The sequence below is a fragment of the Somniosus microcephalus genome, unplaced genomic scaffold (assembly GCF_052327205.1).
Source record: "Somniosus microcephalus isolate GS21.2 unplaced genomic scaffold, FLI_Smic_1.0 unresolved_chr5, whole genome shotgun sequence".
NCBI lineage: Eukaryota > Metazoa > Chordata > Chondrichthyes > Squaliformes > Somniosidae > Somniosus > Somniosus microcephalus.
The window spans coordinates 21,613,648-21,685,736 of record NW_028225183.1 but is presented as its reverse complement, the minus strand read 5'-3'; the positions used below and the strand labels follow the sequence as shown (position 1 = coordinate 21,685,736).

General features: G+C 47.1%; 1 protein-coding gene across 1 annotated transcript; it reads right to left on the bottom strand.

Annotated features, from left to right (window-relative positions):
* Positions 1 to 28,985: 28,985 nt before the first annotated feature.
* LOC147087648 (putative G protein-coupled receptor 139) lies at positions 28,986 to 41,152 on the bottom strand. Its single transcript, XM_085977817.1, has 2 exons — positions 40,519 to 41,152; positions 28,986 to 30,863 (listed from the first exon to the last, which is right to left on the bottom strand). Exons 1-2 carry the CDS (start codon positions 40,583 to 40,585, stop codon positions 29,953 to 29,955), a joined length of 978 nt encoding a protein of 325 aa, XP_085833943.1. The 5' UTR covers positions 40,586 to 41,152; the 3' UTR covers positions 28,986 to 29,952.
* Positions 41,153 to 72,089: the final 30,937 nt, after the last annotated feature.

Genomic DNA, 72,089 nt, shown 5'->3' with positions numbered 1-72,089 from the left:
TCGGGGAAAATAATGTATGAAAGTAAGCTTGAAGGGAACATAAAAACTGACTGTAAGAGCTTTTATAGATATGTGAAGAGAATAAGATTGGTGAAGTCTAGCGTAGGTCCCTTCCAGTCAGAATCAGGGAAATTTATAATGACAACAGATTAAATCCATGTTTTGGTTCTGCCATCACAAAGGAGGACACAAATAACCTCCCAGAGATGTCGGGGAACATAGGGTCTGACAAAAGGGATGAACTGAAAGAAATCAGTCTTTGTAGCGAAATGGTGTTAGCGAAATAGACGGGATTGAAGGCCGATAGATCCCCAGGGCCTGATAATCTACATCCTTGGGTACCTAAGGAAGTGGCCCAAGAAATAGCAGATGCATTGCTGATCATCTTCCAACATTCGATGGAATCTGGAACAGTACCCATGGATTGGAGGGTAGCTAATGTTACCCCACTGTTCGAAAAAGCTGATGGAGAGAAAAGGAGGAATTGCAGACTGGTAAGCCTGACATCGGTATTGGGGAAAATGCTGGAGTCCATTATAAAAGATGTAAAAGCAGAGAACTTGAAAACAGCAACAGGATCGGACAAATTCATCATGGATTTACAAAAGGTAAATCGTGCTTGACTAATCTAATGGAATTTTTTGAGGATGTAACTGGTAAAATGGATAAGGGAGAACCAGTGGATGTGGTGCATTTGGACTTTCAAAAGGCTTTCGATAAGGTCCCGCATAAGAGATTAGCTTGTAAACACATGGGATTGGGGGCAAGTTATTGACTTGGATAGAGAACTGGTTGGCTGACAGAAAGCAAAGTGCTGGAATAAACTGGTCTTTTTCCAAGTGGCAGGCAGTGACTAGTGGGGTACCACAGGGAACGGTCCTTGGACCCCAGCTCTGTTCCTGGGACTAGCCCCGTTCCTGGGACAAGGGACAGGGTCACTGGCAAGGCTTGGAAGTCTAAGCAGAGCCAGGCCTGGTTAGTACCTGGTAGAGGTGACCAGCAGGGAAGACCAGGTGCAGAAAGTCACGAAAGGAGCCCCGAGGAGGGGCGGTTGGTGAGAAGGTCACGGAAGGAGCCCCGGGAGGAGCAGCTGGTGAGCAGGCCCGGGCGTTGGGCTGAAGATTGTCGGACAGGAGGAATGGTGGAAATGGAATGGTGGTGCACACAGACGCAGCGGCTTTGCTTCTCCCAGGACGGTGCTATTTACGTTTAATGTTAATGTTATTTGTACTGGACTCATGGGAGCTTGCAAGATCACATTTCATTGTTCATGTACTTGTGCATTGTACAATGACAATAAAGTTGAATTATTATTAATATTCACAATATATATATTAATGATCTAGACAAGGGAAATAGATATAATATCTCCAAGTTTGCAGATGACACAAAATTGGGTGGGCGTGTGTGCTGTGAGGAGAATGCCGAGAAGGTCCAGGATGATTTGGACAGGTTGGATGAATGGGCAGAAGCATGGTAGATGCAATATAACGTGGATAAATGCTTGGTTATCTGCTTTGGTGTCAAAAGCAGGAAGGCAGATTATTTTCTGAATGGCAATAGATTGGGAGAAGGGGAAGTGCAACGAGACCTTGGTGTCCTTGAGCACCAGTCGCTGAAGTTAAGCATGCAGGTGCAGCAGGCGGTTAAGAAGGCAAATGGTATGTTGGCCTTCGTAGCGAGAGGGTTTGAGTACAGGAATAATGATGTCTTGCTGCAGTTGTACAGGGCCTTGGTGAGACCACATCTTGAGTATTGTGTGCAGTTTTGGTCGCCTTATCTGAGGAAGGATGTTCTTGCCATGAAGGGAGTTCAGCGAAGATTCACCAGGCTGATACCTGGGATGGCAAGAAAGACATATGAGGAGAGATTTGGTCGATTGGGCTTATACTCGCTGTGTAGTGTATGTCCCTTTAAGACCCCCCTGTGCACTGTAATGCCGTTAATGGCCACTCGGGCTATATAAGCCTGTATATTGTGTTGTATCAGTTATTTCACCCCCAGACTTTTTCAGTAAACACCTGTGAAACTAACTCCTGCCTTCAGTGTCTCTATTAACACATGGATACAACAGTGGCGACGAATTGGAAACGGACTTACCTGCAATTCGGCAGCACCTCAAGGACATCGATTCCTCAGACGTCCAAAGTCGAAGAAAAGCAAGAAAAAAACAAAAACTGTGGTTTCACCAGCTGGCCGAGCTGGTGGCAGGTACTGCAATAATCCTTCCTGGGTGGCGGGCTGGGGCTCCATCGGCTGGCTCTGCAGCGAGGCCGAGCAGCGAAGGCGGAGGCAAGCAGAAACAGACAGGGGGGGGAAAGTCCCAGAGAGTCCGGCGGGAACGAGTCTCCACCTGTAAATAAAATTTAAAAATTAAAAAAAAACGCGGAGTACAGCGTTGTCAGCAGCAGCAGCGGTGGGAAAGCGCTGGGAGCGCCTTATTTTTTCTGCAGGAAAGAAAGGAAAGCGCGGGAAGCGCCATTTTTTTCCAGGATGCCTAAGGCTGGCAATATTGATGCTTTTGATAATGATATGGAGGATTGGACCACATATGTGGAAAGAGTTGAGGTATATTGCACAGCAAATGGAATAGAAAATGATAAAAAGGCGTCAGTACTTCTAAATCTAATGGGCGCAAAGACATTCGGGCTGTTACGAAAATTAATCACCCCAGCCAAGCCAAAGGACAAGAATGTTAAGGAAATTGTTGATACCCTACAGGAGCACTTAAACCCAACACCGCTGCTGATAGTGGAATGATTCAAATTCTTCAAGAGGAATCAGCACAAGAATGAAAGTAACGCTGATTACCTCACTGAATTAAGAAAACTATCTGCCAATTCGGGGCAGGACTGGCAGATTATCTTCGAGACAAATTCGTCTGCAGTCTCCTAAGTGAAGGAATACAGAAAAGGCTGCTTTCTGAGAAAGAATTGACACTGGACAACGCTTTCAGTATGGCTGTATCATATGAAGCAGCCACAAGAGGAGATGCAGAGATACAGCAAAAGACACAGGACTTCGGCACCCATGAAATGACACAGGGTTTCGAGAGATGTTAACGCTGCGGCAGATCCACCCATGACCAGAGGGACTGCTGGTTCAAAGACAAAGCATGCAGGCAATGCGGAAAGATTGGAGACATTGCACGGCTATGCCGATCTGGACAAATAAAATCCACGGACAGGAAAATAAAAATCAATAAAGATAAGTACAGAAAGGTACAAATGATGACGGACAGTAGCTCCGAAGACCAGAAGAGCGATAGCGACTCCAGAAACAAGAGACTAAGCTGTCTCAAATTATATAATGTAATTGCCAAAGAAGATTACCAGATCATTTGGGTTACCCTCACGATAGCAGGGTCCTCAGTTAAAATGGAGCTAGATACAGGTTCAGCTCTGACCGTCATAAATCGATGGGTAACGAGCGGTTATTTCCGCATATACCTTTAAAAGACACATCCATTATCTTGAAAACATATACGGGGCAGGAAGTATACCCCAAAGGAAAAATAAGGGTGCGTGTTGTATACAACGGCAAGAAAATACAGAAGTTGCATTTAAACGTTCGACAAGATGGTGGTCCACCGCTGTTGGGACGTGAATGGATCAGGAAGATACGTTTAGACTGGCACTCCATTCAGTCACTGACGGTGACCAGTAAGAGAAAAAATGATGATGACATCATACCTGAACGATTAAAAGACATCTTGGCCAACGCCAAGGAAGAGTTTCAATAGAAACCAGGAACCTTGAAAGGCATCACCGCCTCAATAAAAGTGAAAGATGCGGCAATTCCCAAGTTTTTTAAGACAAGGCCTGTGCCATTCGCAATTCGTCCAGCATTCGAGGCAGAGCTGGAGAATTTGGAAAAGGCAGGCGTATTATCCAAGATAGATTGGAGCGAGTGGGCAACACCCATCGTCCCGGTCATGAAGAAAACATTGAATAATGATAAATCTGAAGAACAGAGAAAAATTCGCATCTGAGGAGACTTCAAGGTGACTGTAAACCTGGTCCATCACACGGTACATTATCCCCTTCCGAGGATAGAAGATATTTTCGCCTCACTATCCGGAGGGAAACGTTTCACCAAAATTGACTTGGTACAGGCATATCTACAGATGGAGGTTGAAGAGGCCTCTATAAAGTATCTCCCGATAAATACACACAAAGCCCTGTACAAGTACAATCGACGGGTTTTCGGAGTAGCATCAGCTCCAGCTATCGGGCAAAGAGCTATGGAGCAAGTCCTCCAAGGGATTCCGGGGTCTCAATGCTACCTAGAAGACATCCTTGTAACAGGAGAAATCGACAACGAGCAACTTTGATTGGGATTACAGAAACGTGGCTGCAGGGTGGGCAAGGCTGGGAACTTAACATCCAGGGATATACAATATTTAGGAAGGATCGGCAAAAAGGTAGGGGAGGTGGGGTAGCATTGCTGGTAAAGGAGGGGATTAATGCAATGGAAAGGAAGGATATTAACTCGGATGAAACGGAATCTGTATGGGTAGAAATGAGAAATAGCAAGGGGAGGAAAACGTTAGTGGGTGTGATATATAGGCCTCCAAATAGTAATATGGAGGTGAGGGAAGGCATAAAAAGGGAAATTAGAGAAGCGTGCGATAAGAGCACAGCTGTCATCATGGGTGACTTTAATTTACATATTGATTGGACTACCCAAATTAGTAAAAATTCTGAGGAGGAGGAATTCCTGGAATGTTTTCGGGACGGTTATCTGGACCAATATGTCGAGGAGCCGACTCGAGATCAGGCCATTTTAGACTGGGTATTGTGCAATGAGAAGGGACTTATCAACAATCTTCTTGTACGAGGCCCCTTGGGTCAGAGCGATCATAATATGATCGAGCTCTCAGTCGAGATGGAGAGTGAGGAAATTGAATCAGAGACTAAGGTCCAGAACTTAAATAAAGGGAATTACGAGGGTATGAGACGGGAATTGGGTAAGATTGATTGGGTGGTGTTTCTGGGGGGATTGACAGTGGATAGACAATGGCAAGCATTCAAAGATAGAATGGAAGAATTCCAGAACATGTTTATACCGGTTTGGCATAAAAATAAACCTAAAAAGGTGGCTCAACCGTGGATAACGAGGGAAATTAGGGACAGCATAAAATCAAAAAAAAGGGCATATCAACTGGCAAGAAAAAGCACCAGATCGGAAGATTGGGGGCAGTACAGGATACAGCAAAAGAGGACAAAGGGATTAATCAGGAAGGGGAAAATAGAATACGAAAGTAAACTTGCAGCAAACATAAAGACAGACTGCAAAAGCTTTTATCGGTATATCAGGAGGAAAAGACTGGTAAAATCCCAAGTCGGTCCCTTGCAGTCCGATTCGGGAGAATATATAATGGAGAATAAGGAAATGGCAGACCAATTAAACTCATACTTTGGTTCTGTATTCACAAAGGAGGACACAAATAACCTCCCAGGAATATCGGCAAACATAGGGACTAATGAGAGGGAGGAGCTGACAGAAATTAGTATCTCTAGGGATATGGTGTTGGGTAAGTTGAGGGGACTGAAGGCCGACAAATCCCCGGGGCCTGATAAACTACATCCTAGGGTACTTAAGGAGGTGGCCCTGGAGATAGCAGATGCTCTAAGGATCATCTTCCGGAACTCCATTGACTCGGGAACAGTACCCGTGGATTGGAGGGTAGCTAATGTTACCCCAATATTTAAAAAGGGGGGTAGAGAGAAAGCAGGGAATTATAGACCAGTAAGCCTTACATCGGTTGTGGGCAAAATGCTAGAGTCCATTATTAAGGATAAAATAGCGGAGCACTTGACAAATGGGGAAAGGATCGGACAGAGTCAACATGGATTTACAAAGGGTAAATCGTGTTTGACTAATCTGCTGGAATTTTTTGAGGAAGTAACTGGTAAAATAGATGGGGGAGAGCCAGTGGATGTGGTGTACCTTGACTTCCAGAAAGCCTTCGATAAGGTTCCACACAAAAGATTATCATGCAAAATTAAGGCTCATGGGATTGGGGGCAAAGTATTAACGTGGATAGAGAACTGGCTGGCGGATAGAAAACAGAGAGTTGGAATAAACGGCTCGTTTTCGGAGTGGCAGGCAGTGACCAGCGGGGTGCCGCAAGGATCTGTCCTGGGACCCCAGCTGTTCACAATATATATAAATGATCTGGATCAGGGAATTGGATGCAATATTTCCAAATTCGCTGACGACACTAAACTAGGAGGAGGGGTGGGCTCTGATGAGGATGTCAGGAGGCTACAGTGCGATTTGGACAGGTTGGGGGAATGGGCGGATACGTGGCAGATGCACTATAATGTGGATAAATGCGAGGTTATCCACTTTGGGGGTAAAAACAGGAGGGTAGATTATTATCTAAATGGCAATAGATTGGGAGATGGGGAAGTGCAGAGGGACCTGGGTGTTCTTGTGCACCAGTCACTGAAGGAGAGCATGCAGGTGCAACAGGCGATTAAGAAGGCAAATGGTATGTTGGCCTTCATATCAAGGGGGTTCGAGTATAGGAATAGGGATACCTTACTACAGCTGTACAAGGTGCTGGTGAGACCGCATCTGGAGTATTGTGTACAGTTTTGGTCGCCCCATCTGCGGAAGGAAGTTCTTGCCATGGAAAGAGTGCAGCGGCGATTCACCAGGCTGATACCTGGAATGGCGGGAATGACCTACGAGGAGAGATTGAATAGTTTGGGCTTGTACTCACTGGAGTTTAGAAGATTGAGAGGGGATCTCATCGAAACATATAAAATTATGGCAGGCCTGGACAGGCTGAATTCAGAGAGAATGTTTCCAATGGCAGGGGAGCACAGAACCAGGGGCCACAGTCTAAAAATAGCGGGCAAATCATTTAAAACAGAGATGAGGAAGAATTTCTTCACTCAAAGAGTGGTGAGCCTGTGGAATTCCCTGCCACAGAGGGCTGTGAAGGCTAATTCAATAAATATTTTCAAGAGAGAATTGGATATATTTCTGAAGGCTAAGGGGATTAAGGGTTACGGAGAAAAGGCGGGGACGGGGTACTGAACTGGTAAGATCAGCTAAGATCTCAGACGAAGATCAGCCATGATCTCATTGAATGGCGGAGCAGGCTCGAAGGGCCGAATGGCCTACTCCTGTTCCTATCTCTATGTTTCTATGTAACTTGCCAATTTGGAGCAGGTGCTCACTAGGTTGAGAGAACGGGGCCTACGAGCAAATCGCCCCAAGTGCGAATTTTTCCAAAAACAAATATCATATTGTGGCCACATAATTAATAAGGAAGGGTTGCATAAGTCACCTGAAAAAATTGAAGCGGTCAAAAAAGCCCCAGCACCTGAAAATGTTTCACAATTAAGGTCGTTCCTGGGATTGATAAATTACTATCATAAATTTTTACCGAACTTATCAACTCTTCTGCACTCTCTTAATGCACTGCTACAAACAGGAGTAATTTGGAAATGGAGCGAAGACTGTAAACGTGCCTTCCATATATGCAAAGACATAATCATGTCCAAAGAATTTTGGCTCATTACATCCCATCACTGCCAATCAGGCTGGTGTGCGATGCATCCCCTTACGGCGTAGGAGCGGTATTATCGCGTAGATTCCCTGATGGCTCGGAACGGCCGATAGCTTTTGCGTCACGCTCATTGAACTCAGCTGAGTGTAACTATGCCCAAATCGACAGGGAAGCACTCAGCCTGGTATAGGGAGTGAAGAAATTCAACCATAACCTACACGGACAAACATTTACCTTGCTGACTGATCATCAACCACTCATCTGCATATTCAACCCTAAAAAGAGTGTTCCCATTATGACAGCGCAAAGGCTACAGAGGTGGTCCCTTTTTCTACGGGCACACCAATATGACATAGAATACAAAAGGATCAAAACAGCATGGGAATGCTGACGGTTTATCGCGCCTACCGTTGCCAACGGTAGAAGAGGCACCTACAGTAGACCCAGTGGAGATGTTCCACTCTACCATAGTGGAATGTCTACCAGGAACAACTTCTGCCATTGAAAGGGAAACGAGAAATGACCCGACTCTCTCACGGGTCTACGATTTAACAGTGAAGGGATGGCCAGCACATGGCGAACCACTGCTGCCAGCATTCTCGCAAAGAAGAGAAAAGCTGTCAGTGTGCCGAGGAACCTTGATGTGTGGATCCAGAGTGGTGATTCCACACAAACTCCAGGATAAAGTGCTGAAGGAGCTTCACGAGGGGCATCTGGGTGGAGTGAAAATGAAGAACCTAGCCAGGGCGTTTGTATGGTGGCCAGGTATCGATGGAGACATCGAAGAAATGACCAAGAGCTGCCTAGGATGCCAGAAGTTCCAAAACGCTGCACCACAAGCCCCTCTACATCCATGGGAGTGGCACTCATCTCCATGGCAAAGGGTACAGATCGACTTTGCTGGTCCATTTATGGACTCAACGTTCTTAATCGCGGTTGATGCACATTCCAAGTGGACGGAGGTAATAAAGATGTCCTCCACCACCACGGAAAAAACCATCACAGTATTAAGGACCATATTTGCCTGGAATGGGCTGCCTGAACAGATCTGTTCTGATAATGGACCGCAATTTGTGTCCGAAGAATTCAGGAAGTTCTTAAAATAACAATGGTGTTAAGCACTACACGTCCGCCCCATACCATCCCGCCACCAATGGATTGGCTGAAAGGTTTGTCCAGACCTTCAAGAAGGCCATAAATGCCATGGGTAAAGAAGACATAAAACTTCACCATAAGGTAGATAACTTCATGTTTGCATACAGGAATGCAACACATATGGTTACAAACCAAACTCCCGCCATGATGTTCTTCAATAGAAGCCTAACATGCCGGCTGGATTTGATCAAGCCAAACATCAGAAGGGACGTGGAGAACCGGCAATTTCAAGGCATGAATGAAAGGCCAACGAGAACCTTCCAGATAGGTCAACAAGATTTGGCCCGGGACTACCGTACCGAGAAATGGCAGCCTGGAACTATTTGCACACGACTAGGACCGCTGATGTATACCGTGGACATTGGAGAAAGCATAATAAGGCGCCATGCTGAACAGGTCATAGAGTCATCCAAAAAGGGACAACCTAAACCACAGCTCTATACGCCTAATGATGAAGTAGAGATACCCATAGTATCTACCTCCGATCCGGTGATACTGGAAACATTTGAACCCGACAGTGGCATTCAAGCCGAATCAGCCTTGCCAAAAGAACCTACTACATCACCAGAAACTACTACACCACCGAGGCGTTATCCGGACCGAGTCAGGAAGCCTCCAGAGAGATTGAATTATAATTGATTAACTGCAGCAATGTGTAGATTATTGTTCTTGTACCTTGTAATTAATGATTACTTAAAATATTATGTACTGGTTGGCAAAAAGGGGAGGAATTGTAGTGTATGTGCCTTTAAGAGCCCCCTGTGTCCTGTAATGCCAGTAATGGCCACTCGGGCTATATAAGCCTGTATATTGTGTTGTATCAGTTAGTTCACCCCCAGACTTTGTTCAGTAAACACCTGTGAAACTAACTCCTGCCTTCAGTGTCTCTATTAACACACGGATACAACACGATGGAGTTTAGAAGAATGAAAGGGGATCACATTGAAACTTATAAAATTCTGACAGGACTGGACAGACTAGATGGTGAGTGACAGAGAGACAGATGGATGTAATAGGATGAAGGAGGCAGTAGAGAGAGACAGATGGTGGCTGACAGAGAGAGCGAATGATGGGTCTGACAGGGTGGATTAGGCAGCAGGGAGAGACAGATGGTGGGTGACACAAAGAGACAAGGAATGGTTTGATGGAATGATGGAGGAAGAAGGGGAGACAAATCTTGGGTGACAAAGACAGAAAGATGGGTGGAATAGGATGAAGGATGCAGAAGGGTGAGAAAGATGGTGGGCAACACAGAGAGAGAAGGATCGCTGAGCAGTATTGAGGAGGCAGGAGGGAGAGTCTGATGGTAGGTGACACAGAAACAGAAGAATGGGTGTGATAGCGTGGAGGTGGCAGAAGAGAGAGAGACAGAAGTTGGTTTACACAGAGAGAGAAGACGGGTGTGATAGGCTGCATGAGGTATAAGGGAGAGACTTATGCTGGGTGACCCAGAGAGAGAAGGATGCATGTGAAAGGATGGAAGCGCCAGAAGGGAGAGACAGGTGTTGGCTTACACACAGAGAGAAGGATTGTTGTGATAGGATGGAGGAGGCAGAAGTAAGAGATAGATGGTGGGTGATCCGATGAGGTATGGATGGGAATGACAGGACTGAGGAGGCAGAAGGGAGAGGCAGGAGGTTGGAGACACAGAAAGAGGGGGTTATGCATGATAGGATAGAAGAGGCAGAAGGGCGAGTCAGATGGTGGGTGACAGAGAGAGAGAAAGATGGGTGTGATAGGATAGAGGAGGAAGGTGGTAGTTAACAGCGAGTGATATCAGTGTCTGATATGATGGAGCTGGCAGTAGGGACAGGCAGAGAGTGAGTGACCCAGACAGCAATTGATGGGTGCATAGGATGGAGGAGGCAGAAAGGAGAGACAGGTGGTGGGTGACACAGAGAGAGCGAATGATGAGTTTGACAGGGTGGATTAGGCAGCAGGGAGAGACAGATGGTGGGTGACACGAAGAGAGAAGGAATGGTTTGATGGAATGGTGGAGGAAGAAGGGGAGACAAATCTTGGGTGACAAAGACAGAAAGATGGTTGGAATAGGATGAAGGGTGCAGAAGGGAGAGAAAGATGGTGGGCAACACAGAGAGAGAAGGATCGATCAGCAGTATGGAGGAGGCAGAAGGGAGAGTCTGATGGTAGGTGACACAGAGACAGACGGATGGATGTAATAGGGTGGATGACGCAGAAGGGAGAGACAGATGGTGGGTGACACAGAGAGAGACGGATGGATGTAATAGGATGGATGAGGCAGAAGGTAGAGACAGATGGTGGGTGACACAGGGATGGAATAACGGGTGTGATAGAATGGAAGAGGCAGAAGGGAGAGGCAGATGGTTGGTGACACAGAGAGAGAAGGATGCGTGTGATTTGATGGAGGAGGCAGATGAGAGAGGCAGGTGGTGGGTAACAAAGAGGGAGACAGTCGTGTGTAATAGGATGGAGGAGGCAGAATGGAGCGACAGACGGTTGAGTGACAGAGATAGAAGGGTGGATGTAATAGGATGGAGGAGGCAGATGGTAGCTGCAGATGGTGACCCAGAGAGAGAGGGATGAATGAGATAGCAAGGAGGAGGAGGAAGTGAGTGACAGATGGTGAGTAACAGAGAGACAGTAGGACGGGTGTGATAGGGCAGAGAATGCAGAAGGGCGAGATAGATAGTGGGTGACACAGAAAGAGAAGAATGCGTGTGATAGGAATGAGGAGGCATAAGGCAGAGAAAGATGGCAGGTGACGCAGAGAGACAACGATGGGTGTGATAGGATGGAGGAGGTAGATAGGAGAGACAGATGGTGGGTGAGAGAGATCGAGAATGATCGGTATGATAGGATGGAGGAGGCATAATGGATGGAGCTATGGTCGGTGACCCAGCGAGAGAAGGAGGGATGTGGTAGCAGCGAGGAGGAGGAAATGAGAGACAGATGGTGAGTGACAGAGCGAGAAAGATGGATGTAATAAGATGGAGGAGGCAGAAGGGAGAGACAGATGTTGGGAGAAAGAGAGAAGGATGGGTTTGATAGAATGGAGGAGGCATAAGGGCGAGACAGATTGTGTGTGACACAGAGAGAGAAGGAAGCGTGTGATAGGATGGTGGAGGGAGAAGGGGAGACAGATGGTGGGTAACACAGAGAGAGAAGGATGGATGGATAGAATGGAGGAGGCAGAAGGGTGAGACAGATGGTGGGTAACACAGAGAGAGAAGCATTGATGGATAGGATGGAGGAGACAGAAGGGAGAGACAGATGGTGGGTAACACAGAGGGGGAAGGATGTGTGTGATATGATGGAGGAGGCCGAAGGGGGATACAGATGTTGTGTAACACAGAGAGAGAAGTATGGGTTGATAAGATCTTGGAAGCAGAAGGGAGATAGTGATGGTGGGTGACTTAGAGAGATAAGGAAGCTGTGTGACAGGATGGAGCAGGTTGAAGGGAGAGACAGATGTTGGGTTACACAGAGAGTGAGGGATGGTTGGAATAGGTTGCAGGAGGCAGAATGCAGAGACAGAATGTGGGTGGCACAGTGAGGAAAGGTTGGGTGTGATTAGACGGCCGAGGCAGAAGGGAGAGACAGATGGCTGGTGACACAGAGAGATAATGATGGGTGTAATAGGATAGATGAGGCAGATGGGAGAGAGAGTTAGTTGGTGACAGAGAGAGGGAATGATGGCTGTGATAGAATGGAGGAGGGAGATGGGAGCGGCAAATGGTTGATGAGACAGAGAGAGAAGAATGGGTGTTAAGGATGGAGGAGGCAGAAGCGATAGACAGGTGGTGGGTGACAGAGAGAGAAGGATGTCTGCTTAAGGATGGAGGATGCAGAAGCGAGAGACAGATGGCGGGCGACACAGAAAAAGAAGAATGGGTGTGATAGCGTGGAGGTGGCAGGAGAGAGAGAGACAGAAGTCGGTTTACACAGAGAGAGAAGACGGGTGTGATAGGCTGCATGAGGTATAAGGAGAGACTTATGCTGGGTGACCCAGAGAGAGAAGGATGCATGTGAATGGATGGAGGCGCCAGAAGGGAGAGACAGGTGTTGGCTTACACAGAGAGAGAAGGATTGTTGTGATCGGATGGAGGAGGCAGAAGTGAGAGATAGATGGTGGGTGATCCGATGAGATATGAATGGGAATGACAGGAATGAGGAGGCAGAAGAAAGAAGCAGGAGGTTGGAGACACAGAAAGAGGGGGTTATGCATGATAGGATAGAGGAGGCGGAAGGGAGAGTCAGATGGTGGGTGACAGAGAGAGAGATGGATGGGTGGGATAGGATAGAGGAGGAAGGTGGTAGTTAACAGAGAGTGATTTCAGTGTCTGATATGATGGAGCTGGCAGTAGGGACAGGCATAGAATGAGTGACCCAGACAGCAATTGATGGGTGCATAGGATGGAGGAGACAGAAGGGAGAGACAGGTGGTGGGTGACACAGAGAGAGAAAGATGGGTGGATATGATGGAGAATGCAGAACGGCGAGACAGACGGTGGGTGATCAAGAGAAAGAATCACGAATGGATATGATGGAGGAGGCGGGAGTGAGAGGCAGATGGTCGGTGAATTCGAGAGAAAGGTTGGGCGTGAGACGATGGAGGAAGCAGAAGGTGAGACAGATGGTGGGTGATCCAGAGAGAGAAGGACATGTGTGATAGCAGGAGGAAGAGGAAGTGAAAGATGGATAGTGAGTGACAGAGAGAGAGAGAGAGATTAGGACGGGTGTGATCGGATAGGGAACGCAGAAGGGAGAGGCAGCTGTTGGGTGACACAGAAATAGAAGGATGCGTGTGACAGGATTCGTGAGGCAGAAGGCAGAGGAAGATGGCAGGGGACAAAGACAAGGAAGGATGGTTGTGATAGTATGGAGGTGGCAGAAGAGAGAGACAGATGGTGGTTTACACAGAGAGAGAAGATGGGTGTGCTAGGATCGAGGGGGCAGGAGGGAGAGACAGATGCTGGGTAATGGAGAGATAGAAGGATGCGTATGAGAGGGTGCAGGAGGCAGAAGTGAAAAACAGAGTTTGGGTGACACAGAGAGAATGGCGTGTATGATAGTCTGGATGAGGCAGAAGACAGAGACAGATGGTGGGTGACACAGAGAGAGAGAAGGATGGGTGTGGTAGCATGGATCAAGCAGAAGCGACAGACAGATAGTGTGTGACCCAGAGATTGAAGGATGGGTGTGATAGGATGGACGAGTCTGAAGGGATAGACAGATGGTGTGAGACACAGAGAGAGATGGATAGGTGTGATAGAATGGAGGGGGCAGAAGGGAGAGAGAGAGAGATGGTGGGTGACCCAGCGAGAGTAAAATGTGTGTGTAGGGTGGAGGAGGCAACGGGAGAGAAAGATGTTGGCTCTCACAGAAAAAGAAAGATGGGTGTTATAAGAGGGAGGAGGGAGAAGGGAGAGTCAGATGATGTTTGCAATAGAGACAAGGATCGGTGTGATAGGAGCGAGGCGGCAGAATGGCGCGACAGATCGTAGGTGACACAGAGAGAGAAGGTTGTTTGTAATAGGATGGAGGAGGCAAAATGAGAGACAGATGGTGGGTGACACAGAGCGAAAAGAATGATTTGTTACGATGGAGGAGTCAGAAGTGAGTGAGCGATGGTGGTTGACATAGAGAGAAGGATCTTTGTGATAGTATGGAGGAGGCAGAAGCGAGAGACAGATGGTAGGTGACACAGACAGAAGGCTGTGTTCGATAGGATGGTGTGTGACAGAAAGAGAAGGATAGGCATGATAGCATGGAGCAGGCAGACGGAATATGCAGGTGTTGGCTGGCACAGAGGGATAAGGATGTGCGTGATAGGATGGTGGAGGCAGAAGTGAGTGCCCGATGGTGGGTGTCATACAGAGAAGGATGTGTGTGATAGTATGGAGAAGGCAGAAGTGAGTGACCGATGGTGGGTGACATAGCGTGAAGGATGTGCGTGTTAGGATGGACGAGGCAGAAGGTAGACACAGATGCAGGTTAACATGGCAGAGAAGTTAAATTAATACTTTGTTTCTCTCTTCACGGAGGAAGACACAACAAAACACAAAGAATTACGCAAAATGCAAAAGTGTGGCAGGAATGAGGAACTTAAAGAAATTATTATTAATAAATAAACAGCATAAGCACAATTAATCTGATTAAAAGTCGATAAATCGCAAGGACCGGATGACCTACATCGCAGGGTTTTGAAAGACGTGGCCATTTGGATCGTGGACGCATTGGTTGTCATCTCCCAAGTTTCTGTAGATTCTGTAACGGTTCCTGCAGAATGGAGGGTAGCAAACGCATGTCTGCTATTTAAGAAAGGCGTGAGAGAGAAAATAGGGAACTACAGACCTGTTAGCCTCACATCAGTAGTTGCAATCTATTATAAATGTATGAAATAACTGTGCACTTAGAAACTGTAATAAGATTGGGCAGAGTCAACATGGATTTATGAAAGGGAAAGCCTGTTTATCAAACCTAATGGAGTTCTTTGAGGAGGTAACTAATGGAGTAGATAAAGGGGAGCCGGCAGATGTGTATTATCTGTTTTTTTCAGAAGGCCTTCGATAAGATCACACTCAATAGGTTTCTGAACACAATTAGGGCACATGGAATTGGGGTAATATTCTATATGGATTGAGAATTAGTTAACAGACAGAAAACAAAGAGTAGGGATAAACTGGAGACTTTCAGCATGGCAGGCTGTGACTACTGGGTACTGCAGGGATCACTGCGCGGGCCCCAGCTATTCACAATCTATATCAATGATTTGGATGAGGGGACTAAATGTAATATTTTCAAATTTACTGATGGTACAAAGCTAGGTTGCAGTGTCAGTTCTGAAGAGGAGGTGCGGAGGCTTCAAGGGGAGCTCGCCAGGTTCAGTGAGCGGGCGAGAACTTGGCTGATGGAATATAATGGCCCAGAAATTCGGGTCTCCATGGGTGAGTATGCACGGTGTACTTACCCGTAGGCTGAATGGAAGTAACGGTTATCGGCATGCACTGTTCATACGCGGGAAACCGGCACTTCCGATCCTCTAAACAAAGGGGTGCAGAGGTCGAACGCGCATACAGGAGAGGATGCGCGTGTGCTTTCAACTTAGTTTTTTTTTTGCAGGATTTCCCGGGATCGTATGCCTGCAGTATTTAGAAATGTAAAAAGCAGGCGTAAGGCCTGCTTTTTACAAGCTAAGTGGTCAATTAATTAAAATTCAAACATTTTTCCACAGGTTTATTATTTTTAAATACTTTAAAGCAAGTTAAGTTTATTCTTAGCCCCGTTAGAATATAAAATTATCTTTTTCAAAAATTTAAATTATTGTTTAAAATAGTTATTTAATTTAATTCATAGTTTATTTAAAATGTGATTTTAAAAAAAAATTATCCGATAGATTACTGCTATTTTCGGGCTGTTGTATTCATAAGTTTGGACACGTCTTCCTGTCAATCTTATGAATTGGTTTTTCCCTCCTCCGATTGGCTGCCCACGATCCTAGGTGACGCATTGCCCTAACTACGCCCCTGGGACATGCAAGCACAGTGTGCCGGCAGCTGGGCCAGGCCCCGGAGCGAAATTCCGCAGGGCCATACAGCTCAACTGTCGGCGCGCAAGATAAGCCCCCGACCCGAATTTTTGGGCCATTGTGGCTAAATGTGAAGTTATACACTTTGGTACAAAAATACAGAAAGCAGAGTATTTCGTAAATGGTGATAGATTGTGCAATGCAGATGCTCAAAGTGACCTGGGTGTCCGTGTACATGAGTCACTGAAAGTGAATTTTTAGGTGCAGCAAGCCATTAAGAAGGCAAATGATAGGCTGGCCTTCATTACAAGATGATTTGAGTGCAGCGATAAAGAAGTCTTACTACAATTATATAAGGCCATGGTGAGACCACACATGGAGTACTGTGCATAATTTTGGTCTCCTTACCTGAGGAATATTATACTTGCCTTAGAGGGAGTGAAACGAAGGTTCATGAGAGTGATTCCTGGGATGGCGGGACTGTCATATGAGAAGAGATTGAGTAAACTAGGACTAACGTGAGGGTGCTGATTAGTTCCCTCAGTAACCCCTAGATGGCACCTTCTCTTGTTTGTTTCCTTTTGCTAAATTGTTACTAGTTTACTTAACTGCCTTTTATCAGGTTTATTGGATTCACCTGTTTTTGCTTGTGTTTAAGTACTGTGGTTTCTTCCCTCTGTGCTCAGTCTTGACAAGCCGTTTGCCTAGTGGTAGCTTGTCTTGGGCTCCTATGTTTGTAAATATTTACCTGTGTTATTCTAGTAAAGTACTTTTATTTAAGGCTGCATACCTGCTTCTCGCCTCGTCTGTCTGCAATTGGGTCCAGAACCAGCCTCGCCCTGACAGCAAGACTGAGCCAGTATGGACCCAGCAGTGATAGAGGAACTTCGTTCTATTCTCTCCCATCAAGGTGATTTACTCGGCCGCCTTGAGCATCTTCTCCAAAGCATTTTGGACAAGGTAGGTACGTGTACTCAGACCATTCAACACCCAGCCGCTGTGGCTTCTGCTCAGGATGTTCCACCTCAGTCAGTTCCTTTAGGTGCTACACCACCGGTCGCCGATCTCCAGACTCACCGAAAGCCTCGCCTACCCGCGCCAGAGCGCTATGACGGTTATCCGGGCAAGTGTTGCGTCTTCTTGACTCAGTGCTTCCTAGTTTTTGAAATCCAACCCTCCATGTTCCTATCACCCCGCTCTAAGCTAGCGTTCATCATATCACTACTCTCGGGAAAAGCTCTCGCCTGGGCTACCGCTATCTGGGAGCAGTAATCTTTCGTCTGCTCGGACATTCTCCTTTTCGTCGAAGAGATGAGCAAAGTCTTTGACCATCCTGTGAGTGAACGGGAGGCAGCTAAGAGACTTTTGAATCTCCGCCAGGGCAACTGCAGCGTAGCCAAATTCGCCATTGAGTTCCACACACTCGCTGCGCAGAGCCACTGGAACACCGAGGCCCTTCTCTCCACGTTTCTTCATGGCCTCTCCGAATCTATCAAAGATGAACTAGCGTCCAGAGAAGTTCCGGAGGACCTTGACACGCTCATCTCCCTCACCATCAGAGTGGATAACCGCCTCCGGGAGCATGGTAGAGAGAGGAGATTCACTACGTCCACATAGGTGAGATCTTCTGGAGTTTCGAATCTGACCAAGAGTATCCAAGGTCCCCCGAGTCCACCTGTTAGCGCCGAAGAGGAACCTATGCAACTCGGCAGAACTCGGCTCTCCCAGTTTGAGAAACAGAGGTGATTGAGAGAGAGGCATTGTCTTTACTGTGGCCTGTCTGGCCATCTCAGAGCCACATGCCCTGAGCTTCATAAAAAAGCCAGGAGGATTGGGAAAATATGGACAGATGAAATCCCTTCTCCTACCCCTTCTGTCTTCCAAACCCTGCTTCCCGCTCGTCTCTCTTGGGAGGGACAACAGTACAACCTCCAGGCGTTTATTGACTCCGGGGCCGCTGGATGTTTTATCGATGCCGCCCTGGTGCGTAGCCTGAAAATTCCTTTTTCCCACCTTGACAAGCCTTTACAAGTCCCCGCCCTCGACAGCAGACCCCTTGGTTCTGGGCGTATTCATCATATCACCGGAGCATTACATGTACAAGTAGGGGAGAGATATCAAGAGTTGATGCAGTTTCACCTTATCGATTCACCTGTGCTCCCTCTTTGACATCTGTGGCACTCTCTTCACAACCCTCACATTGACTGGACTACCGAGACTGTGCTGGAGTGGTGTCCTTCATGTCTAGTCAACTGTCTTAAGGTCTTCCCTAGTCTGCCCCATCCTTCCTCTCCCGAGCCAGCTGATCAGCTGGGCGTTGCTCATCTGCCCCCGAAATTCGGACCTCCATGCTGTGTTTAGTAAGCGGCGGTCCACTACACTCCCCCCACAGCGGGCCTAAGACAGTGCCATTGATCACCTGCCTGGCACTAGCACCCCTTTGCGTCGGCTCTACTCTTTCTCTGGCCCTGAGAATGTTTCCATGGAAGAATACATCAAGGAAGCCTTCGCTACAGGTTTCATTCGCGCTTCCACCTCCCCAGCGGGTGATGGCTTTTTTTTGTAAAGGAAAGGATGGTGGTCTTAGGCCTTGCATAGACTATCGGGGGCTTAAAACAATTACCATTAAGAACCGCTATCCTCTCCCTTTGATGTCTTCAGCGTTTGAGCAGCTGCAGGGAGCAACCATCTTCTCCAAACTTGACCTCCGCAATGCGTACAACCTGGTCCGCATAGTAATAATCAACATTATTGTCATTGTTAGTGCACAAGTGCAGTACAATGAAATGTATGCTTGCGGCTCCCGAGAGTGTACATTTTGATTAAGACATTTAACATTCAACATTCATTTGGCTTGTAATACATAAACATAAACATGATAAAGTGCATTGGCAGATGTGCAGGCTTTAGAGTTTATTTGTCGAGTTCAGTAGGATGACAGCCCTGGGAAAGAAGCTGTTCCTAAATCTGGTCGTTCAGGTGCGAATGCATCTGGAGCGTCTCCCAGATGGCAGGGGGCAAACAAACTGTGACTGGGGTGGGTAGGGTGTTTGGTGATGGTCAGTGACCTCCGTAGACAGCGTTGCTGGTAGATGTTCTCTATGGTCGGTAGCCGGGTGCCGGTAATGCGTTTGGCAGTTTTGACTACCCGCTGCAGGGCTTACCGGTCATAGGAGCTACAGCTGCCATACCACACTGTGATACAGTTCGTCAGTATGCTCTCTATTGTGCAGCGGTAAAAGTTAGAGAGGATCAGGGGTGACAGGTTACATCCCTTCAGCCTCCTTAGGAAATATAGGCGCTGCTGTGCCTTCTTCACCAAAGAGGAGGTATTGAGGGACCAGGAGAGGTCTTCTGTGATGTGGACTCCGAGGAACTGAAAGCAGTCCACCCTTTCCACCACAGCCCCATGGATGTGGATGGGGTATGACTTCCGCCTTTAGACTTCCTGAAGTCCACAATGATTTCCTTGGTTTTCTTGATGTTAAGGGCTCGGTTGTTATTGGCGCATCACTTCACGAGATGCTGCACCTACTCCCTGTAGGCTGACTCATCGTTGTTTGTGATCTGGCCTACCACCGTGGTATCATCCGCAAACTTGATGATGGTGTTGGAACCATGAACAGCCACACAGTCGTGGGTGAAGAGGGAGTAGAGGAGGGGGCTCAGCACACAACTTTGTGGGGCCCCCGCGTTCAGGGTCAGGGGTGGGGAGGTGTGGTTACCTAATTTGACAGACTGGGGTCTGTTAGTTAGGAAGTCCACGGTCCAGTTGCAAAGGGAAGTGTTCAGGCCAAGAGTGTGGAGTTTGGTGGACAGCTTGTTGGGGCGATAGTGTTGAATGCTGATAGGGATGAATGGAAGACTGCCTTTATCATCCCTAGTGCTCACTGGGAATACCTCGTCATGCCCTTTGGCCTCACTAACGCTCCTGCTGTCTTCCAAGCTCTGGTCAATGACGTGCTCTGGGAACTGCTGAACCAGTTCGTGTTTGTTTATCTGGATGACATTCTCATCTTCTCAAAGTCCCCCCAGCAGCATGTCCAACACGTCAGACAGGTTCTGAAGAGGCTTTTGGAGAACCGTCTCTTTGTCAGATCCGAGAAATGTGAATTCCACGTCTCTAAGGTCACCTTCCTGGGCTAGGTCATCTCCTGTTGAAGCGTCCAGATGGATCCTAGCAAGGTTCAAGCCATCTTGAACTGGCCGCGTCCCACATCGGTTAAGCAGTTTCAGCGGTTCCTGTGATTCGCCAACTTTTACAGATGCTTCAGCTGCAACTTCAGCTCCATTGCCGCCTCCCTCTCTGCATTGACCAAGGTGTTGTCTTTACGGTTCAGTTGGTCTTCTGAAGCGGAACGGGCCTTCCAGGAGCTCAAACACCGTTTCACCTCGGCTTCCATTCTGGTACACCCGGACCCCACTCTGCCCTTTATCATAGATGTGGATGCCTCGTATATTGGAGTCGGGGCTATCCTGTCCCAGCGCTCCCCTCAGGACCAAAAGCTACATCCCTGTGCCTTCTTTTCCCATCGCCTGAAGCCAGCAGGGAATAACTACGATGTCGGCAACAGGGAGCTCTTGGAAGTTAAGTTGGCCTTGGAGGAGTGGAGACATTGGTTGGAGCGAGCAGAGCATCCTTTTGTCATCTGGGCCGACCATAAAATTCTAAAAAAATCCAGGACTCCAAGCGCCTCAACCCTCGGCAGGCCAGGTGGGCTCTCTCCTTTAACCAGTTCAACTTTCTCCTGTCGTACCACCCAGGATCTAAGAACCTCAAACCTGATGCCTTTTCTCGCCAGTTTGACCCATCGGAAGAGGACCGGACCCCGGAACATATCATCCCCAGTTCCTGCATCATTGCTCCCGTCGCATGGGAGATTGAGACTGTGGTTCAAGGGGCCCAAAGTCAGGCGTTTCACCCTGGAGGAGGCCCTCCTAATAGCCTTTATGTCCCCAGTCAGGTGCGCGCCCATGTCCTTCAATGTGGGCACTCTTCTCGATTGACTGGTCATCCTGGGATCAGTTGGACTCTCGAGTTCCTTAAGAGGAGGTTCTGGTGGCCCTCTATTGAAGCCGACACCCAGGTCTTTGTCTCCGCTTGTCCCGTCTGTGCCTAGAACAAGACATCCCAACAACCTCCACTTGGTCTACTGCATCCCTTGCCCATCCCCAGCCATCCCTGGTCTCATATCGCCCTGGATTTCATCACCGTGCTAACTCCATCTGAGGGAATCACTGCCATCCTAGTTGTGGTCGATTGCATTTCCAAGGCTGCTCACTTTGTCCCTCTTGTCAAGCTTCCCTCTGCCAGAGAGACTGCCCAGCTGGTTGTCTAGCATGTCTTCTGCCTCCATGGCTTGTCCCTGGATGTCATCTCTGACCGTGGTCCCCAGATCTCATCCAGGTTCTGGAAGGCTTTTTTTACCTCCTGGGCGCTTCCGTCAGTCTCTCCTCTGGGTTCCACCCACAATTTAACGGCCAGACTGAGAGAAGCAACCAAGATCTGGAGAGGGTGCTAAGAAGCTTTATGTTTCCAATCCTTCCGCCTGGAGCAAGTATCTGGTCTGGTCAGAGTACGCGCACAATACCCTTCAGAGTTCTTCCACTGGCCTCTCACTTTTCGAATGTCAATATGGCTTCGAACCGCCACTCTTTCCTGAACAGAAGAGGGAGATAGGTGTCCCGGCTGCCCAGCAGTTCTTCCAACGCTTTCGCCGCACCTGGAGGAGGGTCCGATCCGCCTTGCAGCTCGCTTCTTCTCGGCAGAAAGTGCAGGCTGACCAACACCGCCGCCCAGCTCCTCGGTTCCGGACTGGACAGAAGGTCTGGCTGTCTACCCGGAATCTTCCGCTCCATGTGGAGTCCCGCAAGTTGGCTTCCTGGTTCATCGGACCTTTTAGGATTTTGGAAAAAGTAAACCGTGTGGCCTACCGGCTCCTCATTCCTTGTTTGATGAAGATACATCCCATGTCCCATGTCTCTCACCTCAGGCCGGTACTTAACAGTCCCTTGGTTCCTGCTTCCAGACCTCCCCCCCACCCTGCATGACTGACGGTCAGCAAGTCTACACTGTCCGTCGCCTCCTTGATAGTCGCCGGGTTAGGAGGAGCATTCAATACCTAGTCGACTGGGAGGGTTATGGTCCTGAAGAGCGTTCCTGTGTTCCGGCCCGGGACATTTTGGATCCTGAACACATCAGGGATTTTCGCAATCGCCACCCTGATCGTCCAGGAGGAACGTCAGGAGCCGTTCCTAGGGGAGGGGTTCCTGTGAGGGTGCTGGTTAGTTCCCTTGGTAATGCCTAGATGGCACTTTCACTTGTTTGTTTCCTTTTGCTAAATTGTTGCTAGTTTAATTAACTGCCTTTATCAAGTTTATTGGTTTCACATGTTTTTGCTTGTATTTAAGTTCTGTGGTTTCATCCCTCTGTGCTCAGTCTTGACAAACCGTTTGCCTAGTGGTAGCTTGTCTTGAGCTGCTATGTTTGTAACTGTTTACCTCTGGTATTCTGTAAAGTACTTTTATTTAAGACTGCATACCTGCTTCTCGCCTCGTCTGTCTGCACTTGGGTCCAGAACCAGCCTCGCCCTGACAGACTCTATTCTCTTGAATTCAGAAGAATGAGAGGGGTTCTCATTGAAGCATTCAAAATTATTACAGGGCTTGAAAGGATGGATTCCTGGAGAATGTTTCCCTTGGCTGGGGATTCTAGTGCCAGTGGCCAGAGCCTCAGGATAAAGAGAAGGCCGTTAAGGACTGGGATGAGAAGAATTTTTTCACGCAGAGTATGTTGAATATTTGGAATGCTTTACCCCAGAGGGCTATGGTGGCTCAGTCATTGGATATTATCAAAACAGATGTCGATAGATTTCTGAATAGAAAAGGCAAAAAGGGATATGGTTGTAGGGCCGGTTAATGGAGTTAAAGCGGAAGATCAGCCATGATCTCATTCAATGGTGGAGCAGGCTCGAAGGGCCGAATGGCCTACTCCTGCTCATGTTGTTTTTGTTATTATATTGTAGGTGACACAAACATGGCGGTTTGCAGCTGAAACAAGCAAGGCCCTCTGTATCTGGCACAAAGATGGCCATTTTTACAGCTGATACAATTAAGGCATCTTGTAGGGGACACAAATACGGCCGTCAGTCGGAGACACTAACATGGCCATTTGTCGTTCACACAAACATGGCCGTCTGTAATTGACACAAACATGGCCATCTGTAGGTGACACAAGCTTGGCTGTCTGTAGGTGATACAAACACTGCCGTATGAAAGTGACACAAACATGACAGTCTGTTGATGACAAACGTTTGGCCGTCTGTAGCTGACACAAACATGGTCGTCTGTAGGTGAAACAAACATGCCCATCTGTAGGTCACATCGACATGGACATCTGTAGGTGACGCAAATGTAGCCGTCTGTAGGTGACACAAGCGTGGTCGTCTGAAGATGACAGAAACATGACAGTCTGTAGGTGATGCAACATGGCTGTCTGTAGGTGACACAAACATGACCGTCTGTAAGTGAAACAAACATGGCCGACTGTAGGTCACACAGACATGGCCCTCTTTAGGTGACACCCACATGGCCGTCTGTACATCACACAGGTATGGCCATCTGTAGGTAACCCACACATGGCCATCTTTAGGTCACACAGACATGGCCATCTGTACGTTCCGCACACATGTCCACCTGTCGGTAACACAAACATGGCCGTCTTGAGGTGACACAAATATGGCCATCTCTAGGTGATACAAACATGGCCATATGTAAGTGGCGCAGACATGGCCGTCTGTTGCTGACACAACAAAGCCATCTGTAGTTCACAAAATCATGGCCGTCTGTAGGTGACACAAACATGGCAGTCAGTACGTGATACAACTTGAACGTATGTAGGTGACACAAACATGGCCGTCTGTAGGTGATACAAAAATGGCGGTCTGTAGGTGACACAAACATGGTTGTCAGTAGTTGATACAATCATGGCAGTCTGCAGGTGGCACAAACATGCCCGTATGTAGGTTACACAAGCATGGCCGGCTGTTGCTGACCCAAACATGGCCATCTGTAGGCGACACAAACACAGCCGCCTGTAGGTGACACAAACATGGCAGTCTGTAGGTGACACAACCATGGCCGGCTTTTGGTGACACAAACACAGTCGTCTCTAGGTGACACAAACACAGCCGTCTGTAGGTCACACAACCATGGCCGTCTGTTGGTGAAACAAACATCGCCGTCTGCAGGTGAAACAAACACAGCCATCTGTTGCTGACACAAATATGGTTGTCATTAGGTGAGACTAAATTTGCCGTCTGTAGGTGACACAAACATGGGCGTCTGCAGGTGACACAAACATGGGCGTCTATAGGTGACACAAACATGGCCATCTCTAGGAGACACAAACACAGCTGCCTGAATGTGTCACTAACATGGTTGTCAGTAGGTGAAACAAATGCGGCCAACTGCAGGTGATGCAAACACAGCCCTCTGTCGCTGACACAAACTTCACCGGCTGTAGCTGACACTGTGATGGCCATCTGTCGGTGATGCAAACAGGGCCATTTATAGGTGACACAAACCAAGCTGTCTGTAAATGACACAAACATGACAGGATGTAGGTGACGCAAACACGGCCATCTGTAGGTGACAAAAACATGGCTGTCTGTAGCTGTCGCAATCATGGTCGTCTCCAGGTGAAACAAACATGGCCGTCTGTAGCTCACACAAACATGGCCATCTTTAGGTGACACCAGCATAGCCGTCTGAAATGACACAAAATGACAGTCTGTATGTGATGCAAAATTGGCCATCTGTAGGTGGCACTATCAAGGCCGCCTTGAGGTGACACAAACATGGCCGTCTCTAGGTGACCTCAACATGGCGGGCTTCGGTGATAAAAACATGGCCATATGTAGGTGACGAAAACATGGCAGTCTGTATGTGACACAAACATAGCAGTCTGTAGGTGATACAAACATGGCCATTCGTAAGTGACACAAACAAGGCCATCTGTTGGTGACACAAACATGGCCATCAGTAGGTGACACAAACATGGCAGTCTGTTGCTGACACAAGCACAGCTATCTGTAATTGATACAAACATGGCTGTCAGTAGGTGACACAAACCTGGCCTTCTGTAGGTGACACAAACATTGTTTTAGTAGGTGATACAAACATGGCCGTCTGTAGGTGACACAATCATGGCCGTCTGTAGGTGAATCAAACATGGCCGTATGTAGGTGACACAAACATGGCCGTCTGTAGGTGATACAAACATGGCCATCTGTAGGTGACACAATCATGGCCGTCTGTAGGTGATACAAACATGGCCGTATGTAAGTGACACAAACATGGCTGTCTGTAGTTGATTCAAACATGGCCGTCTGTAGGTGACACAATCATGGCCGTCTGTAGGTGATACAAACATGGCCGTCTGTAGGTGACACAATCATGGCCGTCTGTAGGTGTTTCAAACATGGCCGTATGTAAGTGACACCAACATGGCCGTATGTAGGCGACACAATCATGGCCGTCTGTATGTAACACAAACATGGCCACCTGTTGGTGACACAAACATCGCCGTCTGTAGGTGAAACAAACACAGCCGTCTGTTGGTGACACAAATATGGTTGTCATTAGGTGAGGCAAACATTGCCGTCTGTAGGTGACACAAACATGGGCATCTGTAGATGACACAAACATGGCCGTCTGCAGGTGACACAAACATGGCCGTCTGTAGATGACACAAACATCGCCATCTGTAGGATACACAAACACAGCTGCCTGAGTGTGTCACAAACATGGTTGTCAGTAGGTGATAAAAGCACAGTCATCTGTAGGTGACACAAACACGGCCGTCTGTTGCTGATACAAACATGGCCGTCTGTAGGTGACACAATCCTGGCCGCCTGTAGGTGACGCAAACATGGCTGTCATTAGGTGAAACAAATGCGGCCATCTGTAGGTGATGCAAACACAGCCCTCTGTCGCTAACACAAAATTCGCCGGCTGTAGGTGACACTGTGATGGCCGTCTGTCGGTGACACAAACAGGGCCATTTGTAGCTGACACAAACCAAGCTGTCTGTAAGTGACACAAACCTGACAGTCTGTAGCTGACGCAAACAGGGCTGTCCGTAGGTGACTAAAACATGGCCGTCTGTAGCTGTCACAATCATGGTCGGCTCCAGGTGAAACATACATGGCCGTCTGTAGCTTACACAAACATGGCCATCCCTAGGTGACACCAGCATGGCCGTCTGAAGATGACACAAAATGACAGACTGTATGTGATGCAAAATTGGCCATCTGTAGGTGGCACTATCAAGGCCGCCTTGAGGTGACACAAACATGGCTGTTTCTAGGTGACATCAACATGGCGGGCTTCGGTGATATTAACATGGCCTTATGTAGGTGACGCAAGCATGGCAGTCTCTATGTCACACAAACATAGCAGTCTGTAGGTGATACAAACATGGCCATTCGTAAGTGACACAAACATGGCCATCTGTAGGCGACACAAACATGGCCGTCAGCAGGTGCCACAAACATGGCCGTCTGTAGGTGACACAAACATGGCCGTCTGTAGGTGACACAAACATGGCCATCTGTAGGTGACACAAACATGGCAGTCTGTTGCTGACACAAACACAGCTATCTGTAATTGATAAAAACATGGCAGTCAGTAGGTGACACAAACATGGGCTTCTGTAGGTGACACAAACATTGTTTTAGTAGGTGATACACAATGGCCATCTGCAGGTGACACAATCAGGGCCGTCTGTAGGTGATTCAAACATGGCCGTCTGTAGGTGACACAAACATGGCCGGCTCTATATGACACAATCTTTGCCGTCTGTAGGTGGCACAAACACCGCCGTCTGTAGGTGACACACACATGGCTGTCAGTAGGTGACACAAACATGGCCGTCTGTAGGTGACACAAATATGACCGTCTGTAGATGACACAATCGTGGTTGTCAGTAGGTGAGACAAATACGGCTGGCAGTATGTGAGACATTAATGTCCGTTTGTAGGTGATTCAAAAAGGGCCATCTGTAGGTGATACAAACATGGCCGTCTGTAGGTGACGCAAACACAGCCGTCGGTAGGTGATACCAACATGGCTGTCTGTAGGTGATTCAAACATGGCCGTCTGTAGGTGACAAAAACATGGCCGGCTGTACGTGACACAAACATGGCAGTCTGTAGATGGCACAAACATGTCCGTCTGTAGATGACACAAACATGTCCGTCTGCAGATGACACAAACATGGCCATCTGTAGGTGACACAAGCATTGTTTTAGTAGGCGAATCAAACATGTCCGTCTGTAGGTGACACAAACATGGCCTTCTGTAGGTGGCACAAACATTGTTTTCGTAGGTGATTCAAAAATGCAGTCTGTAGATGACACAAACATGGCCATCTGTAGGTGATGCAAACATGGCCATTCGTAAGTGACACAAGCAAGGCCGTCTGTAGGTGACACAAACATGGCCGTCAGTAGGTGACACAAACATGGCCGTCTGTAGGTGATACAAACATGCCATTCTGTAGGTGACATTAACATGGTTGTTAGTAGGCGATAGAAACAAGGCTGGCCGTAGGTGACACAAACATGGCAGTCTGCAGGTGATACAAAGAAGCCCGTATGTAGATGCCACAAACATGGCCGCCTGTAGGAGATTCAAATATGGCCATCTGTAGGTGACATAAACATGGCAGTCTATAGATGACACAAACATGGCCGTCTGTAGGTGACACAAACATGGCCATCACTAGGTGATTCAAATATGGCCGTCTCTAGGTGATTCAAATATGGCCGTCTGTAGGAGAAACAAACATGGCCAGAAATTGATGACACAATCATGGCCGTCTGTAGCTGATAAAATCATGGCCAGCTGCTGGTGACACAGGCATTGTTGTCAGTAGGTGAGGGAAACAGTTTGTATGTGACGCAAAGATGTCAATCTGTAGCTGACAAAAACCTAGCTGTCTGTAGGTGACATAAACATGGCCGTCTGTAGGTGACACAAATATGGTCGTCTGTAGGTGACACAAACTTGGCCGTCTGTAGGAGGCATAAACATGGCCATCAGTATGTGACACAAATATATGACCGTCTGTAGGTGACACAAACATGGCCGTCTGTAGGAGACATAAACATGGCCATCAGTATGTGACACAAATATATGACCGTCTGTAGGTGGCACAAATCTGGCCGTCTGTAGGTAACACAAACATGGCCGTTTGTAGATGACACAAACATGGCCGTCTGTAGGTCATACAACCAAGACCTCTGCACGTGTCTTACACATAGCGGTCTGCAGGTCACAGAAACATGGCTGTTTGTAGCTTACACAAATATAACCATCTGTAAGTGACACAAATTTGGCTTTCTGTAGGTAACAGAAACACGGTCGCCTGCAGATCACAGAGAAACGGTCGTCTGCAGGTGACACAAAGATGCCGGCTGTTGTTAACACAAACCTGGCCGTCTATAGGTGATACAAACTTGGCCGCCAGCTGTTGCCTTTTGCCCTGTGGTGGATGACGCCACAATCATGTCAGTGATTGGTGCTTTTTGAACACGGATTCCGGCTCCAGCCCCACGCCCAATGTGTGCCGCGTGTGACTCCTGACCCGAGGCTGCAAAACCACTTTGGGACGTTCCAAGTTTGTGACAGGCGGTAAATAAATTGATATTTCCAACTTTTTTTTACAATAAAACATTTACTTTCCTAGCTATCAATAGTTCAGAAGAAAATGACCAATTTCATGTCAAATCAAATCAAATCAATAATCTTTATTCTTAATTCTTCAAAACTCACAAAGTAACTTGGACAAAAAGAACAAAGTAATACCACATTACTGTTAGAATACAGCAGGGCCAGGCACTAGTTATCCACTCAGTGACTGCCCGGAGTACAGAGTGAGATCAGAGGCTGAAAATTACTTACCAGAAGTGTGGAATATGAACAGCAAAAAAAAATTCAGTACACATTAAATAACAACATGTAAAATAAATTGAAGGTTGTTCTCATTGGTTGGCTAAAATTTGCTGTTACAGATCCCCCAACAGATACAACAAAAACAACTTTCTGTCAATACATTGCAAATCGATGTAGGAGCAGGAAGTTCTGTGACAGTTCAGGGACGGGAATCTACTTCTTACACTTATTGCTGCCAACAAACTGCAGCTGTCAATCTTCGGCACTAAGCTCTGGGATCCACCCCTATACATTACTGGCTCTCTACCGCACCTTTGTTCTGTAACCTCCTGTGAAGCACCTTGGGATCTTTTACTCCGTTAAAGACGCTGTATAAATGTAAGATGTTTTTGCTGAGAGGCTGAGATGAGGTGGACCCAATGGAAGGAATCTCGTGAGGAGCACAATAAGCAGCACAGACTAGTTGGGCCGAATATCCGGTTTCAGTGCTGCTTAATCTTTTAATATAAGCACCAGAACTACCGCTCAGCTCTGCCTGCCTTCCTATTGACGTTGCTCTTACTCTGGAAGCTGCAAGTGAAATGATGCACTAAATATGCAAAAAGCTAGTGGTCCTGTCCCGAAAGACAAGGTGAGAACTCTCAGTCAGAAATGTTGCTGCGTTCTAAAAAAAAGTGCTTGCCCCGCCGATGGTTCTATTTTCAGATCACCAGCGATTCCTGATGTAATACAGTTGATGGCATTCTGGGGTAAGTATTAGATTTATGGGCTGGAAACACTGGGACCCGAATCTGGGCTGCGCTCAGTTGTTCTGCTTCTTAATTAATTGAATAATTGAGGCAACCGGATATTTCCCCGCACTCTTCAACTGCTCTCTGAACTTGGACTGGGTCACCCCATAAATAAATGTGTTTGTGCAGCAACTTAAATTCTGCAGCATATATCCGACTTCATTAAAGATAGATATAGAATCATTGTGATAATTGGAATCTACACCTCTAATGTAATAGTATATGAAATATATTACATATACCGACCACAGAAGTATGAAGCTGCCAGATATGGTGAAGAGTAAAATCACAGACTTCCTTCTGCTCTCCATCTCTGGGTCACTGCGATTCTCTCCCTTGCTCTCACCCCTCAGTACCTTACGGACTCGACTGGCCACTAAAATGTGTCTGACTGTCAGAGCGTTGAGCAACAAAATGAAAGCGAATGGGAGCAATGGAGTTAAAATTGTGTCAAGCCAGTCATATTCGACCCAACCGGGCTCAGAATAATAGCTTGGTTTTACGTAACAGTACCATGGCACATTGTCGATTATCTCTCCTGGTTTAAATATAAAGTAGAAGGGAACGTTTTTTAAACAGAGCAGAATGCAGGTTGTTGCCAGAACCACAGTCGCAGTTTTCTCAGTGCAATATTTTGTTTTCAGATTCTGGCAACAAATGGCCACAAATCGATCGAAGGTGAAGGTGACGGTGAACCAGACAGAACAGTCTGTGGCTGCACCGACCAGGACAGTGCGAACACTACACACAGGAGTGATGTCCAGGAAACACATTGGGAAATAATACCAATTGATCTGGTTCAGTATGACCTCAGTGATGATGACCAGTAGATCTGCCGCTGCCATCGCCACCAGATAGCGAGTGGTGCAGGTGGAGAGCCCACACTTTCCCCGGGACAGGATCACAATCGCCACTAAATTAACTGAAAAAAAGAGCAGGGAAAAGAGAATGCAAACTACTGATCAAACATTCTCCGTATCTGGGCCCAGAGAATATGGGCCGTATTTTATAACCAAGAACGGGTTGTTTTTTAGTCGGGTCAGAGATTATCAGGTTTAAATCTCCATCCGACCACAGCCCGCCTCCAGACCACCTGCTTCCGAGTTTAACAGATAAATCGGACCACCATCCTGGCTCGTGATTGGACTGCCCCCGGATTTGCAGAACCCTTCCCGTGTTCGGGGATCAGATCACACCCTGGTATTGGACAGCCATCACCCCCCGGGGCCGGGGGATCGGAAAAAAACCCAGGATCGGCCACCCAGCATCTCAGGGCCATGGATTTGGTCCTGCGATCTTCTCCAGATTCCTCCCCCCCCGACTGAAACCCAAGCTGGCCAATCCCGCTGACTTCATGCAGGGAAGCTGTCAACGACAAAACTATACCCTGCCTACCGAACCCGCCAGGTCGATATCAAAAGCACAATATTAAGAATGCTGTAACTCTGATAAATACAGATAATGATGTGGACACACATCAAGTCAGGCATCATCTGTGGAGAGAGAAACAGTGTTAACATTTAAGTTCGACTATCTTTCATCAGAACTGAAACATATTAGATATTAACAGTTTTAAAGCAATGATAGAGCCAGAGAAAAGTAGGGGAGGGGAGGAAAGAACAATTGAGAGGTCTATGCTCGGGTGGAGGGCAGAAATGATCCAGGAATAAAATGGATAATTGGTCAAGGGAGATAGGACAATTAAAGAAATAAAAGATTGGACCAGATCAGGAATAAATGGCTGTAGCAGAATAACAGAGGGGGAGGCAAGGACGGAAAATCTGTAAAAGAGAAGGTTCCAGTGACCAGGGAATCTGGCAGAGAATGGTGGGTGGACCTCAGATATACGCACCAGCCTTCATCCTGCCCAAGACTGGTGTGCCCGCACTCTTCCAGCCACCACATCAAGCTCACGGCTAGCTGGTCAGAGACAAGGGCTACCTGCTCTCCATCTGGTTCATGACTCCCCTCTGCAGACCCAACGCCCCTGTCCAGCAGTCATATAATGAGCGCCATGCTGCCACCAGGAACATTATCGAGCAGACCATCTGCATGCTGATGCAACAGTTCCACTGCCTTGACCGATCGGGAGGAGCCCTCCAGTATTTGCTGGAGCGGGTGTCACATTTCCTGATGTTTGCTGCATGCGCCACAACTTGGGAGCCCAGCCCTTGCCACCTGGGATTACGGGAGCACCTCAGGAGGAGGAAGAGGGTGAGGAGGATGTGGAGGAGGAGTTCGAGGAGGAAGAGGAGGATGAGGACCACGAGGAGGTAGACGAGGAGGAGGAGCAACAGGAGAGAGGGAGGAGACATCCACTCTATCAGCCTTCCAGAAGGGCGGTCCGTGACCAACTCAAATAACTGACATACGAATGAAGTATACCACAGATCTCCATTGCTCACCACATCACCATCTTTACTTCAGGCCATATCACAGCGCAAAGAAGAAGTGAGAGACACCACTCAAGGATCAAAAGTTAATGAATAAATTTATGAATAATCAGTGAACACATACTTAATAAAAATGAATCAACTATTCACGCCTGTGCAGTCGCTGGGTGCTTCTCGTTACTGTGTATTTGCCCACGCCAGTGCTCCTACGATGTTTTGACCTAGTGGCTGCAGCAGGACTGGTGGAAGGCTGCTGAGTTTCCCTGCGGGATACTTAAGATGGTCTTGAAGAGCGACTCAACCAGCTCTGGGCCTGGAAGAGCCAGCTAGAGACTGCACCACCTCAGCACGGGCGGCAGTTGTCTGGGCTGGCTGGATGACAGGCAAAGGCTTAGTGGCATTTGTGGGAGCAGGAATGTTGTGATTCTGGAGAAGACAGCAGGTTCCTGCTCCACTGATGCACTGACACTCTCCCGGGGCAGCACCACATCATCCCAAGAAATCTGTTGGAACACAGATTGTTGACCTGCTGAGATATCGTGAAAGCTCTGGTCGACAGTGATAGACTCAGCCACGATGGCAGCTGTCAGAGCTGAGACTGCATGGCACCTGTCTGAGTTTGGATACCACCAAGAAAACACTGCATTACAGCACTAAACGTTGTGTCACTTCTGCCTGTGCTGCAATGGAAGCTGCCAGCTTGCCATTCACAGGCGTCTTCGGGTCTGGGACTCAAGGTCTCTCTGGGAATCTACCATTCCTTGCAGACTGGAAATGATGGGATACAAGGTGTGTGCAAAGCATTGTGCAAGTTGGTGGGCGGACTCCTCCAAGCTCTTTATCATTGCCGATGTGATTTCGGGCAATCTTGCTATTGCACCTATCATCTCCCTGTGCATGCCCATCACCATTCTTCTAGCAGCCTCACCATCGAGGTCCTGATCTGAGTCCTGTGCAGCCGAACTCCCAGTCGAACTCGCCCTCCTGGGAGATGGGCCCCGAGCTACCCTTTCCCCCTTGCCTTGCTGCAGCCCACTCGTCACCGGTGCCTTTCCTTCTGCAGATCCGGCGACTATACTAGCCTGTAAAGAAGGAGTAGTGCCAGTGTCTGAGCTGGTGCCTGAGGGAGAGAGAGGCAATGACTCGGTGTGTTCTTCCTCCTCCTCTTCTTCCACCTCGCTCTGTATAGTGCCCTCAGGGACAGGCTGCTCAGCTGCTTGCTCATTACTTTAAATCTTACTGGCACAAGAGTCATGCTAAGGTGAGGGGAGGGGACAGAAGGGGAGAAATGCATGCATACAGTCTGATTAGGGGGAATGCGTGAATGGCTTGTGGCGTGAGGGGGAAGAGGGATGTTGGAAGAAGGATTAGGATAGAATATACCGTTGTTGTACCCAAGGGGGTCAACGTCGCCGGTGGCCACGGCATCCACCACCTGGCGCCCAATAATCTGCAGCACTCGTTTCTCCAGCGCAGACAGTGGTTAGGTGTCGACTTGGACACCGCACACGCGCTACTGCCCCCTCCTGTTCTGAACGACCTTGGAAAGGAAGGAAAGGAAAGGAAAGTGTGTGAGTGATTGTGGAACAATGTGATTGGCTGATGTGCTTGCCATCGGTGTATAGGTGTCTTTGTGTGCAAGGTGTGAGATGTGGCTGTGAGTGTTGGTAGATAGATTTTGTTGGTGGTTGAGTGCTGCGGGTGTGGTGCTTTTCGTGGAGTGTGAAGATTGGTTCAGATGGCGGTACATAGATTTGTAGAAGCATTCACTCACCCTGTCCACCCAAGTGAAGTCGCTAAATTTCTTCCTGCACTTTGTGCGGATCCAGGGGATGACAGTTCTGCCCAAGACGTGCTGCGCTACTTCCCTACCCATGGTGCAGAAGGCTTCTGGCGAGGGCCTTCTGCCACTTGCTGGGTAGTGCACCGCCATCCATCTCTCCACAGCGAACACCAATGCCTCCAATGTTTAATCGCAGAATCTGCAGGCACTCTCCCTGGGGCATGGATCTGCAATGACTACAGCTGCTTTAGTCCTCCAGCTCCTTTTCCTTGACCTGCTGAAGCTTGCTGAGGCAGCTGCACAGCCAGCCATGCTGAGAATGAAGTTCTGCAGCATCAATGATCCTTCCCTTCCAGAACAAGAAAAAGCCTGCGGCAATCATGACTTGTGATTAGAGTGCTACTGATATTGGTCCACCCTTTGAGTGTAACGCCAATGAGCTTGTGGTTAAAAACTTGAAATAGATTTCCAATCATTTATTTGAGCATTGTGCATGAATGTTGCATGCTCGCTAAAGCATTAGCGCCTGACACTAATTCTCCAACTTTTCTAATGCTACAGCCCATTCCTAGGCTATGATGAATTTCTAGCCCTCTGAATCATAGATAAGAACTGATCTGTCAAACATTAATCAGTTTCCGAAGTGCAATAATCAAAAACCACAGCCTAATATTCATCCTGACGAGTAGACAGATAATGAAATTCAGCACTCATGACCCACAGGCTTACAGGAACGTGTTGGGGGAAGGGGAATATTCAGCACTAAAACAACTGAAGTGCTTACAGTAACTACTCTTAGTGTAAAAAAAGTATTTAAACCTGTTTCTGTTCTTGCAGCTCAATATCAATGCATTTCACTTCATACGCATTTTTAAAATATCTTTACCCAAAAGCAAAAATATTCTCTTTCGCCATCAATTTCGAACATAGGATTTAGGAGCAGGAGTCGGCCACTCGGCCCTTCGAGCCTGCTGCGCCATTAAATAAGATCATGGCTCATCCGATTAGTCCACATTCCCGCACACCCCCGATAACCTTTCGCCCCCTTGCTAACCGAGAATCTATCTAGCTCTGCCTTAAAAATATTCAAAGACTCTGCATCCACCGCCCTTTGAGAGAAAACATTTCTCCTCATTTCCATCTCAAATGGGTGACCCCTTATCGTATATGTTTCAATCAAGTCACCTCTTACTTTTCTGAACTCCATCGGATACAAGCGAAGACTGCACAAACTTTTCTCATAAGACAACCCGCCCATTCCAGGTTTTCGTCCAGCAAACCTTCTCTGAACTGCTTCCAACGCATTTACATCCTTCCTTAAATAAGGAGACCAATACTGTACACAGTCCTCCAGGTGTGGTCTCACCAATGCCCTGTGTAACTGTAGCATAAACTCCCTACTTTTGTATTCAATTCACAGAATCACAGAAACCTCACAGTGCAGATAGAGGCCATTTCGGCCCATCGAGCCTGCACCGACACATATCCCACCCGATCCCCGTAACCCCTGCACCAATACATATCCCACCCTATCCCAATAACCCCACGTATTTAATCCCCCTAACACTAAGGGTCAATTTTTATCACAGCCAATCATCCTAACCCGCACATCTTTGGACTGTGGGAGGAAACCGGAGCACCCGGAGAAAACCCACACAAACACGGGGAGAATGTGCAAACTCCACACAGACAGTCACCCGAGGCCGGAGTCGAACCCGGGTCTCTGGCGCTGTGAGGCAACAGTGCTAACCACTATGCCACCGTGCTGCCCTCGCAATAAATTATAACATTCTATTAGCTTGCCTAATTACTTGCTGCACCTTTTGCGCTTCATGGACTGGGACATCCAAATCCCTCTGCATCTCAGAACTCTGAAATCTCTCACCATTTAGATATTATGTTTCTTTTTTATTCTTCCTGCCAAAATGAACAACTTCACATTTTCCCACATTATGCTCCATTTGCCAGATCTTTGCCCTCTCACTTATCCTATCTATATCCCTTTATGGCCTTCTAATGTCCTCTTCACAATGTATCGTCATACCTAACTTTGTGGCATTCGCAAATTTAGCAACAATTCGATCGGTCCCTTCATCCAAGTCATTTATACAAATGTACAATGTTGAAGCCCAGCACTGATCCCTGTGGCACACCACTCGTTACATCTTGCCAATGAGAAATTGACCCATTTATGCCTACTCGCTGTTTCCAGTTAGCTAGCCAATCTTGTATCCATGCCAATATGTTACCCCCTACAATATGAGCTTTTCTTTTCTGCAATAACCTTTGATGTGGCACCTTAACAAATGCCTTCTGGAAATCTAAGGACAGTACATCCACAGTTTCCCCTTTATCCACAGCACATGTTACTTCCTCAAACAACTCCAATAAATTTGTTAAACATGATTTCCCTTGCGCAAAACCATGTTGACTATGCCTGATTACTTTGAACTTTTCGAAGTGCCCTGCTACAATACCTTTAATAATCGTTGCTAACATCTTTCCTATGACAGATGGTAAGCTAGCTGGCCTGTAGTTTCCTGCTTTCAGTCTCCCTTCCATTTTGAATAAAGTTACATTCGCTATTTCCCAATCTAATGGAACCTTCCCCGAATCTAGGGAAATTAAAAAAATTAAACGCAACGCATCAACTATCTCACTAGCCACTTCTTTTAAGTCCCTAGGATGAAGTCAATCAGGCCCGCGGACTTGATAGACCGCATCTCCAACAATTTGCTCAGTACCACTTCCCTGGTGATTATAATTAACTTGATTTCCTCCCTCCCTTCCATTTCCTGATTTCAGCTATTTCTGGGATTTTAGTTGTATCCGCTATAGTGGAGACCGATGCAAAATACCTGTTCAATTCAACAGCCATCTCCTTATTATCCATTATTAATTCCCCAGCCTCACTTTTTATAGGACCAATGCTAACTTTGTTAAATCTTTTCTTTTATAAATATCTATAAAAACTTCTACTATCTGTTTTTATATTTCTAGCTGGCTTTCACTCGTACACTAATTTTTCTCTCCTTATTAATCTTTTAGTCATTCTTTGCAGTTTTTTACATTCTGTCCAATCCTGCCACCCATCTTTGCGCAAGTTTCAGCTTTTTCTTTAAGTTTAATATTGTCTTAAAATTTTTAGTTAACCACGGATGGTGGTTCCTCCCCTTGATATTTTCCTTTCTCGTTCGATTGCATATATTGTGTGTATTTTGAAACATCCCCTTAATTGTCTGCCACTACAACTCTATTGATCTATCCCTTAACCTAATTTGCCAGTTCACTTTAACTAGCTCTGCTTTCATGCACTCTTAAATGTCCTTATGTAAGCTTAAATTACAAGTCTTGGACCCACTCTTCTCTCTGTCAAACTGATTGTAAAATTCAATCATATTATGATCGCTGCTACCTAGGGGCGCCTTCGCTATGAGGTCATTGATTAATACTATCTCCTTGCAGAACACCAGGTCTAATTTAGCATGCTCTCTGGTTGGCTCCAGAACGTGATTTTGTAAGAAACTATCCAGAAAACATTCCAAGAACTCTTCATCGATGCCAACTTTGCCCGTCTGATTTTTCCAGTCTATATGCAGTTTAAAATCCCCTGATTATTGCAGAACCCGTCTGAGAAGCTCCCATTATTTCTTCCTTTATACTCCATCCTACCATGTGGTTACTGTTAGCTGGCCGGTACACCACTCCCACAAGTGACTTCTTGCATTTATCAGTTCTCATTTCTACCCAAACCGCTTCTACATCCTGGTTTCCTGAACTTAAGTCATCACTCTCTATAGTGCTAATACCATCATTAATTAACAGATCCACCCTTCCAACTTTTACCACCTTCCTGGCCTTCCTAAATATCATGTACACTTCAATATTCAGGTCCCAATCTACATAACCCTGCAGCCATGTTTCTGTAATGGCTATCAAATCAGATTTATTTATTTCTATTTGCGCTTTCAGTTCATCTGCTTTGTTTCGCATGCTAATTCCGTTCAGATGCAGTGCCTTTAGTTTTGTCTTTATATTACTTTTGTAACCTCTAGCCTTATCTGTTGATTTACTCTTAGCTGTGTACTCTCTATAATTTCTGTCACTGTCTGTTTAACATTTTCCACGTTAATATCTTTTTCTATTGCCTTGTCTCTAATCTTTAAATTACAACATCTTCCCTAATTTGATCCCATGCCCCCAATATTTAGTTTAAAGCCCTCGCTACTACCCTAATTATACGACTCGCCAGAACACTGGTCCAAGCACAGTGCAGGTGATGACCGACCCAAATATAGATATCCTACTTTCCCCACTACTGGTGCCAGTGCCCTAGGAATTGAAACCAATTTCTCCCACACCAGGCTTTCAGCCACGCATTCATCACTCTTATTTTATTTACGCTATGGCAATTTGCTCGTGGCTCGGGTAATAATGCAGATATTGTTACCCTTGATGTTCTGCTTTTTAGCTTAACCCCTAGCTGCTCATACTCTCTCAGCAGAACCTCTTTCCTAGTACTACCTATATCGTTGGCACCTACATTGACCACGACCACTGGCTCCTCCCCCTCACCCTGCAAGTTCCTGTCCAGCCCAGAGCAGATGTCCCGAACCCTGTCACCGGGCAGGCAACACAGCTGTCTGTAATCTCACTCTTGGCCGCAGCGAACTGTTTTTATTCCCTGACTATGCTGTCCCAAATTACTGCTACATTCCTATTAACTACCCCCGCTTGAACGGCTTCCTGTATCTCGGTGCCATGGTCAGTTTGCTCATCCATCCTGCAGCCACCACTTTCATCCATACTTTTCACAAGAAGCTCAAACCTGTTGGACAATTGCAACGGCTGAGGCTCCTCCACGTCCTGGATCCCCATACCTGCCTCACTCGCAGTCACATACTCATGCCCTGGACCACTGACCAAATCAGAAGACACTATCCTAAGGGGTGTGACTGCCTCCTGGAATAAAGTGGCCAGGTAACTTTCCCCCTCCCTGATGCATCGCAGTTTCCGCAGCTCGGCCTCCAGCTCATCAACTCTGAGCCGAAGCTCCTCGAGCCGCAGACACTTACCGCAGATGTGCTCATCCTGGATCACGCATCCAGTAGCTCCCACGTACTGCAGTCGCCACACATCACCTGCCCTGCATTAATTATAGAGGTTTAATTACTTTATTTTTATTAATTAATAAACGATACTACTTTTAATAAGATTTGTTACTGATACAAATTAGTACTATTGAAACCTTACAATTACTAATAAATGTTCTTGGCTTTAAATGATAAGGGCAGTGAGCAAAATACTCACCAACCAATCCCTTAACCTTTTCCCTGTGATGTCACCTATTATTTTTCTCCAAATGCGGGGAGCGGGAGCAGGGTGGTGCCACTGAGCCGAACGTCCGCTGGTTCTCCGTACCCTCTTGTAAAGCTTTGTAACTCCTGCTCTCCTGGAAGCTGACAAAGATAGAAAAAGAAAGGAACAGCTCCCTCCCCGAACTCCCTCTCTCACCAAACTCGCAGCTCTACACTCTGTTCCGAGCTGCACTTCATAAAACAAATGGAGGGGAGAAATCAGTCACCTAAAATAGTGATTACAAAGTCGAACTGAATTCTTCCACGCCAGTTAGTGATCTACACTCAGTAAAATTCTACAGTGAGAGATACTCCAAGTAATACATATTCACTGGGGTCAGGTGTTCCACTCCGGTTAGTGACCCACACTCAGTAAAAGTCTACAGTGAGAGGTACTCCAAGTAATACATAGTCACTGGGGTCAGGTGTTCCACTCTGGTTAGTGATCCGCACTCAGTAAAATTCTACAGTGAGAGATACTCCAAGTAATCCATAGTCACTGGGGTCAGGTGTTCCACTCCAGTTAGTGACCCACACTCAGTAAAATTCTACAGTGAGAGATACTCCAAGTAATCCATAGTCACTGGGGTCAGGTGTTCCACTCTGGTTAGTGACCCACACTCAGTAAAATTCTACAGTGAGAGATACTCCAAGTAATACATAGTCACTGGGGTCAGGTGTTCCACTCTGGTTAGTGACCCACACTTAGTACAATTTTACAGTGACAGACCATTGGACTAACACCTTTTCTCAGAGACATTTCCCGGAATGAGGACTGATTTAACTGTACGTCATATTCCACTAACGGCAATAACTTGATCATTCAGAGAGCCTGTGAGCTACAAACAGGTATATTTTCAGTTCAGGAAATGGCATTAAACAGGTTGTGTCAAGACACTAGACTTAACGAAATTACCAAACACTGATCGCACGTCTGTAAAACTATGTCCACTAGACGAGCATGTAACATTATCAGCCAGAGAGCTAAAGCAGAGAACAGCTCACATACAGATTTACACAACTTCAATGGTTATTATCACTTACCAGGAACTCCAATGACGGCAAGGATCATGTAATATATTTTCTGGACACTCTCAAATGTGTGATACATTTTCTGTGTGAAGCGATGTGTCCGTGCTGCAGGCAATCTCTCTGAATTATACTCTGAGCCGAATCCCACAGCCTTTCATTTATACCCTGCGCGATCTCCACGGGGAGATTGAGGTTGCAACATTGTTAAAAGGTTGAACAAACAAGTTACGACAGCCAAGTTAATTCCCTGTTATAATGGAATATATTTAGCGCTGAGTTTTAAATTGAAAACCCCAAAGACTTGAGAATTCTGATCATATTAATTAACCAATGGAAATTGCAAGCTGTGTTCTCCCAGCACTAGGTTTGTTGTTTCAAACACCTTCAGTGCATCTCATATCTCATATTGTTTCTGTGATGTCCTTCATGCTGTTGTGCTCATTCAGTAATCAAACTGCAAATGCTAGAGTGCCCTCTCAGTGCAGCACTCTGGGCTGGGGCTGCGCTCTTAATTTTCCCATGTCCTAAACGACCAGTACCTCTCAAACCAATATATACGCTAAAGCTAATGAATCTATTAAACCAAATAAAAATAAAATATCTAATAAAGCGCATCAAACTAATACAGCCCCTCAAGCTATTACAGCCTCTCAAACTAATACAGTACGCTAATATAATAAAGCACCACAAACTAAGACAGCCTCTGAAACTAATACAGGATCTGAAACTAATATAGACCCTCAAACTAATACAGACCCTCAAACTAATACAGACCCTCAAACTAATACAGCCCCTCAAACTAATACAGCCCCTCAAAATAATACAGCCCCTCAAACCAATACAGCCCCTCAAACCAATACAGCACCTCAAACTAATACAGCCCCTCAAACTAATAAAACCCCTCAAAATAGTACAGCCCCTCAAACCAATACAGCCCCTCAAACCAATACAGCACCTCAAACTAATACAGCCCCTCAAACTAATACAGCCCCTCAAACTAATACAGCACCTCAAACTAATACAGCCCCTCAAACTAATAAAGTCCCTCAAACTAATACAGCCCCTCAAACTAATAAAGTCCCTCAAACTAATACAGCCCCTCAAACGAATACAGCCCCTCAAACGAATACAGCCCCTCAAACGAATACAGCCCCTCAAACTAATACAGCCCCTCAAACTAATAAAACCCCTCAAAATAATACAGCCCCTCAAACCAATACAGCCCCTCAAACCAATACAGCACCTCAAACTAATACAGCCCCTCAAACTAATACAGCCCCTCAAACTAATACAGCACCTCAAACTAATACAGCCCCTCAAACTAATAAAGTCCCTCAAACTAATACAGCCCCTCAAACTAATAAAGTCCCTCAAACTAATACAGCCCCTCAATCGAATACAGCCCCTCAAACGAATACAGCCCCTCAAACGAATACAGCCCCTCAAACGAATACAGCCCCTCAAACGAATACAGCCGCTCAAACTAATAGAGAACCTCAAACTAATAGAGAACCTCAAACTAATAGAGAACCTCAAACTAATAGAGAACCTCAAACTAATAGAGAACCTCAAACTAATGGAGAAGCTCAAACTAATGCAGCACCGCAACCCAATGTAGCACATGAAATTAATACAGCACCTCAAACCAATACAGATCAACACCATCCAGTTAAAAGGATCCTGATTGATAAGCATGCAATTCACCACCTTAATCATTCAACGTGGCTGCAATTTGGCTGTGGGATAATGTAGCTATTGGTTATGATACTGGATTGGTAATCCCGAGGCCTGAATAATGATCCGGAGACATGAGTTCAGATCTCCACCACGGCAGCTGGGGAATTTGAATGAAGTGAATGAATATAAAAAATGCATACTATCTACAAGCTTCACTGCAGCAACTCGGCAAGGCTTCTTCCACTGCATCTCCCAAGCCAAAACCTCTACCACCTTGGCAGACAATGGCAGCAGACGCATGGGAGAACCACCTCCAATTTCCCATCCAAGTCACATAACATCCTGACTTGGAAATATCGCCATTGACTCATTGCCGCTGTGCCAAAATCCTGCTACTCCCTGCCTAACGGCACTGTGGGAGTACATTCACAACACCGATTGCAGCAGTCCAGGATGTTAGCTCACCACCACCTTCTCAAGGGCAATTGAGGAGTGGCAATAAAGGATTGTCTTCCCAGCGACATTCACAACTCATTGAGGTATAGCTTAAATAACTCGATCAATTAAATAAAACTGGCCACTTCACATCAACAAAATTGAACAGAAACTGGCCGCACGAGCAGATTCTAACCAATCACCCTGTAACTGACCAAATGACAACTACCTGATCGTTCAACAATAAACTAAACAAAATAACCACAGTCTGACTGAAATCGTAGAAACTCTCCACAAGAAAACAATCTGACCGATATCCCAGAAACTGTTCAACTGACCAAGATTTGGTCCTGTGTAAAGAGACATGATTAATTAAAAATGTCCTAGTAAAGGACCCCTTGGAATGAGTGACCATAACATGGTTGAATTCCATATTCAAGTAGAGGGTGAGAAGGTTGGATCTCAAACAAGCGTGCTGAGCTTGAATAAAGGAGACTATGAAGATATGAGAGCGGAATTGATTAGAGTGGACTGGGAAAATAGATTAGAGGGTAAGACGGTACATGATCAGTGGTGTACATTTAAGGAGTTATTTTACAACTTGCAAAAAAAATATATTCCACTGAGGAAAACAGGGTGTAAAAGAAAAGATCGCCATCTGTGGCTAAGTAAAGTAATTAAGGATAGTATCCGACTAAAAACAAGGGCATATAAGGTAGCCAAATCTAGTTGGAGGATAGAAGATTGTGAAGTCTTTAAAAGGCAGCAAAAAATAACTAAAAGATTGATTAAGAAAGGGAAAATAGATTATGAAAGTAAATTAGCAAAAAATATAAAAACAGATAACAAAAGTTTCTATAGTTATATTAAAAGAAACAGTGTGGCTAAAGTAAATGTTGGTCCCTTAGAGAATGAGACCGGGAAATTAATGGTGGGAAACATGGAGATGGCAAAAACGTTGTACAAATATTTTGTATCAGTCTTTACGGTAGAGGATACAAAAAATATCCCAACACTGGACAAACAGGGGGCTCGAGGGGGAGAGGAGCTACATACGATTAAAATCACTAAGGAAGTGGTACTTGCTAAAATAATGGGACTCAAGCCGGAGAAATCCCCTGGACCTGATGGCTTACATCCTAGGGTCTTGATGGAAGTGGCGGTAGGGATTGTGGATGCATTGGTAATAATTTTCCAAAACTCCCTGGACTCAGCAAAGGTCCCGGCAGATCGGAAAACTGCTAATGTAACTCCCTTATTTAAAAAGGGTAGTAGGCAGAAAGCTGGAAACTATAGACCTGTTAGCCTAACATCTGTGGTTGGTAAAATGTTAGAGTCCATTATTAAGGAGACAGTAACGGGACATTTGGATAAACATAATTTAATAGGACAAAATCAGCATGGTTTCAAGAAGGGGAAGTCATGTTTGACAAATTTGCTTGAGTTCTTTGAGGAAGTAACATACAGGGTGGATAAAGGAGAACCAGTGGACGTAGTTTATTTAGACTTCCAAAAGGAATTTGACAAGGTGCTAAACAAAAGATTATTGCTCAAGATAAAAAATCACGGGATTGGGGGTAATATTCTGGCGTGGGTGGAGGACTGAAAGCAGAGAGTTGGGATAAATGGTTCATTCTCAGACTGGCAATCAGTAACTAGTGGTGTTCCGCAGGGGTCAGTGCTGTGTCCTCAACTCTTTACAATCTATATTAACGATTTGGAGGAGGGGACCGAGTTTAACGTATCAAAGTTTGCAGATGATACAAAGATGGGAGGGAAAGTACTGAGTGAGGAAGACATAAAAAACCTGCAAAGTGTCATAGACAGGCTAAGTAAGTAGGCAGAGATTTGGCAGATGGAATACAATACTGGAAAGTGTGAGGTTATGCACTTTGGCAGGAAAAATCATAGAGCAAGTTATTATCTTAATGGCAAGAAACTGGAAAGTACTGTAGTACAAAGGGATCTGGGAGTCCTGGTGCACGAAACTCAAAAAGTTAGTATGCAGGTGCAGCAAGTGATCAAGAAGGCCAATTGAATGTTGGCTTTTATTGCTAGGGGGATAGAATATAAAAACAGGGAGGTATTGCTGCAGTTATACAAGGCATTGGTGAGACCGCACCTGGAATACTGCATACAGTTTTGGTGTCCATACTTAAGATAAGACATACTTCCTCTCGAGTCAGTACAAAGAAGGTTCATTCGGTTAATCCCGGGGATGCGGGGGTGGTCATATGAGGAGAGGTTGAGTAGATTGGGACTCTACTCATTGGAGTTCAGAAGAATGAGAGGCGATCTTATTGAAACATGTAAGATTGTGAAGGGGCTTGATCGGGTGGATGCGGTGAGGATGTTCCCAATGATGGGTGAAACTAGAACTCGGGGGCATAATCTTGGAGTAAGAGGCTGCTCTTTCAAAACTGAGATGAGGAGAAACTTCTTCACTCAGATGGTGGTAGATTTGTGGGATTTGATGCCCCAGAAAGCTGTGGAAGCTACATCATTAAATAAATTTACAACAGAAATAGATAGTTTCCTAGAAGTAAAGGTAATTAAGGGTTACGGGGAGCGGGCAGGAAATTGGACATGAATCTAGGTTCGGAATGGTCATGGCCCTGTGGAAACTGTACTGCTCACATCCTGACTGATCGCACAGTAACTGACCTACTGCTCACATCCTGACTGAACGCACAGTACCTGACCTACTGCTCACATCCTGATGGCCAAACAGTAACTGACCTACTGCTCACATCCTGACTGAGCGCACTGTAACTGACCTACTGCTCACATCCTGACTGAACGCACAGCACCGGACCTACTGCTCACATCCTGATAACCAAACAGTAACTGACCTATTGCACACAATCTGACTGAGCAGACAGTAACTGAGCTACTGCTCACATCCTGACTGAGCGCACAGGAAAGGACCTAATGCTCACAACCTGACTGAGCACACAGTAAATTACCTACTGCACACATCCTAATTGAGCGCACAGTACCTGACCTACTGCTTACATCCTGATGAGCACACAGTACCTGAACTATTGCTCACATCCTGGCTGAACACACAGAAACTGACCTATTGCTCACATCCTGACTGAGCACACAGTAACTGACCTATTGCATACATCCTGACTGAGCACACAGTAAATGATCTACTGCACACATCCTAACTGAGCGCACAGTACCTGAACTACTGCTCACATCCTGGCTGAACACACAGAAACTGACCTATTGCTCACATCCTGACTGAGCACACAGTAACTGACCTATTGCATACATCCTGACTGAGCACACAGTAAATGATCTACTGCACACATCCTAACTGAGCGCACAGTACCTGACCTACTGCTCACATCCTGATAAGCACACAGTTACTGACCTACTGCTCACATCCTGATGAGCACACAGTAACTGACCTACTGCTCACATCCTGATCAGCACACAGTAACTGACCTACTGCTCACATAATGACTGATCGCACAGTAACTGACCCACTGCTCACATCCTGACTGAGCGCACAGTAAATGATCTACTGCTCACATCCTGACTGAGCGCACAGTAAAAGACCTACTGCTCACATCCTGACTGAGTGCGCAGTAACTGACCCACTGCTCACATCCTGACTGAGCGCACAGTAAAAGACCTACTGCTCACATCCTAACTGAGCGCACAGTAACTGACCCACTGCTCACATCCTGACTGAGCGCACAGTAAATGACCTAATGCACACATCTTTACTGAGCACACAGCAACTGACCTACTGCTCACATCCTGAATGAGCGCACAGTAAATGACCTACTGCTCACATCCTGACTGAGCATAAAGTAACTGACCTGCTGCACACATCCTGACTGAGCGCACAGCAAATGACCTACTGCGCACATCCTGACTGAGCACACAGTAAATGAACTACTGCACACATCCTAACTGAGCACACAGTAAGTGACCTTCTGCGCACATCCTAACTGAGTGCAAAGTAAATGACCAACTGTTCACACGCTAACTGAGCGCACAGTAATTGAACGAATGCATGCATCCTGACTGAGCACACAGCAGCTGACCTACTGCTCACAGCCTGACTGAGCACACAATATCTGACCTACTGCTCACATCTTGATGGAGCACACATTAACTGACCGACTGCACACATTCTAACAGAGCACATAATAACTGACCTAATGCACACATCCTGAATGAGTGCACAGTAATTGGCCTACTGCTCACATTCTGACAGAGCACACGGAAACTGGCATACTGCACAAATCCTGAATGAGAACACCAGAAACTGCACAAATTACCAAAGCATGACCGAAGCCCCAGGAAATGACCACATGAACAAAACCTGATGGAGCACACAGTAACTGAAGTAGAGCTCACATTCTGACTGAGCACACAGTAACTGACCTATTGCACACATCCTGACTGGGCGCATCGTATCTGACCTACTGCTCACATTCTGAGTGAACACACAGTAACTGACCTACAGCACACATCCTGACTGAGCAAACAGTAACTCACCTACTGCACACATCCTTACTGAGCACACAGTAACTGACCGACCGCAATAACCCCAAATCCACATTCCCGCAATAACCCACAACCCATTTTCCCGCACTAAACCCAAATCCACATTTCCTCACTATCCCAAATCCACCTTCCCGCATTATTCCAAAATCCACATTCCCGCACTAACCCCAAATCCAACTTCCTGCACTAAAACCAATTCCAAATTCCAGCACTAACAACAAATCCACCTTCCCGCAATAACCCCAAATCCACCTTCTAGCACGAACCCCAAATCAGCTTTCCCGCACTAAACCCAAATCAAACTTCTCACATTAACCCCAAATCCACCTTCCCGCATTATCCCCAAATCCACCTTCCTGCAGCAACCCCAAATCCACCTTCCCGCACTAACTCCAAATCAACCTTACTGCTCTAACCCCAAATGCACATTCCCGCTCTACCCCAAATCCACCTTCCCGCACTAACCCCAAATCCACCTTCCTGCTATAACCCAAAATCCACCTTCCCGCACTAACCCCAAATCCACCAACCTGCACTATCCCCAAATCCACCTTCCCGCACTAAACCCCAAATCCACCTTCCCACACTAAAACCGAATCCACCTTCCTGCATTAACCCCAAATCCACATTGCCACACTATCCACAAATCAACCTTCCCGCACTAACCCCAAATCCACCTTCCCGCACTATCTGCAAATCCACCTTCACGCATTAACCACAAATCCAACTACCCACAGTAACCACAAATCCACCTTCCCGCACTAACTCCAAATCCACCTTCCCGCACTAACCCCAAATCCACCTTCCCGCATTAACCCCAAATCCACCTTCCCGCATTATCTCGAAATCCACCTTCCCACACAAACCCCAAATCCACCTTCCCGCACTATCCCCAAATCCACCTTCCCACACTAACCGCAAATCCACCTTCCTGCACTAACCCCAAATCCACCTTCATGCGCTTACGCCAATAAACCTTCCGCACTATCCCCAAATCAACCTTCCCACACTCTCCCCAAATCAACCTTCCCACACTATCCCCAAATTAACTATCCCTCACTAACCCCAAATCCACCTTCCCGCACTATCCCCAAATCCACATTCCTGCACTAAACCCAAATCCAACTTCCTGCACTAAACCGAAATCCACCCTCCCGCAATAACCGCAAATCCACCTTCCAGCACGAACCGCAAATCCACCTTCCCGCTCTAACCACAAATCCACCTTCCCGCACTAAACCCAAATCCACCTTCCAGCACTAATCCCAAATTCACCTTCCCTCACTAACCCCAAATCAACCTTACCGCACTAACCCCAAATAAAACTTTGCGCACAACCATAAATCCACATTGCCGCAATAATCCCAAATCCACCTTCCCACAGTAACCCAAAATCCACCTTCCCGCCGTAACCCCAAATCCACCTTCCCGCACTAAACACAAATCCAGCTTCCCACACAAATCACAAATCCACCTTCCTGCCCTAATCCCGAATCCACCTTCCCAGGCTAACCCAAAATTTAGCTTCACGCATTCATCCCTAATCCACCTTCCTGCAATAAACCCAAATCCACCTTAATGCACTAACCCCAATCGAAATTCCCGCAAAATCCCCAAATCCAACTTCTGGCACTAACCACAAATCCACCTTCCCGCACTAACCACAAATCCGCCGTCCCACACTAATCCCAAATCAAACTTCCCCCATGAACCCAAAATCCACTTTCCTGCAATAACCCCAAATCCATTCCAGCACTAACCACAAATCCACCTTCCAGCACTAACGACAAATCCAACTTCCTGCGCTAACAACAAATCCACATTCCAGCAATATCTCTAAATCTACCTTCTCGCACTAACACCAAATCCACCTTCCCGCACGAACCCCAAATCCACCTTCCAGATCTAACCCCAAATCCACCTTCCCGCACTAACCACAAATCCACCTTCCCGCACTATCCCCAATCAACCTTTGTGCTCTAACCCCAAATCCACCTTCCCGCACTAACTTCAAGTCCACCTTCACGCCCTAACCACAAATCCACCTTCCCGCATAAACCCCAAATCCACGTTCCTGCACTAACTCCAAAAAATCGACCTTCCCGCACTTACCCAAAAATCCACCTTCCTGGACTAACCCCAAATCCACCTTCTTGCACTAAAGCCAATCCACCATCTGCACTATCCCCAAATCCATCTTCCCGCATTCTCCCCAAATCCACCTTCCCGCACTATCCCCAAATCCACATTCACACACTAACCCCAAATCCACATTCCTGCCATAACCCGAAATCGATCTTCCCGCACTGAACCCAAATCCACTTTCTCACATTAAACCCAAATCCACATTCCCGCACTAACCCCAAATCCACCTTCTCGCATTATCCCAATATCCACCACACCGCACTATCCACAAATCCACCTTCCCGCACTAACCACAAATCCATCTTCCCGCACTAACCTTAAATCTATCTTCCCGTACTAACCCCAAATGCACCTTCCCGCATTAACCCCAAATATATCTTCACGCACCATTCCCAAATCCACATTACCGCACTAACCCAAATCCACCTTCACACACTCTCTCCAAATCCACCTTCCCACACTAAGCACAAATCTACCTTCCCGCATCATTCCCAAATCCACATTCCCGCACAAACTCAAATCCACCTCCCCACAGTAACCCCAAATCCACCTTCCCACACTAACTCCAAATCAACATTCCTGCTCTAACCTCAAATCCACCTGCCTGCACTATCCCCAAATCCGCCTTCCTGCTCTAACCCCAGATCCTCCTTCCTGCACTAACCCCAAATCCACCATCCCGCACTAACCCCAAATCCAACTTCCTGCACTATCCCCAAATCCAACTTCCCGCACTAAACCCCAAATCCAACTTCCTGCACTAACTCCGAATCCACCTTCCAGCATTAACCCCAAATCCACCTTACCGCACTATCCACAAATCCACCTTCCAACACTAAACCCAAATCCACCTTCCCGCACTAACCACAAATCCACCTTCCCGCATTAACCACAAATCCACCTTCCCAGAGTAATCCCAAATCCAACTTCCTGCACTAACCCCAAAACCACCTTCATGCACTAAAGTCAATCCACCATCTGCACCATCCCCTAATTCAACTTCCTGCATTCTCCCCAAATCCACCTTCCCGCACTATCCCCAAATCCACTGTCACACACAAACCCCAATCCACCTTCCTGCCATAACCCCAAATCCATCTTCCCATCTTAAACCCAAATCCACTTTCCTGCACTTTACGCAAATCCACATTCCTGCACTATCCCCAACTCTACCTTCTCGCACTATCCCAATAAACCACCATACCACACTATCCACAAATCCATGTTCCCGCACTAACCCCAAATCGATCTTCCCGCACTAACCCTAAATCAAACTTCCCGCACTAACCCCAAATCTTCCTTCCCGCATTAACCCCAAATCCACCTTCCCGCACTATTCCCAAATCCACATACCTGCACTAACCCCAAATCCAACTTCCAGCACGAAACCCAAATCCATCTTCCCGCATTAACACCGAATCTACCTTCCAGGACTAAACCCCAAACCACCTTCCCGCATTAACCCCAAATCCACCTTCCAGCACTAGCCCAATTCAACCTTCCCACACTAAACCCAAATCAAACATCTCGCACTAACCCCAAATCCACCTTCCCGCAATAACCTCAAATCCACCTTCCCGCACTAACCCCAAGACCACCTTCCCGCACTAACCCCAAATCCACCTTCCTGCACTATCCCCAAATGCACTTTCCCGCACTAAACCCCAAGTCCACCTTCCCACACTAACGCCAAATCCACCTTCCTGCACTAACACCAAATCCACCTTCCCGCACTAACCACAAATCCACCTTCCCGCATTAACCACAAATCCACCTTCCCACAGTAAACCCAAATCCACCTTCCCGCACTAACTCCAAATCCACCTTCCCAAACTAATCCCAAATCCACCTTCCCGAACTAACTCCAAATCCACCTTCCTGCAGTAACCCCAAATCCACTTTCCCGCACTATCCCCAAATCCAAATTCCCACATTAACCCCTGATCCACCTTCCCGCACTATCCCCAAATCCACCTTACTGAGCACACCCCAAACCCACCATCCCGCACTATCCCCAAATCTACCTTCTCGCATTAATACCAAATCCACATTCCCGCACTATCCCCAAATTCACATTCCCACAATAACACTAAATCCACCTTCCCGCGCAATCCACCAAATCCACCTTACCGCACTATCCCCAAATCCACCTTCCCGCACTAAACACAAATCCATCTTACCGCACTATCCCCAGATCCAACTTACTGCACAAACCCCAAATCCACATTCCCACACTAACCCAAAATCCAACATCCCGCCGTATCCCCAGATCCAGCTTCCCGCACTATCCCCAAATCCACCTTCCTCCACTAACCCCCAATCCACTTTCACACACAAACCCCAAATCTACCTTCCAACACAATCCCCAAACCCACCTCCCCACAATAACCCCAAATCCACCTTCAGGCACTAACCCAAAATCCACCTTCCTGCACTAACCCCAAATGAAGCTTACCACACTAACCCCAAATCCACATTCCCGCACTAACCCCAATCCACATTCCTGCACTAACCCCAAATCCACCTTCCCGCACTAACCCCAAATCCACCTTCCCGCACTTACCCCAAATTCACATTTCTGCACTAACCCAAACCCACCTTCCCGCCCTATCCCCAAATCCACCTTCCCGCACAAAGCACAAATCCACCTTCCCGCATTAACCCCAAATGCAGCTTCCCACAATAACCTGAAATCCACATTCCCGCACTAACCCCAAATCACCTTCCCGCATTAACCCCAAATCCACCTTGCCGCACTAAACCCAAATCTACATTCCTGCACCAACCCCAAATCCACCATCCCGCACTAACCACAAATCCATCTTCCCGCACTAACCCCAAATCCACATTCCCACACTGACCCAAATCCACCTTTCCACACTAACCCCAAATCCTCCTTCCTGCACTAACCCCAAATCAAGCTTCCTGCACTAACCCCAAATCCACCTTCCTGCACTAACCCCAAATCCACCTTCCTGCCATAACCCCAAATCCATCTTCCCGCAATAAACCCAAATCCACTTTCCCGTACTAAACCCAAATCCACCTTCTCGCACTATCCCAAAATCAACCATACAACACTATCCTCAAATCTACCTCCTGGCACGAACACCAAATCCACCTTCCCGCTCTAACCGCAAATCTGCCTTCCCGCACTAACCCCAAATCAATCTTCCTGCCCCAACCCAAAATCCACTTTCCTGCAATAACCCCAAATCCACATTCCCGCACTGACCCCAAACCCACCTTCCAGCACTAACACCAAATCCACCTTCCAGCACTAACCCCAAATCCACCTCCCAGCAGTAAACCCAAATCCACCTTTCTGCGCTAACCCCAAATCCACCTTCCAGCAATAACCCAAAATCCACCTTCTCGCACTAACTCCAAATCCACATTCCTGCATTATCACCAAATCCACCTTCCCGCAGTAACCCCAAATCCACCTTCCCACACTAACACCAAATCAAACTTGCTGCTGTAACCCCAAATGCACCTTCCCGCACTATCCCCAAATCCACCTTCCCCCATTAACCCCAAGTTCACCTTACCGCACCAACCCCAAATCCACCTTCCTGCTCTAAGCAAAAATCCACCTTCCCACACTAACACCAAATCCGCATTCCTGCAGTAACCCCCAAATCAACCTTCCCGCACTATCCACCAATCCACCTTCCCGCACTAACCCCAGGTCCACCTTCCCGCATTAACCACAAATCCACCTTCACACAATAACCCCAAATCCACTTTCCCGCACTAACTCCAAGTCCACCATCCCACACTAAACCCAAATCCACCTTCCCGCATTAACCCCAAATCCACCTTCCCACACAAACTCCAAATCCACCTTCCCGCACCAACCCCAAATCCACCTTCCTGCACTAACCCCAAATCCACCTTCATGCACTAACGCCAATCAACCTCTGCACTATCCCCAAATCCATCATCCCGCATTCTCCCCAAATCCACCATCCCGCCCTATCCCCAAATCCACTTTCACACTCAAACCGCAAATCCACCATCCTGCCATAACCACAAATCCATCTTCCCGCACTAGATCCAAATCCACTTTCCCGCACTAAACCCAAATCCACATTCCCGCACTAACCCCAATCCACCTTCCCGCACTAACCGCAAATTAACCTTCCCGCATTAACCACAAATCCACCTTCCCAAAGTAACCCCAAATCCACCTTCCCGCACTAACTCCAAATCCACCTTCCCGCACTTATCCCAAATCAACCTTCCCGCATTAACCCCAAATCCAACTTCCCGCAATAACCCCAAATCCACGTTCCTGCCCTAACACCGAATCCACTTTCCCGTGCGAACCTCAAATCCAGCTTCACGCACTAACCCCAAATCCACCTTAATGGACTAACACCAATCGTACTTCCCGCACAATCTCCGTATCCAACTTCTCGCACTAACCCCAAATTCACCATCCCGCACGAACCAAAAATCAGTTTTCCCGCACTAACCCCAAATCAACATTCCCGCCCTAACCAAATATCTACATTCCTGCAATAACCCCATATCCATCTTCCAGCAGTAACCATGAATCCACCTTCCAGCACTAACCCCAAATCCACCTTCCAGCACTAAACCCAAATCCACATCACAGCACTAAACACAAATCCACCTTCCTGCACTAACACCAAATCCACCTTATAGCAATAACTCCAAATCCACCTTCTCGCACTAACCCCAAATCCACCCTCCCAAAATAACCCCAAATACACCTTCCAGCAATAATCCCAAATGCATATTCCCACGCTATCCCCAAATCCACCTTCCCGCACTAACCCCAAATCCACCTTCCTGCTCTAACCCCAAATCCACCTTCCCGCACAATCCACAAATCCACCTTCCCGCACTAACCCCAAATCCACCTTCCTGCTCTAAACACAAATCCACCTCCCGCACTAATACCAAATCCACATTCCTGCAGTAACCCCAAATCAACCTTCCCGCACTACCCACAAATCCACATTCCTGCATTAACCCCAAGTCCACCTTCCCACGTTAACCACAAATTCTCCTTCCCACAGTAACACCAAATCCACTTTCCCGCATTAACTCCAAGTCCACCATCCCGCACTAACACCAAATCCACCTTCCTGCTCTAACCCCAAATCCACCTTCCTGCTCTAACCCCAAATCCACCTTCCTGCTCTAACCCCAAATCCACCTTCCCGCACAAACCCAAAATCCACCTTCACGCACTAAATCCAATTCCACCTTCCCGCACTAACCCAAAATCCACCTTCCTGCAATAACCACAAATCCACCTTCATGCACGAACGCCAATCCACCATCTGCACTATCTCCAGGTCCATCTTCCCGCATTCTCCCCAAATCCACCTGCCTGCACTATCCCCAAATCCACTATCACACACTAACCCCAAATCCACCATCATGCCATAACCCAAATCCATCTACCCGCACTAAACCCAAATCAACTTTCCCGCACTAAAACCAAATCCACATTCCCACACTAATCCCAAATCCACCTTTCTGCACTAACCCCAAATCCACCTTCCTGCACTAACCCCAAATCCACCTTCATGCACTAACCCCAAATCCACCTTCCTGCCATAACCCCAAATCCATCTTCCCGCACGAAACCCAAATCCACTTTCCCGTACTAAACCCAAATCCACCTTCTCCCACTATCCCAAAATCAACCATATCACACTATCCCCAAATCTACCTCCTGGCACTAATACCAAATCCACCTTCCTGCACTAACCGCAAATCTGCCTTCCCGCATTAACCCCAAATCAATCTTCCTGCCCCAACCCAAAATCCACTTTCCTGCAATAACCCCAAATCCACATTCCCACACTGACCCCAAACCCCCCTTCCAGCACTAACACCAAATCCACCTTCCAGCACTAACCCCAAATCCACCTCCAGGCAGTAAACCCAAATCCACCTTCCTGCGCTAACCCCAAATCCACCTTCCAGCAATAACCCAAAATCCACATTCTCGCACTAACTCCAAGTCCACCATCCGCACTAAACCCAAATCCACCATCACGCATTTACCCCAAATCCACCTTCCCACACAAACTCCAAATCCACCTTCCCGCACCAACCCCAAATCCACCTTCCTGCACTAACCCCAAATCCACCTTCATGCACTAACGCCAATCCAGCATCTGCACTATCCCCAAATCCATCATCCCGCATTCTCCCCAAATCCACCATCCCGCCCTATCCCCAAATCCACTTTCACACTCTAACCGCAAATCCACCATCCTGCCATAACCACAAATCCATCTTCCCGCACTAGATCCAAATCCACTTTCCCGCACTAAACCCAAATCCACATTCCCGCACTAACCCCAAATCCATCTTTGCGCACTAACCCTAAATCCATCTTCCCGCACTAACCCCAAATCCACCTTTCCGCATTAACCGCAAATCCACCTTCCCGCACTATTCCCAAATCCACATTCCCGCATTAAACCCAAATCCAACCTCCTGCATTGAAACCAAATCCACTTTCCAGCACGAAATCCAAATCCACATTACAGCAATAACCCCAAATCCACCTTCCAGCACGAACCGCAAATCAATCTTCCCGCACTTACCCCAAATCCACCTTCCAGCTCTAACCCCAAATCAACCTTCCTGCACTAAACCCAAATCAAACTTCTCGCACTAACCCCACATCCACATTCCCGCAATAACCCCAAATCCACCTTCCCGCACTAACCCAAAATGCATCTTCCCGCAGTTTCCCCAAATGCACCTTCCCGCAGTAACCCCAAAACCACCTTCCCAAACAAACCCCAAATCCACATTCCTGCACTATCCCCAAATCCACCTTCCCGCACTAAACCCCAAATCCACCTTCCCGCACTTACTCCGAATCCACCTTCCTGCATTAACCCCAAATCCACCTTCCCGCACTATTCACAAATCCACATTCCCGCACTAACACCAAATCCACCTTCCCGCACCAACCGCAAATCCACCTTCCCGCACTAATCCCAAATCCACCTTCCCGCATTAACCCCAAATCCAACTTCCCGCAATAACCACAAATCCACGTTCCTGCCCGAAACCCGAATCCACTTTCCCGTGCTAACCTCAAATTCAGCTTAACGCACTAACCCCAAATCCACCTTAATGGACGAACCCCAATCGAACTTCCCGCACAATCTCCATGTCCAACTTTTGGCACTAACCCCAAATTCACCTTCCTGCACGAACCAAAAATCCATTTTCCCGCACTAACTCCAAATCAACCTTCCCGCCCTAACCAAATATCCACTTTCCTGCTATAACCCCATATCCATCTTCCAGCAGTAACCACGAATCCACCTTCCAGCACTAACCCCAAATTCACCATCCAGCATTAAACCCAAATCCACATCCCAGCACTAAACACAAATCCACCTTCCTGCGCTAACCCCAAATCCACCTTACAGCAATAACTCCAAATCCACCTTCCTGCTCTAACCCCAAATCCACCTTCCCGCAATAACACCAAATCCACATTCCTGCAGTAACACCAAATCAACCTTCCCGCACTATCCACCAATCCACCTTCCCACACTAACCACAAATCCACCTTCCCGCATTAACCACAAATCCACCTTACCACAGTAACCCCAAATCCACTTTCCCGCACAAACTCCAAATCCACCTTCCCGCACCAACTCCAATTCCACCTTCCTGCACTAACCCCAAATCCACCTTCATGCACTAACGCCAATCCACCATCTGCACTATCCCCAAATCCATCTTCCCGCATTCTCCCCAAATCCACCTTCCTGCCCTATCCCGAAATCCACTCTCACACACTAACCCCAAATCCACCATCCTGCCATAACCCCAAATCCACCTTCCCGCACTAAATCCAAATCCACTTTCCCGCACTAAACCCAAATCCACATTCCTGCAGTAACCCCAAATCAACCTTCCCGCACTATCCACAAATCCACTTTCCCGCACTAACACCAAATCCACCTTCCCGCACTAACCCCAAATCCACCTCCCTGCTCTAACACCAAATCCACCTTCCGCACAATCCACAAATCCACCTTCCCGCACTAACCCCAAATCCACCTTCCTGCTCTGAACACAAATCCACCTTCCCGCACTAATACCAAATCCACATTCCTGCAGTAACCCCAAATCAAGCTTCCCGCACTATCCACAAATCCACTTTCCTGCACTAACCCCAAGTCCACCTTCCCACGTTAACCACAAATTCTCCTTCCCACAGTAACACAAAATCCACTTTCCCGCACTAACTCCAAGTCCACCATCCCACACGAACCCCAAATCCACCTTCCTGCTCTAACCCCAAATCCACCTTCCCGCACTAACCCAAAATCCACCTTCCCGCACTAACCCCAAATCCACCTTCCTGCACTAACCACAAATCCACCTTCATGCACTAACGCCAATCCACCATCTGCACTATCTCCAGGTCCATCTTCCCGCATTCTCCCCAAATCCACCTGCCTGCACTATCCCCAAATCCACTATCACACACTAACCCCAAATCCACCATCATGCCATAACCCCAAATCCATCTACCCGCACAAAACCCAAATCAACTTTCCCGCACTAAACCCAAATCCACATTCCCGCACTAATCCCAAATCCACCTTCTCGCACTTTCCCAAAATCCACCATACCGCACTATCCACTAATCCACCTTCCCGCACTGACCCCAAATCCATGTTCCCACACTAACCCTAAATCCATCTTCCCGCACTAACTCCAAATCCACCTTCCCGCATGAACCCCAAATCCAACTTTCCACACTATTCCCAATTCCACCTTCCAGCACTTACACCAAATCCACCTTCCTGCAATAACCCCAAATCCACCTTCCAGCACGAACCCCAAATCAATCTTCCCGCATGTGGTGTATGTACCTTTAAGAGCCCCTGTTTACTGTAATGCCGGTAGTGGCCACTTGGGCTATATAAGCCTGTATAGTGTCTTGTATCTTTTAGTTCACCTCCAGACTTTGTTCAATAAACACCTGTAAACCAACTCCTGCATTCCATGTCACCATTAACACATGGATACAACAGTGGTGACGAATTGGAAACGGAGTTTCCTGCAATTCGGCAGCACCTCAAGAAGATCGCCTCCTCAGACGAAGGTCGAAGAAAAAAAACAATAAAACTTGGTTTCACCAGCTAGCCGGGATGGTGGCAGGTACTGCAATAATCCTTCCTGGGCGGCAGGCTGGGGCTCGATCGGGTGGCTCTGCAGCGGGGCCCAGCATTAAGTTGGAAGGCAGAGGCAAACAGAGATGGAGGGTGGAGCACTCGGGTGACGGCCGACGCTGCAAAGCAGATCCGCGTTTGGACCAAGTAGAGGGAGGGAAAAGTCCCAGAGAGTCCGGCGGGAACGAGTCTCCAACTATTAAAAATATCTGTGGAAGTAAACACCGCGGAGAACAGCGTTTTCAACAGCGGCAGCGGCGGCAAAGCGCGGCAGGCACCATTTTTTCTTGGCAGGGAAGAAAGGAAAGCGCGGGAGGTGCCATTTTTGATTTTCAGAATGCATAAGACTGGCAATATTACTGCTTTCGATAGTGATATATAGGATTGGACCACATATGTGGAAAGAGTGGAGGTATATTGCACAGCGAATGAAGTAGAGGATGATAAAAAGGCATCGGTTCTTCTAAATCTGATGGGCGCAAGGACATACGGGCTGTTACGAAACTTAATCACTCCAGCCAAACCGATGGACAAGAATTTTAAGGAGATTGTTGATACCCTACAGGAGCACTTAAAACCAACACCGCTGCTGATAGCGGAACGATTCAAATTCTTCTGGAGGAATCAGCACAAGGATGAAAGTAACGCTGATTACCTCACCGAATTAAGGAAGCTGTCAAACCACTGCCAATTCGGGGCAGGACTGGCAGATTCTCTACGAGACAAATTCGTCTTCTGTCTCCTAAGTGAAGGAACACAAAAAGGCTACTTTCTCAGAAAGGTTTGACACTGGACAAGGCTTTCAGTGTGGCTGTATCATACGAAGCAGCAGCGAGAGGAGCTGCAGAGATACAGCAAAAGCCACAAGATTTCGGCACCCATGAAATGACACGGTGCTTCGAGAGATGTTATCACTGCGGCAGATCCACCCATGACCAGAGGGACTGCTGGTTCAAGGACAAAAAATGCAGGCATTGCGGAAAGATGGGACAAATTGAACGTGTATGCCGATGTGGAAACAAAAAATCCACTGACAGAAAAAAAAATCAATAAGGAAAAGTACAGAAAGGTACAAATAATGACGGACAGTAGCTCCGAAGACCAGAAGAGCGATAGCGACTCTGGAAACAAGAGAATAAGCTGTCTCAAATTACATAATGTACCTGCCAATGAAGATTACCAGACCATTTGGGTTACCCTCACGATAGCGGGGTCCCCAGTTAAAATGGAGCAAGATACAGGATCAGCTCTGACCGTCATACGTCGACGGGATTACGAGCGGCTATTTCCACATATACATTTGCAAGACACATCCATTATCTTGAAGAAATATATGGGGCAGAAAGTATACCCCAGAGGGAAAATAAGGGTGCCTGTTGTATACAGCGGCAAGGAAATACAGAAGTTTTATTTATACGTTCTGCAAGATGGTTGTCCATCGCTGTTGGGACGTGAATGGATCAGGAAGATACGTTTAGACTGGCACTCCGTTCAGGCACTGACGGTGACCAGTAAGAAAAAAAATGATGATGACGCCAAACCTAAACGATTGAAAGACATCTTGGCCAACGCCAAAGAAGTGTTTCAACAGGAACTAGGTACCTTAAAAGGCGTCACCGCCTCAATAAAAGTGGAAGATGCGGCAATTTCCACGTTTTCTAAGGTAAGGCCGGTGCCATACGCAATTCGTCCAGCAGTCGAAGCAGAGCTGGAGAATTTGGAAAAAGCAGGCATGTTATCCAAGATAGATTGGAGCGAATGGGCAACACCCATCATCCCGGTCATGAAGAAAACGTTGAATAATGATAAATCTGAAGAACAGAGAAAAATTCGCATCTGTGGGGACTTCAAGGTGGCTGTAAACCCGGTCCTCCACACGGTACTATATCCTCTTCCGAGGATAGAAGATATTTTCGTCTCACTATCCGGAGGGAAACGTTTCACCAACATTGACTTGGCACAGGCATATCTACAGATGGAGGTTGAGGAGGCTTCTAAAAATTATCTAACGATAAACACACACAAAGGCCTGTACCAGTACAATCGACTGGTTTTCGGAGTAGCATCAGCTCCAGCTATCTGGCAAAGAGCTATGGAGCAAGTCCTGCAGGGGATTCCGGGGACTCAATGCTACCTAGACGACATACTTGTAACAGGAGAAAACGACAACGAGCACCTTGCCAATTTGGAGCAGGTGCTCACTAGGCTGAGAGAACGGGGCCGACGAGCAAATCGCCCCAAGTGCGAATTTTTCCAAAAACAAATATCATATTGTGGCCATACAATTAACGAAGAAGGGTTGCATAAGTCACCTGAAAAAATTGAAATTGTCATAAAAGCCCCAGCACCTGAAAAAATCTAACAATTAAGGTCGTTCCTGGGATTGTTAAATTACTATCATAAATTTTTACCGAACTTGTCAACTGTTCTGCACCCTCTTAACGCACTGCTACAAACGGGAGTAATTTGGAAATGGAGCGAAGACTGTAAACGTGCCTTCCATAAATGCAAAGGCTTGATCACGTCCAAGGAAGTGTTGGCTCATTACAACCCATCACTGCCAATCAGACTGGCATGCAATGCATCCCCTTATGGCGTAGGAGCGGTATTATCGCATAGATTCCCTGATGGCTCGGAGTGGCCGATAGCTTTTGCGTCACGCTCATTAAACTCAGCTGAGCGTAACTATGCCCAGATCGACAGGGAAGCACTCAGCCTGGTATGGGGAGTGAAGAAATTCAACCATTACCTACACGGACAAAAATTTACCTTGTTGACTGACCATCAAACCCTCGTCTCCATCTTCAACCCTAAAAAGGGCGTTCGCATTATGACAGCGCAAAGGCTACAGAGGCGTTCCCTTTTCCTAGTGGCACACCAATATGATATAGAATACAAAGGAACAAAACAGCTTGAGAATGCTGACTGTTTATCGCGCCTACCGTTGCCAACGGTAGAAGAGGCACTGACAGTGGACCAAGTGGAGATGTTCCACTCAACCATAGTGGAATGTCTACCAGTAACAAATTCTACCATTGAAAAGGAAACGAGAAGTGACCCGACACTCTCACGAGTCTACGATATAACGGTGAAGGGATGGCCAGCACATGGTGAACCACTGTTGCCAGCATTCTCGCAAAGAAGAGAACAGCTCTCAGTGTGCCGAGGAACATTGATGTGTGGATCCAGAGTGGTGATTCCACCCAAACTCCAGCATAAAGTGCAAAAGGAGCTTCACGAGGGGCATCTGGGCAGAGTGAAAATGAAGAACCTAGCCAGAGCGTTTGTGTGGTGGCCAGGTATCAATGGAGACATCAAAGAAATGAACAAGAGCTGTCTAGGATGCCAGAAGATAAAAACGCCCCATCACAAGCCCCTCTACATCCATGGGAGTGGCCCTCATCTCCATGGCAAAGGGTACACATCGACTTTGCTGGTCCATTTATGGACTCATTGTACTTAATCGCGGTTGATGCACACTCCAAGTGGCCAGAGGTAATTTAGATGTCCTCCACCACCACGGAAAAAACCATCACAGTATTAAGGACCATATTTGCCAGGAATGGGCTGCCTGAACAGATCTGTTCTGATAATGGACCGAATTTGTGTCCGAAGAATTCAGGAAGTTCTTAAAAAACAATGGGGTTAAGCACTACACGTCCGCCCCATACCATCCTGCCACCAATGGATTAGCTGAAAGGTTTGTCCAGACCTTCAAGAAGGCCATAAATGCCATGGGTAATGAAGACATAAATCTACAACATAAGGTACATAACTTCTTGTTTGTATACAGGAATGCAACACATGTGGTTACAAACCAAACTCCTGCCATAATGTTTATCAATAGAAGATTAAGATGCCGGCTGGATTTGATTAAGCCAAACATCAGAAGGGACATAGAGCACTGGCAATTTCAAGGCATGAATGAAAGGCCAAATAGAACCTTCCAGATAGGTCAACAAGTTCTGGCCCGGGACTACCGTACCGAGAAATGGCAGCCTGGAACTATTTGCACATGACTAGGACCGCTGATGTATACAGTGGACATTGGAGAAAGCATAATAAGGCGCCATGCTGACCAGATCATAGTCATCCGAAAAGGGACAACCTACACCACAACTCTATATGCCTAATGATGAAGCAGAGATACCCATAGTATCTACATCTGATCCGGTGATACTGGAACCAGAAGAACCCGACACTGGCATTCAAGACGAATCGACCTTGCCAAAAGAACCTACTACACCACCGAAAACTACTGTACCACCGAGGCGTTATCCAGACCGAGTCAGGAAGCCTTCAGAGAGACTTAATTATAATTGATTAACTGCAGCAAATGTGTAGATTATTGTTCTTGTAAACATGTTAATTAATGATGAATTAAAATGTTATGTACTGGTTGTCTAAAAGGGGAGGAATTGTGGTGTATATAACTTTAAGAGCCCCTGTGTACTGTAATGCCGGTAGTGGCCACTCGGGTTATATAAGCCTGTATAGTGTCTTGTATCTTTTAGTTCACCTCCAGACTTTGTTCAATAAACACCTGTAAACCAACTCCTGCATTCCGTGTCTCCATTAACACACGGATACAACACCGCACTAACCCCAAATCCACCTTCCAGCACTAACCCCAAATCAACCTTCCCGCACTAACCCCAAATCCACCTTCCCGCAATAACCCCAAATCCACCTTCATGCACTAACGCCAATCCAACATCTGCACTATCCCCAAATCCATCTTCCTGCATTCTCCCCAAATCCACCTTCCTGCACTATCCCCAAATCCACTATCACAAACTAACCCCAAATCCACCATCCTGCCATAACCCCAAATCCATCTTCCCGAACTAAATCAAATCCACTTTCCCACACTAAACAAAAATCCACATTCCTGCACTAACCCCAAATCCATCTTCTCGCACTATCCCATAATCCACCATACCGCACTATCCACAAATCAACATTCCAGCACGAACCCCAAATCCACCTTCCCGCTCTAACCCCGAATCCACCTTCCCGCACAATCCCCAAATCCACCTTCCTGCACTATCCACAAATCAACCTTCACGCACAATCCCCAAATCCGCATGCCCACACTAACGCCAAATCCACCTTCCAGCACAAACGCCAAATCCACCTTCCAGCACAAACGCCAAATCCACCTTCCAGCACAAACGCCAAATCCACCTTCTCGCACTAACTCCAAATCTACCTTCCCGTGCTAACCCTAAATCCATCTTCCCGCACTAAACCCAAATCCACCTTCCCGCATTAACCCAAAATCCACCTTCCCCCACTATTCCCAAATCCACATTCCCGCACTAAACCCAAATCCAACTTCATGCACTAAAAGCAAATCCACCTTCCAGCATTAACTCCAAATCCACCTTCCCGCAATAACCAGAAATCCACCTTCCAGCACGAACCCCAAATCCATCTTCCCGCACTAACCCCAAATCCAGATTCCAGCACTAACCCACAATCCAACTTCCCACACTAACCCCAAATCAACCTTCCCGCACTATAACCAAATCAAACTTCTCTCACTAACCCCAAATCCAACTTCCCGCAATAACCCCGAATCCAACTTCCCGCACTAACCCAAAATGCACCTTCCCGCACTATCCCCAAATCCACCTTGCCGCAGTAACCACAAATCAACCTTCCCACACTAACCCCAAATCCAACTTCCCTAACTATCACCAAATCCACCTTCCCGCACTAACCTCAAATCCAACTTCCTGCTCTGAGCCCAGATCCTCCTTCCCGCACTAACCCCAAGTCCACTTTCCCGAACTAACACCAAATCCACCTTCCTGCTCTAACTACAAATCCACATTCCCACACTAACCCCAAATCCACTTTCCTGCACTATCCCCAAATCCTCCTTCCCGCAATAAACCCCAAATCCACCTTTCCGCACTAACTCCCAATCCACCTTCCTGCATTAACCCCAAATCCACCTTCCCGCACTATTCACAAATACACATTCCCGCACTAATCCCAATCCACCTTCTCACATTAACCGCAAATCCACTTTCCCGCATTAACCACAAATCCACATTTCCACAGTAACACCAAATCCACCTTCCCACACTAACTCCAAATCCTCCTTCCCGCACTAACCCCAAATCCACCTTCCCGCATTTACCCCAAATCGAACGTCCCGCACTATCTCCAAATCCACCTTCACTCACTAAACCCAAACCCACCTTCCTGCAATAACCACAAATCCACCTTCCAGCACGAACCCCAAATCCATCTTCCCGCACTAACCCCAAATCCAGATTCCAGCGCTAACCCACAATCCAAATTCCCACACTAACCCCAAATCAACGTTCCAGCACTAACTCCAAATCAACCTTCCCGCATTAAAACGAAATCAAACTTCTCTCACCAACCCCAAAGCCAACTTCCCGCAATAACCCCGAATCCAACTTCCCGCACTAACCCAAAATGCACCTTCCCGCACTATCCCCAAATCCACCTTGCTGCAGTAACCACAAATCAACCTTCCCACACTAACCCCAAATCCAACTTCCCTAACTATCACCAAATCCACCTTCCCGCACTAACCTCAAATCCAACTTCCTGCTCTGAGCCCAGATCCTCCTTCCCGCACTAACCCCAAGTCCACTTTCCCGCACTAACACCAAATCCACCTTCCTGCTCTAACTACAAATCCACATTCCCACAGTAACCCCAAATCCACCTTCCTGCACTAACTCCAAATCCACCTTCCGCATTAACCCCAAATCTATCTTCCCGCACTAACTCCAAATCCACCTTCCTGCTCTAACTCCAAATCCACCTTCCCGCATAAACCCCAAATCCACCTTCCCGCACTAACTCCAAATCCACCTTCCCGCATAAACCCCAAATCCACCTTCCCGCACTAACTCCAAATCCACCTTCCCGCATTAACCCCAAATCCACCTTCCCGCAGTAACCCAAATCCACCTTCCCGCACTATCCCCAAATCCACCTTCCCGCACTAACCCCAAATCCACCTTCCTGCACTATCCCCAAATAAATCTTCCCGCACTCTCCCCAAATCAACCTTGCCGCACTATCCCCAAATCTACTATCCCACACTAACACCAAATCCACCTTACTGCCATAACCCAAATCCATCTTCCCGCACTAAACACAAATCCACATTCCTGTCCGAAACCCCAATCCACATTCCCGCTCTAAACCCAAATCCACCTTCTCGCACTTTCCCAAAATCCACCATACCGCACTATCCACAAATCCACCTTCCCACACTGGCCCCAAATCCATCTTCCCGCACTAACCCTCAGTCCATATTACTGCACTAATCCCAAATCAACCTTCCTGCACTAACCTCAAATCCAACTTCCTGCTCTGAGCCCAGATCCTCCTTCCCGCACTAACCCCAAGTCCACTTTCCCGCACTAACACCAAATCCACCTTCTTGCTCTAACTACAAATCCACATTCCCACACTAACCACAAATCCACCTTCCTGCACTAACTCCAAATCCACCTTCCGCATTAACCCCAAATCTATCTTCCCGCATAAACCCCAAATCCACCTTCCCGCACTAACTCCAAATCCACCTTCCCGCATTAACCCCAAATCCACCTTCCCGCAGTAACGCAAATCCACCTTCCCGCACTATCCCCAAATCCACCTTCCCGCACAAACCCCAAATCCACCTTCCTGCACTATCCCCAAATAAACCTTCCCGCACTCTCCCCAAATCAATCTTGCCGCACTATCCCCAAATCTACTATCCCACACTAACACCAAATCCAACTTACTGCCATAACCCAAATCCATCTTCCCGCACTAAACACAAATCCACATTCCTGCCTGAAACCCCAATCCACATTCCCGCACTAAACCCAAATCCACCTTCTCGCACTTTCCCAAAATCCACCATACCGCACTATCCACGAATCCACCTTCCCACACTAGCCCCAAATCCATCTTCCCGCACTAACCCTAAGTCCATATTACTGCACTAATCCCAAATCAACCTTACCACACTAACCTCAAATCCAACTTCCTGCTCTGAGCCCAGATCCTCCTTCCCGCACTAACCCCAAGTCCACTTTCCCGCACTAACACCAAATCCACCTTCCTGCTCTAACTACAAATCCACATTCCCACACTAACCACAAATCCACCTTCCTGCACTATCCCCAAATCCTCCTTCCCGCAATAAACCCCAAATCCACCTTTCCGCTCTAACTCCTAATCCACCTTCCTGCATTAACCCCAAATCCACCTTCCCGCACTATTCACAAATCCACATTCCCGCACTAATCCCAATCCAGCTTCTCACACTAACTGCAAATCCACTTTCCCGCATTAACCACAAATCCACATTTCCACAGTAACACCAAATCCACCTTCCCACACTAACTCCAAATCCACCTTCCCGCACTAACCCCAAATCCACCTTCCCGCATTTACCCCAAATCGAAATTCCCGCACTATCTCCAAAGCCACCTTTACTCACTAAACCCAAATCCACCTTCCTGCACTATCCCCAAATCCCCTTCCTGCACTAACACAAAATCCACCTTCCTGCACTAAACCCAAATCCACCTTCCTGCCATAACCCAAATCCATCTTCCCGCACTAAACCCAAATCCACATTCCTGCCCTAAACCCCAATCCACATTCCCGCACCAACACCAAATCCACCTTCTTGCACTTTCCCAAAATCCACCATACTGCACTATCCACAAATCCACCTTCCGGCACTAACCACAAATTCATCTTCCTGCACTAAACCTAAATCCATCTTCCCGCACTATCCCCAAATCCAACTTCCCGCACTAACCGCAGATCCATCTTCCCGCATTAACCCCAAATCCACCTTCCTGCATTAACCCCAAATCCACCTTCCCATACTATTCCCAAATCAACATTCCTGCACGAACCCCAAATCCACCTTCTCGCACTATCCCAAAATCCACCAAACCGCACTATCCACAAATCCACCTTCCCTCAGTAACCCCAAATCCAGCTTCCCACACTAACCCTAAATCCATCTTCCCGCACTAACCACAAATCAACCTTCCTGCATTAACCCCAAATCAACCTTCCCGCACTAAAACCAAATCAAACTTCTCTCACTAACCCCAAATCCAACTTCCCGCAAGGACCCCAAATCCAACTTCCCGCACTAACCCAAAATGCACCTTCCCGCACTATCCCCAAATCCACGTCCCTGCAGTAACCACAAATCAACCTTCCCACACTAACCCCAAATCCAACTTCCCTAACTATCACCAAATCCACCTTCCCGCACTAACCTCAAATCCAACTTCCTGCTCTGAGCCCAGATCCTCCTTCCCGCGCTAACCCCAAGTCCACTTTCCCGCACTAACACCAAATCCACCTTCCTGCTCTAACTACAAATCCACATTCCCACACTAACCCCAAATCCACCTTCCTGCACTATCCCCAAATCCTCCTTCCCGCAATAAACCCCAAATCCACCTTTCCGCACTAACTCCCAATCCACCTTCCTGCATTAACCCCAAATCCACCTTCCTGCACTATTCACAAATACACATTCCCGCACTAATCCCAATCCACCTTCTCACACTAACCGCAAATCCACTTTCCCGCATTAACCAGAAATCCACATTTCCACAGTAACACCAAATCCACCTTCGCACACTAACTCCAAATCCACCTTCCCGCACTAACCCCAAATCCACCTTCCCGCATTTACCCCAAATCGAACTTCCCGCACTATCTCCAAATCCACCTTCACTCACTAAACCCAAATCCACCTTCCCGCACTATCCCCAAATCCCCTTCCTGCACCAACCCAAAATCCACCTTCCTGCACTAAATCCAAATCCACATTCATGCATTTACGCCAATCCACCATCTGCACTATCCCCAAATCCAAGTCCCGCACTCTCCCCAAATCAAACTTCACGCACTATCCCCAAATCCACTATCCCACACCAACCCCAAATCCACCTTCCTGCCATAACCCAAATCCATCTTCCCGCACTAAACCCAAATCCACATTCCTGCCCTAAACCCCAATCCACATTCCCGCACCAACACCAAATCCACCTTCTCATACTATCCCAAAATCTACCATACTGCACTATCCACAAATCCACCTTCCCGCACTAAGCACAAATTCATCTTCCTGCACAAAACCTAAATCCATCATCCCGCACTATCCCCAAATCCAACTTTCCGCACTAACCCCAGATCCATCTTCCCGCAGTAACCCCAAATCCACCTTCCTGCACTATCCCCAAATCCACCTTCCCGCACTCTCCCCAAATCAACCTTGCCGCACTATCCCCAAATCAACCATCCCACACTAATCAAAATCCAACTTACTGCCATAACCCAAATCCATCTTCCTGCACTAAACACAAATCCACATTCCTGCCCGAAACCCCAATCCAGATTCCTGCACTAAACCCAAATCCACCTTCTCGCACTTTCCCAAAATCCACCATACCGCACTATCCTCAAATCCACCTTCCCACACTAGCCCCAAATCCATCTTCCCGCACTAACCCTAAATCCATATTACAGCACTAATCCCAAATCAACCTTCCCGCATTAACCCCAAATCCACCTTCCCGCACTGTTCCCAAATCCACATGCCCGCACTAACAGCAAATCCAACTTCCTGCACTAAAACCAAATCCACCTTCCAGCACTAACACCAAATCCGCCTTCCCTCAATTACCCCAAATCCACCTTCCAGCACGAACCACAAATCCATCTTCCCACACTTACCCCCAATCCACATTCCAGCACTAACCCCAAATCCACTTTCCTGCATTAACCCCAAATCCTCCTTCCCGCACTATCCACAAATGAACCTTCCCGCAGTAACCCCAAATCCACCTTTCCAAACTAACCCAAGATCAACCTTCCTGCTTTAACCCCAAATCCACCTTCCCGCACTAACCTCAAATCCAACTTCCTGCTCTGAACCCAGAACCTCCTTCCCGCACTAACCCCAAGTCCACTTTCCCGCACTAACACCAAATCCACCTTCCTGCTCTAACTACAAATCCACATTCCCACACTAACCACAAATCCACCTTCCTGCACTATCCCCAAATCCTCCTTCCCGCAATAAACCCCAAATCCACCTTTCCAAACTAACCCCAAATCAACCTTCCTGCTTTAACCCCAAATCCACCTTCCCGCACTAACCTCAAATCCAACTTCCTGCTCTGAGCCCAGATCCTCCTTCCCGCACTAACCCCAAGTCCACTTTCCCGCACTAACACCAAATCCACCTTCCTGCTCTAACTACAAATCCACATTCCCACACTAACCACAAATTCACCTTCCTGCACTATCCCCAAATCCTCCTTCCCGCAATAAACCCCAAATCCACCTTTCCGCACTATTCACAAATCCACATTCCCGCACTAATCCAAATCCAGCTTCTCACACTAACTGCAAATCCACTTTCCCGCATTAACCACAAATCCACATTTCCACAGTAACACCAAATCCACCTTCCCACACTAACTCCAAATCCACCTTCCCGCATTTACCCCAAATCGAAATTCCCGCACTATCTCCAAAGTCACCTTCACTCACTAAACCCAAATCCACCTTCCCGCACTATCCCCAAATCCCCTTCCTGCACTAACACAAAATCCACCTACCTGCACTAAACCCAAATCCACATTCATGCACTTACGCCAATCCACCATCTGCACTATCCCCAAATCCAAGTCCCGCACTCTCACCAAATCAAACTTCACGCATTATCCCCAAATCCACTATCCCACACTAACCCCAAATCCACATTCCTTCCATAACCCAAATCCATCTTCCCGCACTAAACCCAAATCCACATTCCTGCCCTAAACCCCAATCCACATTCCCGCACCAACACCAAATCCATCTTCTTGCACTATCCCAAAATCCACCATACTGCACTATCCACAAATCCACCTTCCGGCACTAACCACAAATTCATCTTCCTGCACTAAACCTAAATCCATCTTCCCGCACTATCCCCAAATCCAACTTCCTGCACTAACCGCAGATCCATCTTCCCGCACTAACCCCAAATCCACCTTCCCGCATTAACCCCAAATCTACCTTCCCATACCATTCCCAAATCAACATTCCTGCACTAACCCCAAATCCACCTTCTCGCACTATCCCAAAATCCACCATACCGCACTATCCACAAATCCACCTTCCCGCAGTAACCCCAAATCCATCTTCCCACACTAACCCTAAATCCATCTTCCCGCACGAACCACAAATCAACCTTCCCGCATTAACCCCAAATCTACATTCCCGCACTGTTCCCAAATCCACATTCCCGCACTAACCCCAAATCCATCATCTCTCACTATCCTAAATACCACCATATCGCACTATCCACAAATCAACATTCCAACACACACCTCAAATCCACCTTCCCGCACTATCCCAAAATCTACCATACTGCACTATCCACAAATCCACCTTCCCGCACTAAGCACAAATTCATCTTCCTGCACTAAACCTAAATCCATCTTCCCGCACTATCCCCAAATCCAACTTCCCGCACTAACCCCAGATCCATCTTCCCGCAGTAACCCCGAATCCACCTTCCCACGTTAACCCCAAATCCACCTTCCCATATTTTCCCAAATCAACATTCCTGCACTAACCCCAAATCCACCTTCTCGCACTATCCCAAAATCCACCATACCGCACTATCCACAAATCCACCTTCCCGCACTAACCCCAAATCCATCTTCCCGCACTAACCCTAAATCCACCTTCCCGCACTAACGCCAAATCAACCTTCCCGCATTAACTCCAAATCTACCTTCCCGCACTGTTCCCAAATCCACATTCCCGCACTAACCTCAAATCCATCTTCTCGCACTATCCTAAAATCCACCATACCGCACTATCCACAAATCAACATTCCCACACTCACCTCAAATCCACCTTCCCGCACTAACCCCAAATTTACTTTCCCGCACTCTTCCCAAATCAACCTTCCCGCACTATCTACAAATCAACCTTCCCGCACTATCCCCAAATCCACCTGCCCGCATTAACGCCAATTCCACCTTTCCGCACTAACCCCAAATCCACCTTCCAGCACAAACCCCAAATCCACCTTCCCGCACTAACCCCAAATCTACCTTCCCGTGCTAACCCTAAATCCATCTTCCTGCACTACCCCGATTCCACATTCCCACATTAACCCCAAATCCAACTAACCGCACATTTCCCAAATCCACATTCCCGCACTAAACCCAAATCCAACTTCCTGCACTAAAACCTAATCCACCTTCCAGCACTAACTCCAAATCCACCTTCCTGCAATAACCCCAAATCCATCTTCCAGCATGAACCCCAAATCAACCTTCCCGCACTAAAACCAAATCAAACTTCTCGCACTAGCCCCAAAACCACCTTCCGGCAATAACCACAAATCCACCTTCGCGCACTAAACCAAAATGCACCTTCCCGCACTATACGCAAATCCACCTTCCCGCAGTAACCCCAAATCCACCTTCCCACACTAAACCCAAATCCAACTTCCCGAACTATCTCCAAAACGATTTTCCCGCGCTAACCCCAAATCCAACT

What these genes read in the sequence shown, in the direction of transcription:
- LOC147087648 (XM_085977817.1), bottom strand. Translation starts at nt 40,585, where the DNA reads ATGTATCACACATTTGAGAGTGTCCAGAAAATATATTACATGATCCTT. An exon ending in TGCCGTCATTGGAGTTCCTG is followed by an intron (nt 30,864 to 40,518) that starts GTAAGTGATAAT and finishes TCTTTTTTTCAG; the next exon opens with TTAATTTAGTGGCGATTGTG.